At 43.6% G+C, this 66,039-nt stretch overlaps 3 long non-coding RNA genes across 3 annotated transcripts; 2 read left to right on the top strand and 1 right to left on the bottom strand.

Annotated features, from left to right (window-relative positions):
* Positions 1–26,380: 26,380 nt before the first annotated feature.
* On the bottom strand, positions 26,381–64,470 carry LOC119088909. The gene is made up of 4 exons (XR_005092664.1): positions 64,429–64,470; positions 45,618–45,725; positions 28,283–28,473; positions 26,381–27,898 (listed from the first exon to the last, which is right to left on the bottom strand). It is a non-coding gene; the product is annotated as an uncharacterized LOC119088909 (long non-coding RNA).
* LOC119088911 lies at positions 49,165–52,202 on the top strand. The gene is made up of 2 exons (XR_005092666.1): positions 49,165–49,206; positions 52,103–52,202. It is a non-coding gene; the product is annotated as an uncharacterized LOC119088911 (long non-coding RNA).
* Positions 56,145–59,415, top strand: LOC119088910. The gene is made up of 2 exons (XR_005092665.1): positions 56,145–56,260; positions 59,092–59,415. It is a non-coding gene; the product is annotated as an uncharacterized LOC119088910 (long non-coding RNA).
* Positions 64,471–66,039: the final 1,569 nt, after the last annotated feature.

Genomic DNA, 66,039 nt, shown 5'->3' with positions numbered 1-66,039 from the left:
TTGACCAAGCCCAAGAACAGCACTAATCTATGGATACAAACACATTATCATTTAGCAAATGAACAACTCAACACACTATAAGCTAAGACCAATGCTATTAATTCCATGGGCCTAGGGGTATATGACCTCTCCAGTCACAAGTTTTTGATTAGGTTTACAATATCAGATATAAGTTCCCTCCCATGGAATGAGTCTTAAATTCAATCATATAGTGGGTTGGTTAACCCCATAATAGTCATACCACTATGGCACAAGTGCGTCCGTTGGCTTGAAAGGTTGATGTTGCATTTTCAGAGATTAGAGCTGTGTAAGATTTTGGTAACCTCTTCCCCAACATCTGACATAGTTCTGGCACCATGGGAGCTAGAACATAGCCTTCCAGCTCAGTTCCATCCAGACCTCTCTATTTCCTAAAACCAAGTGTGTGATGGCATGAGCAGATGGGTCTTACCATCTACTTGTGGTGGGCAACCAAGAGCAATGGCACTCACCTTGTTGAGAGGGAACTCTGTGGCCTCTGGGACCTCTATGACCAACAACTCCTAGTGAAGTGTCTCCTATCCATAACTGGGAGTTTTGTTCAGCAATCTGTGGCTTCAGGCAGGCCATCACCCACCCATTTAGGGTACCTTCATTTAAACTTTAAAAAAATTATAATTTAAAATAGATTCACCAAATAATAGGTTTCCATATGACATTTTTTGGAGTATCCTTAGTTTTGACTAACCTTACTCCACCCCTTCCTGTCCTCTCCTCTTCCACCCCAATCTCCATTTAAACCTTTCCATCCTTAATATTTTCCCTCGACTTTCATATACATATATTCTATGTCCCCACTTAAGGCCTCTTTTTTCCCTTCTTCCCCTAGTAGTTCCTTCCTAAGCTTCCTGGCTATAGGAATTCCAAGTTAAACACACTAATCTAAGAATTTGAAGCTAGAATCTGCATATGAAAGACAACATGTTGTTTTTGGCTTTCTGGGCACATTACTTCACTCAGTATAATGTTCTCCAATTCCATCCATTTTCTCACAAATGTCATGATTTTATTTGTCTTTATAACTAAATAAAATTCCACTGTATATACACACTACAATCTCATTATCCATTCATTGGTAGGTGATATCTAGGTTAGTTCCATGCCCTACATATTGTGAGTAGAGCAAGAATGACTGTGGGTATGCAAGTATCTCTCTGCAGTGGTCTAGAGTGTTTTGGATAGACGCCAAGGAGTACGATTGATGGGTCATATGGAAATTCTATTTTTCCTTTTTTAAGAAACCTCTATATTGATTTCCATGATGGCTGTACCAGTATAGACTCCCACCAACAGTGAATATGGGGTCCCTTTTCCTCACACCTCACCAGCATTTGTTGCCATTTGTTTTCCTGATGATAACCATTGGGACAATGATAAAAATGAAATCTCAAAGTAGTTTTAATTGTCCTACATAGCTAAAGGTGTTGAACACTTAAAAAAATGTATCCATTTCTGTTGTTTCTCTTGGGGAAGTCTCTCTAGTATCATAGTCCATTGGTTTTTACATTGGTTGTTATTCTTTTAATTCTCTGTATGTGCCACCTATTAATTCTCTGTCAGATGAGTAGCTCTTGAAGGTTTTTTTTTTTTTCCATTATGCAGGTGACCTCTTCACTCGACACTTTTCTTTGTAACACAGAAGCTTTTTCATTTTATAAGTTCCCATTTGTCAATTGTTGATCTCATTTCCTGATGACTGGAGTCCTATTCAGAAACTCTGCACCCATGCTTATATCTTGAAATGTACTACTTAAGTTTTCTCTGCTGTGGGATGGTCTGTATGTCAAATTGCTTTGATTGGTCAATAAATAAAACACTGATTGGCCAGTGGCCAGGCAGGAAGTATAGGCGGGACTAACAGAGAGGAGAATTGAGAGAACAGGAAAGCAGGGGGAGTCACTCACAGCCACTGCCATGACAAGCAGCATGTGAAGATGCCGATAAGCCACGGGCCACGTGGCAAGGTATAGATTTATAGAAATGGATTAATTGAAGATGTAAGAACTAGATAGCTAGAAGCCTGAGACATTAGGCCAAACAGTTTGTAACCAATATAAGTCTCTGTGTTTACTTGGTTGGGTCTGAACAGCTGCGGGACTGGCGGGTGACAGAGATTTGTCCTGACTGTGGACAAGGCAGGAAAACTCTAGCTACATTTCTCCTCTAGTGCTTCAGGTCTTGTGTTGAGGTCTTTGATCCGTTTGCACTTGATTTCTGTGCAGGATGAGAAATAAGGATCTAGTTTCATCCCTCCACAGGTAGATATCCAGTGTTCTGAGCACCATTTGTTGATGACACCATCTTTTCTCCATTGTGTACTTTTGGCCTCTTGGTCAACAATCTGGTGTCTGTAGTTGTGTGGAGTTTTATCTGGATCCTCAATTCTAACCTATTTACTCACCTATCTGATTTTGTGACAGTGCCATTCTGTTTCAATTATTATGGCTCTGTAACATAACTTGAAATTAGGTCTTTCAATGCATCTAACGTTACTCTCTTTGCCCAGGATCACTTTGACTTGGTGGTGTCTTTTGTGTTTCCACATTAATTCTAAAAGTTTTTTTTTTTTTAATTTCTTTGAAGTTTTGCTGTGATCATGTTGGCTCTGTAGATGGTCCTTGTAAAGATGGCCATTTTTATAAGAATCTTCTGTCCATGGAGTATTCGGAAGTCTTTCACTGTCTAGTGTCTGCTCTAATCCCTTCAGTGCTTCCCCGTTTTCATTGTAAAGGGCCTTCAGTTCCCCAGTTAACTTTGATCCAAAGAACTTTCTCTTTTTTAGACTATTATGAATGGGATGATGGCCCTGATTTCCTTCTCAGTATGTTTGCCACTGGTATACAGGAAAGCTGCTGGTTTTCGTCTGTTAATTTTGTGTCCTGCCACTGTTCTGAAAGTGTTTATCAGCTCTAAGGAATTTTCTGGTGGAGTCTTTAGGGTCTCTTAAGTATAGAATCATATCATCTGCAAATAAAGCTATATTGACTACTCCCTTTCTGTTTGTATTTATTTTCCATCCTTCTCTTGTCTCATTGCTCTAGCTACAACTTCCAGCTCTACATTGGATGAAAAGTGAGCACTTTTGTCTTATTACTGAACTTAGTGGGAAGGTCTTGAATTTTTCTCCATTTAGCGTGATGTTGGTTATAGGTTTGTCATATATCCTTTATTATGTTGAGTTGTGTCCCTCTATTTCTAGTTTCTTCAGGACTTTAATCATGAAGGCACACTGAATGTTTTTAATTGTCCTTTATGTGTCTATTGAGATACTTACGTGATTTCTGTCATTATATCTATTCAAGCAACATATTACATTGACTGATTTATGCCAACCTTTCATTTGGTATTAAATCAAATTGGTCATGATGTATGATCTTTGTAAGTTTTTTAAATTCAGTTTGCTAATATTTTGTTGAGAATTCTGGCATCCATGGATATCAAGAAAATCAGTCTATAGTTTTCTTTTGTTTCTTTTTATTTACAGGATGGGATGCATTCTCATTTATTTTTGTTTTCAGAGTTTTGCCGGCTTCATAGACTGACTTTGGTAGTAGTAGTAGTAGTGGCTAGTTTTATGTCAACTTGACACAAGGTAGTATCATCAGTTAGGAGGGAGCCTCAATTGAGAAAATGCCTCCATAAGATCAGGCTGTAGGCAAGCCTGTAGGGCATTTTCTTAATTAGTGATTGATGGGGAAGGACCCAGTTCATTGTGGTGGTGCCATCCCTGGGCTGGTGGTCCTGGATTCTCTAAGAAAGCAGGCTGAGCAAGCCATGAGGAGCAAGCCAGTAAGCAGTACCCCTCAATGGTCTCTGCCTCAGCTCCTGCCTCCAGGTTCCTGACCTTTTTAAATTTCTGTCCAGACTTCCTCCGCCAATGAACAGTGATATGGAAGTGTAAGCCGAACAAACCATTTCTTTCTCAACTTGCTTTTCTGTCATGTTGTTTTTATCATGGCAATTAAAAACCCTAACCAATGAGTAGTGTTCCTTTTCTTTTTCAGAACAGTTTGAGAAGAATTTGTGTTTGATCTCCCTTAAAAGTCTGATAGTATCCAGTAATGAACCCCTCTGTCCTCAGTTTTCGTGGGGACCCCTTTAATCACCTCTTAGACATTGCTGCTTGGTCTGTGTCTAAGTTGCTTGTAGCCCCTTGATTTAATTTTGGTAGGTCACATGTATTTAGAAGTTTATCTATTTTCTCCAGGTTTTCCACGTTTTTGAAATAGAAATTTTCAAACTATTCCTAGTGACTTTCTGGATTTCTTCAGAGTCTGTTGTACCAATTCCCCATACATCACTAAGTTCTAATTTTGAGTCTTCGTTTTGGTTAGGTTGCCTAGGAATATATCAATCTTGTTTATCTTTTCAAATAGCTAACTCTCTGCTTAATTGGTTCTATGTATTATTCTTTTAGTCTGTTTTGTTAGCTTCTGTCCTGAGTGTTATGATTCTTTTGCCAAGTCCTGCCTTTGGAGCTGGCTTTTTTTTTGTGTGTGTGTTCCTAGAACGTCGAGGTGCATCATGAGACACTTACTTGTGATCTCTCTGATTTTTAAGTTGAAGCACATGCAGCTGTTAATCCTCCTCTTTGAACTGCATTAGCTGTATTCCAAAGGCTCGTGTAAGTTGTACTGTCATTCTCATTTATACTAGGAATTTTTTAAGTTTCCTCCTCGATATCTTAAATGACTCACTATTCACATAGAAGTATACCATTGAGTCTTCAAGTATTTGTGCAGTTTCTATCATTTCTCTTTGGGATTCCCAGGTTCATTCTGCTATGATCTGACAAGGTGCAACTATTTCAATTATTTTGTGGCCTGGTGATTAAGTTTATAGAAAGTTCCATGCATCACTGAAGAGAATGTGTAGTCAAACCTTCCATACTTATCTGTTAAGTCTAATTGAGCTCCGGTTTCTTTGCTGAATTCTAGCTTAGGAGACCTATCTAAAGATGCCAGTGGGGACCTGGGGAGATGGCCCAGGCAAATAAAGTACTTGCCATGCAAAGACCTGAATTCAGATCCCCAGCCCCCCCATAAAAAGAATTCGGTGTGGCCATACATGTCTATAATACCAACACTAGAGGGACAGAGAAAAGTGGACTCTTAGAACTCACTGTTCAGCTAGGTTATATTTAGTGAGAGATCATATTTCAAAAATTACGCTGGAGAGCAATTGAGGAGGGCATCTGACATTGCCCTGACTTCAATATGCACCTGTGCTTATGTGGATGTGTACCTACACATATTTGCGTACACTCTCGTGAATATCCATATGCCACAAATCATACGATACATAAATAAATGAAAAGATAAGTCAGTAAATAAAGATGGGTGAGGGGCAGTCAAGTCTCCCACCATCATTATATCAGGACCTCCCTGGCCTTTTACGTCTTTTAGTGTTGGTTTTGTAAAATTGGAAGTGCCAACACCTGCCAGGAATCTACATACCTCTGCAGGCTCTGGAGATCCCCAACACACTTGACAAGGGGAGGCGGGGATGTGGCGTATGTTGCAGAGAGATTAACGTGGAAAAATGAACTAACGTCAAATAGTTGTAAGGTAAAAGGGAATGCAAAGAGTTAAATGTTATACCCTGCACACATAAACTGAGGAAGATATGAGTTGAGCTGATGGCCATAAAAATAAAAACAAAGAGAGAGAAACCAGAGGTATTATTAAAAAGATTGAATGTGGCACCCATCTGAAATGGAGATGTGAGAAAAGAGGAGTCAATATCACTAGGAAAACTGTGCTGTTATAAGACCAAAAGAGGCCAGGCAGCAGTGGTGCACGCCTTTAATCCCAGCACTTGGGAGGCAGAGGCAGGTGGATCTCTGTGAGTTCGAGGCCAGCCTGGTCTACAGAGCAAGATCCAGGAAAGGCACCAAAACTACAGAGAAACCCTGTCTCGAAAAAAACACAACAAACAAAAAAGCAAGACCAAGAGAGCTGTGTTCCATCTCTGCCTGGGAAGATGTAAAAATGCTTAAACTTGACTTCTAAATGCACGGAAGCCAGAGGAAAGCAATAGGTAAACATGAGGAGCCATTTGGCGTGAGACAGGAAGTAGGAAGTACGGAATGTCCAGTTGTGCCAATTGAGATCAGGAAAGTTGGCTTTCCTTTAGAGATCAGGTGATTTCTAAATTAGTCATAAGTGATTTTCATTTCAACCCCATATTCCAAATTTTATTCAATATGGAGACTTGGCAAAAAAAAAAAGTAAAACTCTTAAAAAAAAACTTAACATCTCCAGTCACCACCAGCTTCCTCTTGCACACACGCTAATTTACCCTATGACATTTACTTTATAATTAGGTTTGCAAGTCTATCACTTTAAAGGTTGACTATTTTCTCTAAGGCTGTTACTTAAAAGATTTGTTTAGTAGTGAATTCTCATTTGAAATAAATTTTTACCTTGAAGCATAGCATGTAGAGTCAGAGAACACAGCTGTCTTGTCTGATTTGGGGTGAAGGCTTCATGGTGAGTCTGGAGTGACCCTCCCTCCCTAATTTTTCTACAGTCCTGGAGAATTTACACTCACTCATGATGTGGTACATGGACTGATAGCACTTGTCTTAGCGTACAGTGAGCTGGATTCTTAAGCATTAGTTTTCTAAAAAAGAAAAAAAAAGATTCCTTTTTTCTTTTTTCTTTTTTTTTTTTTTTTTTTTTTTTTTTTTTTTTTTTATGCTTGATAATTTAGATAGCTTCAGTGGTTTTCAGAGTACGTAAAATGACCTGGAAAACTTGTTAAAACACCAATTCTTGGCTACATCAATAAGTCAGTGGTGAAGTCTGAGATTTCAAGTGTTTGACAAGCTCCTAAGAGAAGCTGATGTTTGTGGTCTTTAGACGCCTATGCATCAAGTAACAGGAAGATGGAGCAATGAATTTCCAACATTAGCATCAGAATCACCTGGAAGGTTTGTTCAATGTGCTATGCCCCATTTTCAGTGGATGGGACCTGAGAATCTGTATTGCTAACAAGTTCCTAGGTGAGGCCAATACAGTGTCCTCAGAGAATGTGGTGTCAGAACTGGAGAAACTGGTTCACAATCGGGATAAAGCTGCCACTAGGTGTACAGGGGAACATTTATTTATGATTTATGTATTCGAGTAAAATGGGATAAAATACAAGAAGAAAAGTCTCTTATCTCAGAATCTAGTCCAAAGTAAAGAAAAACAAAACAGCATAATGATAAATACTGAAATGGAGACCACACGTAAGGGACTGACAGGAGCTGTTGACTTACTTCAGGTGGACTGGGTAGGAGGGAGATAGAGAGGGAATCTCCTGGTTGTGTTAAAACTTCAGCAGAATCTGGGCTGGAGAGATGGCTCAGAGGTTAAGAGCACTGGCTGTTCTTCCAGAGGTCATGAGTTCAATTCCCAGCAACCACATGGTGGCTCACAACCATCTGTAATGAGGTCTGGTGCCCTCTTCTGGTGTTCAGGTACATGCAAGCAAGCAGAACACTGTATATAGATAATAAATAAATAAATCTTAAAACAAAAACAAAACAAAAAAAAGACTTCAGCAGAATCTGAAGGTGGTCTGATTGCCAAAATGACCTATGATCCGTGCAAGAATCCATAGTTTGGGGTTCTGTTAATAGCCATGGGCTCTCAATGTAATCACAGTTATTTTGTAATTTCAAATGAGGTAGGTAGGATAGGGAGAGTTGGGAGTCTGCGGGGGAGGGGTTGTTGGCAGAGCAGGGAAGGAGAAGATGAGCCCGGAATAACTCTTCTAGCCAGGGAGTTAGAACTGGACCCAGAAACACATGGTTGTCTTTGACTCTCTGCTTCTGATGAAGTCAAGCAGCTACTGGCCCCATTAGAGGGAGAAATCTGCACATCCCCGCTCTTAGAAAACTGAGTTCTTAGCCCTGCATTAAGGAATGTGCCTTCTTCTACAGATCCACAGATGTAACAGAAGAGAAGGGTTTTGGGTATAATGAGTTGGGACTCAAAACAACTTGTTTTAAACAGAAAGAAGAGTGGGCTTGGTCTAATGAACTAAAACAAACTTGGAGGAAATCCCAGAACAGAAGGATCCACGGAGTCTAGAGGTCTTATAAGATTTAGCAGGTTTCCATATTTAACTTTGTAATGGCTCTTTTTTCTGGAGGTTTTATTTGAGAGTGTTTTTTCTTTGTGGAAACAAGGTAGTGACCCCCTTCAGCAACTTTGGGCCTTCATCTCATCCTCAGTATGGCCCATGGAAGAAGGTGCTTCTTTTTCTTTTTACTGTTCTGATACAATCCTCAAAGATGGACTGCATCGTCTTCCCGGGTTCAAGTACAATGTTGGAATATGCAACTAACTGTACCTAGGTCATTCATATGCTCATTCATAGACTAGCTCTCTGACCCACAGACTGAGACAGGAAATGATGTCATGGGTGTTCTTATTGGAAAAAGAGTGGGAATATACTGGCTAATCAAAATGAAACAGGAAAAGAACAGGGCTTTCCACAGCCTCAGAATCCACACCTCCAGATTCAGAGTATCACATTTTTCTCAAAGGAAAAAAAAAACTAATTTGCTTTTCAATGTGTGCTGGGCATACACCCAAAATCAGAATCAGAGTCCCCTGAAGGAAAGACAGAGTCCTCTGCTCATAGTGTACTCTGACACAGATTCATGGACAATGCTTGGGTTTCATGTATGTGGGGGATGCTTTCAAGAAGTGTAAAGAGAAAAATTCTGAGGAGAATTTTTTCCTTAAACAGCTTTGTAGGAGATTAAACCAATTAATGTTTATAAAGTGTGTGTGTGTATGTGTGTGTGTGTGTGTGTGTGTGTGTGTGTGTGTGTGTGTGTTGCTCTTCTACCATATGAGTCCTGAGGGACCAAACTCAGCTTGTCAGACTTGATGGCAAACACCTTCACCTGCTGATCTGGTCTTGGAAAATACTTTCAGTAGCTACTGAAGCATCCTGGCCCACCTCTCCCATCCTAGAATAAGGGTATAGCAAATATTGGTCCTTAAGACTATGATTCTTATGCCCTCCTCCCTAGCTTTTGTAGGGAAGGTGCAACACAGGAAGGGAATTCTCACAGTTATTTAAGAGTAGAAAGAAAAGCATCTTGGGACATCGAATTATTTACAATCCTCACTTATAGTGCTTTGTTGTGCGTGATGAGGACCACATATTCCCAATATTCCCTCCTTTACCTCCTAGTCTCCAATACTCTCTTATTCTGGAATCCATAAGGTATCACTAAAAAGGACTTTGCCCCTCGAGAAAGACACATGGAATGGAAGGCTGGGTGGTGTAAGGAAAAACGACCCAGTGCAGATGAAGGAATCTCCCCAGATACCGCAGCGGTCCTCCGCATCCCTGCTACCTGCCCAGCCTCTGCACTCACGTTCACACTCATTCTTCACTGATGTCACCAGAGAGAGATACCTTGCCTCTCTCTTCCCAAAAGAACCACTATTGGCCTTGTCCCCATTGTTGCCTCTACTTGGACTTTCCCACAGCTGTCTCTGGCATTCTGCAAACTAGCTCTCCATTTCTCTCAGTAAACCAGGTTTCGGTATCACACACACACATCTAGTAAAAATCAAGAGTGGGTCATCAGTGGCTTCTTGAATGTTATTTCAGATAAAGAGAAAAAAAAAAAGACACAGTCGATAGGATCACTGTTTGAAGTTATCCAAATAAGTCACAGCCAAAGAGAGGACAAAAGTCAGAAGTCATAATCCCCCGCCGGAAGGCACTAGATGGCCTGGAGTCAGTCATCTCTCTTTTGGAAGGATGCTTTCACATCTTCACCGGCTTCTTGCTGGAGGATGACCTTTGGAGGCTCATCTTGATACAGGTCACTATCCAGTGAAATTATGGTTGGTAGACACCAGCAATCTTGCTCTAGGCAGGTTCAGGTCCAAAGTTACAGGTGCAAAATTCTACCCCAATCGCTAACTAAACTGTCTTTTAGTTTCCTGAAATAGAAAATAGATTATCCGTCCCCCGGCAGGTGAATGCTTTCAGTGTGTCTGGTTACCCACTGTTTCTCCATTTGCCTCTGTTATTTCTCTGCAAATCCATTTATCCTCAAAGGTCACTTTGAAATGTCATTCTGGTCCCTTTAGCGAGTCTTTCCCTGCTTTATGGGGCTGACTTTGTTTCCTGAGGCTGGCTCAACTGGAGCATGGCCTTGAGGTGTCTTCAGTCTTTCAGGAGAGCAGCATCCCTAACACTCAAGTCAGACACAATATTATTACAACACCCATCTCCCCGTTTATCACTGCGAGGACATGGTGAATCTTCAGTCACTTGGTCACTTGGTGTGCATCACTATCAACGTCTCAGAAGATGAAATGGGGCATTTTGTTCATTTGGGCTGAAATAGAGAAAAGATGAGCAGCTACTGTAACAGTGGACACCGGGCACCTGGAGTGACAGCCTCAACTTATCCCCCATTTTCTATTCTTCCACATATCCTTGCCCACTCTCATTTGCTCGTCTCCATTGGTCCATCTGAGTTTCCTAAATAACAATAGCAGCCCCTGGTGAAGTCTCCCTGGATGTAACTGCAGCTAAGAACTTGAATTTGAAACCCAGGTGACCTTGCTACAAAACCAGACCCTAACCTCAGCCAACTTGGATTCGAGTAACCCCCCTCGCCAGCACCCACCTTTGCCAAGCTCCATCTTAAGCCCTCATTCCTTAATTTTCAGATGCCACATGACTTGCCTGGCTGGTTTCCCATGGGTGCATGTATTCCTATACTAGTTCTAAGTGGACGTGGCTTTTCCTGGGTTTCCTCTCTGCCATCATGGGAGAACACGCCTTGGCGAGACCACAGTCCAATGAGGATGAAAGAGGCACGGGATGGAGCCACCACATGTGAAAATAACTTAGTGTAGCCCACCTCCTAGAAACTCGTGGACCTCTGTGACCGGAATAATCGCTTCAGTTGTGTGTCTTTGAGACTCTGTGGTCATTTGTTAAGCAGCGTTACGGCAACATCAGCCAACTAAAATGTCCCCAGTTTTCTAACTTGAAAGGTAAGGAGCCCAAATTGTAGCCATTTCGACACTTTATTATTTCATTTATCTGTCCTGATTGTGTACGTATGGGAGCATGCTCATGTGTCATGGTACAAGTATGGAGTTCAGAGGACAGCTTTCAGGAGTCAGTTCTGTCCTACTGTGTGGGCTCTGGTGATCAAAGTGGGATCATCAGGCTTGGGAGAAAATGCCCTTAGCTGCTTCTCTGTCTCACCAGTCCATATTGTATCCTTTTAAGAGAGGTTTTGGGGAGAAATAAGACAATGGTAGAGACGTGCAGAGCCCAAGACCAAATCACTACTTATCTGCTACTATCATTTCTGTGTGCTGGAAGTTTGGGTTCATTATCATCATCTATGTGTGTTTCAGCTTTCCCATCTGCTGAGTGCAAAGAGATGGGGTTGAATTGGAGATTTGATGTGTGTGTGTGTGTGTGTGTGTGTGTGTGTACATGTGTGTATATATGTGTGTGTATGTGTGTACGTGTACGTGTGTGTGTGTGTGTGTGTGTGTGTGTGTGTGTGTGAAAAGTACCATGTGAATTTGAGACTGTCATTTCCATCATTTTCAGGGAGAGAAACAAGAATGAGTTAGTCTCAAGGACATTCTGAAGTGGCTGAGGAAGAACAGAAGCTGGAGAGGGCTACTGCTTCCTCAGAAGCTCACACGAGGAACTATCTGTGTGACCATGTGGCCTCTTTCAACAGATTAGCTGGGGAAGACAAAAGGCTTCCTTCTAGGAACTGATGATTAAGACGCTCAGAACCAAAACCAAGAAAAGACATTTGTTAGGAACCTGGGTCCGAGAGGATCGGGTTCAGTCCTGGAATAAATCCCCCGTGCCTGCCTTTTCCTGCTATTTTAATGTAGTCCTTGTGATTCATCTCATACTTTTTATCATTCCTGGAGTCCCCGCGAGAGCTGTGGGGCTATCGCCATGACATTGTCAGAATAGGCTGTGTGTGATCCTCCCGCCACGAGGAAGCAAGGCTGTGTTCCCAAAAAGCTTTCATTAAGGTTCCTCTCCAGGGGCGAAGACAAAGAGCACATCCAAACAGGTGCCAAGGCAGGGCTCTGATTCCGCTTTGTTTGTCTGGAGCCAGGCAGAAGCCAGGTGTTATCAGAGCTGTTCAGACGCGCACCTCTGAGAAAGTCCAGGGTTTTTAAAGGATGAAAACGTAACTGCTTTAATATGAGGCCAGGGAAGAGTCGTAGAAATACCCTAGCCACGCTTGGGGCCTGCCAAAAGTAGAACTCCACTCATTTGCAAATATTCCCCTGGCTTCTCCCTCCCCGCACGGGGCAACCAGGAGACCCCAAAGTTAAACCCGGGCTTCCAAAGGACACTGCCTGCAAAGGGCATCTTTAATTAAATGTCATTCCAGTCGCTTTGGTTTGGGCGAGGCTGCAATGTGGTACCACAGAACTTTTACACTTATTTATTTATTTATTTGCGGGCGAGCAGATGCATGACACAGAGGTCACAGCACATGCGCGGAGGTCAGAGGACAGCCTGGGGGAGCTGATTCTTTCCGGCTACGTTGATTCCAAGGATTCAACTTTCAGAACATCGGGCTTGGCAGCGAACGCCTTCACCGGCTGGGCCATCTTGCCAACCCACCTTTTTAAATAACAAGGAAAATGGGAATGCGCTTCTCTAGAGAAAGGATAATTTTCAGGTTTTTATCTTTTTTCAAAGGATCTATACCCTTCTATTCAAAAGGCAGGAACTAATGACTCGGAGGGCCACTAGGTGAATTGAAGCAATTTGCCTAATTAGCTGAGTTTAATTCATTTAATGAGAATATTTTGTCTTTATGTAAGTATTTTTTTTTATTTTGCTGTTGTGATTTCCAAGGAAAGCTGTTGATAGAGAAATCTGTCACCCCATTGTTTTTCACACCGACCCGTCAAACTTCTCAAATGAGTTCACTCTTTTGGCCCAAAGCCTCTAACCCTCTGTAATCCTTAAAGATTCTCTTCAGGGACAGAAGCTGGCCTTCCGTTGATGTGAGTTTAATTGGAAACCTTTGTCGCTCATCTGTCTTCCGTGTTTGCTGGAAATAGATCATTATTTATCCCAACAAGCCCATCAGGTGGACTCCCCATGCACAGCGGCTCTAAGGACCAATGGACTCAGGGCTGTCTTCACTCCCATGCTCTCTGCCTGTGCATTCAGCTTCTGTCCTCCGTCCTCCGTCCAGTCCTTCCTGGTGTAAATAAGGTTGGCGCCTCTTGCCGAGATCCCAAGGGTAGAATCCTACTGGTGCCAGGTACTCATTACAGGAAGGAGCGTCTGTTGCCCGCCTCGGGAGCAGAAGGCAAGCATAATGATAGCTCTCCACGCCAGTGGCCTCCCCGACCTAGTTACTTATTTTTAATTAAGATGCGATGCAAGGCCTTTGCATCTCCTTCAGGGACTGCCGAGTTCCCGTTTGAAAGGGGCTGGAGAACACGGCTCCGTGCACCCAGATCTTTGCTTCTAAAGATAGGAGGCCATGTCTGAGTTCCTGTTTTTTTTTTTTTTCCCCCGGTGGTGGTGTTAGAGGAGACACGAGGTTTTCCAGGAGGTGGCAGTACGCTCTCAGGCTGGCTGGGCCTGCCTCCTCCATCACCCAAAGAATATTGTCATTGAGACGCAGCATCATAATGCATTCCAGACCACACAGCTGTGAGTGTCACCTCAGAATGCTTCTTGCCAGTCTCAAAGTCACTGCAACCAGGGTAGGGAGATGGAAGCCTGGGCGGCACCAGGCAGAAGTGGGAGGGGACTCCAGGAGACAAATCAGGGACGCTTGGCTTTATTGTGAACGGAATCTCAATTCCGAAAAGCCAGGGGCTCCCCCTGATACATATTTACAGCTCTTCTCAGGTTCACATCTGAAGACCAATAAAAGGAAGCTGAAGGACTCTTGGCTTGTCTGCATCTTAATTCCGGGTTTACAAGAAAGATTTCATTACCCTAATTCAGAGACCCAGCAGCCTGCCTTTTTAAGTGAATTGGCTCCTGGTCCAGGGTGAAGAGCACGGGGAACCTGTCTCACCTGCCTCACCCTGAGATGGAGGAAGGAGAGTGATAAGAGGAGGAAGAACTTTGCCTGTGAGGCACCTCTCCTCTGTGATTACCAGTGCCTGGGGGTGACGTCTCAGGACCAATCCAGGGAGTCAACAAGGAAGGGTAGAGAGGACTTTGCCCAGCTTCGGTCTATTGGTGGAGGTCCTGGTTTTCATGGGTCCAATGATAAGAATGAATGAGCCTGTTAAGACCAGAGCAAGGGGACATTGTCATGACCCTTCATGTCTCCATGTAGCTTCTGGAGTGGGAAGGGTGTGTGGGGGGGTGTGGGGGATGTTCCCATCTAGGGAGGCTGACTTCCTCTTTTCAAATTTCTTGTGTTTGTTTGTGTACTTGTTTGCTTATAGCTCTTTGAACCCTGTCAGAGACCCTGATATGAAATAGAGAACAATGAGGCCAGCCAGGTGAACTGCTTGGGAAATCCACACAGGAAATTGATATTTAAAGAAAAAGAGCTCAGCCTTTACCGGTCCTCAGACACATCCAGAGACTTCATTGTTCAAGCTGCTTTCTGTCTTCCCTGACCCTCTCCCTTTGGAACCTTGTTCTGTGTTCTCTGTAGAGATCTTCTTCTGGAAAACATTCCCTACAGCATACCCATCCCTAGTTCTAAGAATAATCCAACTTACAGTGCACAAAGGACCGTTTGTATGCTCTGCCTGTAGCCCTCGAAATACACCTACCTTTTCATGGCCGTCTTTTGTTTTATTTGGTACGCACTCTTGTATGTGTATAGACACACACGTGTATGCATATGTGGGTCCATGTGAAGGGCCAAGGTTGATATTTGGGGTTTTCCTTGAGTGCCCCACCTTATTCACTGAGGCAGGGTCTCTCAATTGAGCTTAGAGTTGACCTATATGGCTAGTCTGGGTAACCAGCTGGCTCCAGAGAATCCATCCCCAGACTTCAAATGCTAGCATTACAAGTAGGCTGCCACACCCACCAGGCAAATGTTCCTCAAGTCGGGAGACAAAGCAAATGCACATGCAATTAAAAGGAGAACATTGGTTTTGAGGGCTGAGTGACACTCTTTCAACGTCTTCTTCCTCCAAGAGACCAATCTTACTTTGCAGAAATCAGATTGCATCCTGGGTAAGCAGGAAGGAGAGCTCAGTTGGCAGGGCATGAGAAACAGTTTGCCAACTGTAGACACGGCTGTAGAATGCAGCTAGTGGCTGCTCAAAGAAGGCCATCCATAGTCAAGTAAGGGGGAAGGGAACAGTTACCCAGACAGGCAGACATTCCATGTGGAGCTGCCACGGAAAGCGGGTGGACCACGAAGAGTCCTTTGGGTAGCCCAGAGCACAGAACATCTAGACCACTTCGAAGAATAATGATCAGCAGGAATGCAGTACAAATTATGGAAGAAAATGATTGGGGGAATCCATGGACATGGTGGAGAGCTAACAAGGCCCTCTGAGCAAGGGAAACCGATAGATGATAGGTCACAGAAGAAAGCATGCTAGCTCTCAGCCTACGTGGTACCAGGAGTCCTAAAACACACAAGCTGAGCAGGAGGACAGGAACCTGCATTAGTGTGACAGATCTACACACCCCAGTGAGAAGGACGCACAGTCCATCCTCAGAGACTTCTTGATGTATTCATCTGCATTGGCCGCTTCTGTTTACCTCTTACAAGGTTTATAAATCCTTGCAATTAAATTATCTTCCAAAAATGGCTTCATACTTGAGTCCTAATTCGAGAAATCAAACATGTGCCTGATGCTCAAATATCCCAGGTAGTTCCTATTGACCATCTGGCAGGCATGTGATATCATTAGCTATATTTAAACTCATAAATATCAGCCAGGAAGATTGAGGAGGTGCCAGGATGGTAGAAATTATTCATGGAAAATGGTGTCCCCATTGTCCAGAAAGGGCACAAACCTAAAAAGCATCTCATTTAAAGACAATTAGTGCATGTGACAATGTCCCTCCTCTCCATCACAGGGAGAGGCCTCAAGGGTGGGAATCCCAGACAATGGAGCTTCAGCATATGGGCAAACCTGGAGCTTTTAAATGCTTGGATATTGAGAAAGAGTTCTGTTCACAGGACAGCACAGGAAGATTGCTGAAGGACACTGGGATGCTTTTAGATCAAGTGTATCACTCACCTTGGTCTCTCCATGTTTCCTGTTGGTAATCTGTGTACTGTGTTAACTTCCAGATCTGTGGAAAGCATTTCCATGGTGCTTTCTAAGCTTAAAAGCACAGGACTATGGGAAGCACCTGATTTCATTCTGTCCCAAACCTTAGTTCTTCAGCAGTGGGACAAAGTGCAGTGCTATATCATAAACTTGGGTTATTAGGTTATAGGCAAAAGAAGCTAATGAAAGAGTCACAGGAGAGGGGGATTTTCTATGTAGCCACACACAGACACATATGCTTGTACACACAGCCACACAGCACTCAGACACACACATCTATACACACATGTAGCCTTCACACACACACACACACACACACACACACATGTACACACAGACACACAAGCTGCTCAGACATAGGCACAAAATATATGAACACACACACACACACACACACACACACACACACACATCACCACTACATAAATCATATAAAAGAAGTAGAGGACAAAAGAATGAGGGATCCCAGAGCCCCCTCTGTTCTTATAACAGCATTGGAGGGATTCTCAAATAACTTGGCCTCTTCTGGAAATTTGATATGAGGACATCAAATTTATTGATCTCCTAAAGTATAGGAGAATGAATGCCACAATTCCTTTTGGATTTTTGTTGCTAGTTTTTGTTGTTGTTGTTGTTGTTGTTTTAAGAACTCTTACTATGTAACCCCAAGATTATCTTGAACTCAAAATTCTCCTACCTCAATCTTCTTTATATTGGGATCACAAGGGTGTGCCTCCATACTTGGCCACTTCCAGGAATTCTTGATGGTCAATCACACTTTTAACTCAGAGACCAACCCTGACTCTTTATTGCCATCAAAATCCTATCTTGGAAGATACTAGTGTATCCCAAATCTGAAGGACATTCTACTAGAGAGTCTCGTGTTCAGACATTGCTCCTCATCTGTGAAGTGTGAGTGGAGCTAGCAGTGTGGGCAGGATGTACATCACCCCGGCTAGAAAGTGTAAGAACCAGTGTAAGTCAACCTGACTTTTCGACTGCCGCAGGATCTTGCCCTCTCATTGCGGGGATGGGTCCTCTGTCAGCAAGGGCTCCTCTGCTGTGGATATCGCTCTATATAAATAAAACACTGATTGGCCAGTGACCAGACAGGAAGTATAGGCGGGACAAGGAGAGAGGAGAATTGGGGAAACAGGCAGAAGGGGGGAGAGACACTGCAGCCACTGCCAGGACAAGCAGCATGTAAAGACGCCGGTAAGCCACCAGCCATGTGGCAAGGTATAGATTTATAGAAATGGGTTAATTTAAGATATAAGAACAGTTAGCAAGAAGCCTGAAACGGCCATACAGTTTCTAAGTAATATAAGTGTCTGAGTGATTATTTTATACGTGGATTGTGGGACTGCGGGTCTTGGTGGAACCTGGAGAGAAGCTCGCCAGCAACACCCCTCAGTATGGTAGGACAACTCCCTTGCCGGCCCTGCTGGAGTTGTTGAGTTAAGCCACATCAGTTTGGATGTTGTTCATTTCCTCTGATTAACCTAGTGGAGCCTTGCTAATACAGCTGTTTTCTTTTGTTCTGACACTGTGTAAGAAGCATAGCTAGTCTATTATCCCCTTGACCCTCCCAAACAGTCCATAGAATTATGGTATGCTATGTTTGGCAAAGACTCCAAAGTTCATGGACTTAACTGGGCCGAAAAATGAGACTCAGCAAATTAGTAACTTTGATATAGTAGCAATCCTTTATAATTATCTAAGCAAATCTCCTTCTAAGGCAAGAATTTACTTAGCTACATTCCTACCGGAATTACAGGCACATGTTCAAATTCAGGTGCTTCAACTTATACATAATGAGATCATCTTCAGAATGAAATCCCTCTCTGTAAAACAGGGGTAATAATTTGTTTCCAGTCTTGCAAGATTGCTGTGAGAATTGAGGATATTGAATGTACATCACTGGCCATGAAGCCTGAGCTGTAGGGAATGTTCACCCGCCATGGAGCCTGAGTTACAGGGGATGTTCAGCTCATGGTACTGAGTTTTGCTGCTCACTCTTTATGAACTCCTGGTACTACCAGAGACTGTAGGCCAATTTCTTAGGGAGAAAGTCTATTCTATCACAAATAACCTCTCCAATCTTCCTCCCTTCCTTCCATCCTCCCTCTCTCCCTCCCTCCCTCCCTCCCTCCCCTCCTTCCTTCCTTCTTTCCTTCCTTCCTTCCTTCCTTCCTTCCTTCCTTCCATCCTTCCCCCCTCCCTCCCTCCTTCTCTCCCTCCCTCCCTCCCTTCCTTTCTTTCTTCCTTCCCCCTCCCAGTTGTACCTTTTTCAAATAAGTTTTTTGATAATTTCATATATGTTTATAATATATGGTGATAGCAGTGCTGGTCTAAAGGTGTAAATTGAAGTATTTACTAGATAGTTTGACTCCATATCCATTTTACTGCAACATCTCCAGAGACAGGCTTTTGTCAGATTTATATTACTATGTACATATTTCTTCCTGCAGAGCAGGTCTAAAATCTAATCATAAAGTGGTTGGTTACCTCAAAACAGTCATACCACTGTTGCACTAGGGAGAGCATCTTGCACTAGGGCGGATCCACTAGCATTGTGGGACATGGGATCCACAGCTGAGTGAGAAAGACCTTGATGTTTTTTTCTTACCCAGGAGCCCACAGAGCTCCTTTTAGCACTGTGAACGGTGGCCAGCTTTGTAGCATGAATCTTAACAGGTCTTATTAATAAAAACAAACCTGGCCAGTTATTGAGGTGAACGCTGGAAGATCAGAGAAGCAGAACAAGCCACAGCCACCTCACCTTGCCAGTTCCTCAGCTTATCTTGTTTCCTCAGACTGGAAGCCTCTATTTCCTCATCTGAATGGATCTCAGCTGAACTGTGCTGCTAAAAAGCCTGAAAGCTTAACCAGCTCTAGTTCCTGGTTTTCATGGCTTATATATCTTTCTGCTTTCTGACATCACTTCCTGGGATTAAAGGCTCTTGTTACCATGCCTGGCTGTTTCCAGTGTGGCTTTGAACTCACAGAGATCCAGAGGATCTCTGCCTCTGGAATGCTAGGATTAAAGGCGTGTGTGCCCCCATTTTCTGGCCTCTATGTCTAGTGACTGTTCTGTTCTCTGACCCCAGATAAGTTTATTAGGGTGTACGATATTTTGGGGAACACAATACCACCACACAGCTTAGCTCCAGGCAAACGCCATCTCAGTCTCTCTCTTCTAGACATCTGGTAGGCAGTGTTCATGTGTTCACTCCCTTAAACAGCCAAGACCAGTCTCATTTCTTCCCTCACATGACAACTCACCAAATACCAGAACACACAGCAACTCTGTGGCTTCTCGAAATCACTAACCAGACACTTCCAGGTTCGTTTCCCTTAAAATGTATTTCCAGGTAACCCATCTAACCATGGCCTGTATTTTCAAATCTCTCTGTCAATAGTGTCTAGCAACAAGTAGGCGTGACATGAACAGACATTCTTGAGTTCATGTCCCTTTGGTCTTTAAAGTACAATTTCTATAGCTAAACATACCTATGGCTTGACAAGTGCAGAACCCTGAAAAAATGACAATGACCTTCTCCAGACTCCGTGCCACCTCCTCTGACCTGGATGCCATACTCACAAATGCAACTGGAATGACAAACCTTTATTGTTGAACCAAGTCACTGAACAATCAGCTTATGAGATGCCCAGATTTTGCTTTTTAGCTGACTATTGTTAAGCCGTGTTTTTTTTTTTTGAGCTGTTATTAGCAATTCAGTGTCAATCCAGTTAAAGAGTCTTTATTAATCCTGTTACCTGTGATCTTATAGCTTAGGGCACTAAGTCTACTGAAGTTTTTCTGTGCCCTTGCTCTGTCCTCTAGCACATTAGCTATTCCTTCCAATTGAAGCGTCAGTGTGAGGAAGTGACCCATATGCTGCCTCCATCATTAGCAAATATGATGGCTAAAAGAGAGGTGGAACTCACCTTCAGGGTGGTAGAGTCATATAGACTCCCAGAGCATGTTGCATCCATTACTGTGGTGAACACTTATAAGGTATTTAGAGAACCATCTCTACACTATTGTGATAACACAACGGCTTTGCCTCTGGAATGTGGTTTTATGATACTATGTGAACCCTAAATATTTGCTTATTGCTTAAAATTGATTGGCTCAAAGTCTCCTTGGCACAAGTGAATCAATCAAAATTCCTTCTCCTCAACAAAAAAAATGGGATGCTGGAGTCCAGTCTAGTCTATTGAGTGGAAAAGGGGCTTAATATTCATAATGATCAAGAATACTAGATTTATGAGTCTTCTCTCCCAAAGCCTAAAGAGTAGAGAAGAAACCACAAAGAGACACAGAGATGAAATGGGAAGAATCTGTGCATAGATGGCCTTAGTCCTTTGTGGCATCCTCAGGCTTTGTAACACAGACTCTATTTTATATTAAGTCACCTTGGTGGGAATGGTCATGACCTGAAGACAAAAAGCCCAAATCAATTAAGCACTTTCTAGTTTTCATAACCCCTTGGTTCATCAAAGTGACTCCCTCTTAACTCCTGCTCCATCTGTTTATTAGTTTGTGTTTTACTCCTCTCCACCCAGGGGCCTATGTTTTGAATCAGGTGTTTGTAGAACTTGAAGCCATGGTAGAGATCCAGCAACGCATTTGTTTGAGGAGATGTGAATTCAAGAAGTTGTCTAGGAAGAAACAATGAAGAGGAAGAGGAATCTGAACAAAGAGTTAGTTTTAGGTGGTCTTAAGTTGGTCTAAGGTACAGGATGCTCTATAGATAAACTACATCATCGATTTGTTTTAGAATGAAGAGAGGTGAATGGAATTTGGTGTCCCAGTTTTATGGCCAGGGCAGAGAGGAAGCCGGGACCAGCCACTTCACATCACCCTAGAGAAAGGGTGAGGCTTTAAGTTGTGAGCCACCGGTGTGACCGGAAGCTGGGGGAGGACTTTGGAACGAGGTAAAATGTTGTGAATAGGGGTACCAAGATGGTCTACACCAGAGTTATTTCTTGTAATGATAACTGTCTTCCTCATTGTAACATGCTCTTTCAAGGACAGAGCCTATGCAATCTCTCAAAACACAGAGGACCTGATAAATACCAGTTGCCCTTTTCTGACTTTTGTAATGACATCAATCCTTTTATTGCTCTGTAAAACATGCTGAAGATGAGAGGAGTCTACATAAGACTTCGGGAAGTGATGGCATCCGCCATGCTTCTCATCTTGTACTGGGGACCTACAATTTTGCTGCCTGTGTCCATTTCTTCTTCTTCCCTGACTGCACGCTTGATTTCCCATTGGGAAGAGCTTTGATCCCTGGCACAGATGCCGTCCTGCTCCAGGATGGAGTCCTATCACTTCCAGCTGCCCACACTTCCACACTTCCAAGGATTGCCTTTGAAGTGAACACACACCATCTGATTTGGAGCCATAAACACAGGGAGACTCTTGCTAGGGGACCCAGTGGAAAATGCTTCCTTGGTCTTATTAAAGACTGAGAAAGATTCCCATCTGTCTCCACCCTCTCCCTCCACCTTCTTCTCTCTTCTGACTGGCATTGGTGATATCAGAGCTGTGAAGCCATGTCTGGAACCCGAGCCTGAGACCAGCCTTGGAGGAAAGATATGTGAATAGGGTACCAAGTCTACTCAAGTAGACAAAAGGCCCTCATAGCCATGTCGCCCCTCAGAATATGGTAGGTCTCTGCCTTCAGCCATATCTAAAGCCATAGTCTCTTGAATCCATCTGTGCATGAACCAAAAAAAAGTACACTATTTGCCTTATCCATTTCAAATAAGGCTTTGTTTTTTGAAACATAAACTATCCTAAGTGATAGACTCCCGGGAGTGGGAGGAGGAATGGATTACAGCCTGGGAATGTCACCACCCACTTGTTTCTGGCAAACGTTCATGTGCAAGCCCTCCCCTGGAGCCCTGTCATTTGTTAATGTTCAAAAACAGGAACAGACGATCCAACAGCATCCGTGATCATGGCTTGAGCAGCATCCTGGCCCGGCTTTTAGGGCCTTGCCTTCCACGGGGTGTGTCCAACGTAAGACTCTGGTGTCTGGAACACTCACTGGTCGCTGCAGCCCTACTGGCTTCATTTGGAAGACCCCCAGTTGTCGCAGAGACGTCTCCTGACATTGAACAGAAAATGAACGCTCGTGCGTGTGTGTGTGTGTGTGTGTGTGTGTGTGTGTGTGTGTGTGTGTGTATCCTTTCTAAAGTTTATATTAAAAATATTTTGTTGAAACTGCGTTTACATCCTTCTGAACTCTTTTGAAAAATAATCAAAGCACCTAAGATAGCTTAGGAGTTACTCAAGTCATTTTATGATTCTCTCTCTCTCTCTCTCTCCCTCTCCCTCTCCCTCTCTCTACCCCCCGCCTCTCTCTCTCTCACACACACACACACACACACACACACACTTACACACAAATTGTCTAAGAACCAACCTAGGAAGGGGCAGAGTGCAAGAACCCATCCCAGGCCATGCAAAGACACCAGGAACCATTCAATCGATTTATCTTCATCTTCCTTCTTCCTAACAGTTCCTCCAGAGCTCTCTTCTTCTAAGAGGGCCATGGAACCTGCCCACTCATGGAGGTTACTGTGCCCCTACATGGATTTCTTTTTGGAAATAATAATCTTGATTATTACCATGGTTAGCTTTCTCTTTGTTTCTTCTCTTCATTTACAGTGCCTAATGCCATCTCTGACCAGATGGAGAATGCAATTAAAATAAATATAATGTAATATAAAAATAAAACAGAACATATTGCTTTTGCAGGGCAATCTGGGCCCAAGATTTTCTGCAGTGGAAATTACTGGCTAAATAAACCTATCTTCTCGTTGACACAAAGCTGAGAAGGGACCCAGGTTACAGCAAAAAGAGAAAGAGAGGCAATTATTTCCTAAACCAAGGCAAGGGAAGTTTTGCCCGAATAGAAAATTATTGAGGTAGAAAAGGTTTTTCCTTTCTGTCTTTATATAAACACCATCAGAAAAGTCAATACTGCAATGTAGGTGCTATAGGGGTGAAAAAAATGGATGTAGAGTCATCGTCTGGAAGAAGCTTCCAGAGCAGTGGGGCAGGAGCCACTGGTGAAGAGGAAACTGGAGCTGCACCCCAGGTGACCTTGAATACAGACATCACAGCTGTGTTCTGGCTATGGTCCTGTGTTGCCATATCTGAAATGCATTCCTCCCAGCCAGCCATTTTCCAATACAGAGTGGCTGGAAATAGCCTCTAACACTTAATCCTTACAGGTGCTGTCTCGGGGAAAGGGATTTTTAAAATACAAGCAACCCACAGACTCAGATGTGTGAAAATGAGGATTTGTTGGAAGCGTCCATGCTTTTCTCTTAGAACTCGACAGCCCGGCACTTTTGGAAGAGAGGAAACAGAGACTCGAAGCTCAGTAAGAACCTGCAGCATCCCAACCAGGCTTCCCGAGGCTGCGGGTCGTTGGTCTCCTCCTCTCTCCTTCCAGGCACCAACTTTCTCTTTCTCTCACTTCCCATGGTAGCCTTAAAGTCATGTCCTTTCCCCAATTGGAGATTCTCAAGGAACTGATTATCACCCTGGGTCCAACATCCCAGCAGAGTCCCTCAGATTGGGCCAGCTATCCATCTCTGACCAGTACAGGGATCATTAATTATTGTAATACAGTACCAAGAGTTCACCCATTTGAACAGGTGGAGTGTTCTCAGAAAAGGCATGATATGTCTTTTTTTTTTTTTTTTTTTTTTTTTTTTTAATAAACTTGATGTGGTGGCGCACACCTTTAATCCCAGCACTCAGGAGCCAGAAGCAGGTGAATCTTTGTGAGTTGCAGTCCAGCCTGGTCTACATAGCACGCTCTTGGACAGCCAGAACTGCATAGAGAGACCCTGTCTAGCGGGGTGATGTGGTGGGGGGGGTGGAGAGGAAGAGAGAGGGAGAACTTGTTCCAATTAGTTCATGATATTCCCATTTGCTGATTTCTTTTTTACTTCTGTTCATTCCTGTGATTGAAAACCATAAACTGTATCTTTATCCTTTTCTTCATGATTTATCTTTCTCTTTTCCAAAAGAGCATGGCTGATAGAAGTATATCAGAAAGCTTGTATCCTGGGGCAGGAGTGGGAGAGTGGTCTACTGATAATCTTTATTCTTCTCGACCGACCCTTTTCTCTTTGAAGCCCATTCATGTACTAACACCATACCAAAATCAGCAGGGATGCGGCTTTACCTGGAGAATTTCTAATTCTAGATAAACAAAGAAGCTTGGGGAAGGTTGAAGAGCCCTCTTATACCTGTTGCATGCCAAGGTGAATACCTGCAGCGTCATTTGAAAAGGGAATGAATAATCATGCCATGAAGAAGCCTGTCTCAAAGGCACACTGCAGTCGGGATGAGGAATTCCTACTGATGCCTTGATCACACAATTTTAGGTCTTTTATTTTTGCTTTTGTTGAACATTTTGAGTGCTAATATGAGGAATTAATATAATCTATTTCATAAACATTTAATATGTGCAAATCATTCGGTAAAATGTAAAGATAATCATTTAATCCTTGAGCTCATCTGCTGCAGGCCACAGGAATATATCATAAGAACTCAGCTGGTTATGGCAAAGTCACTACCTGGAGGAATCAGGGAATTCCTCCAGAGGAAGCCAAATTCCCAGGAGCTTCTGGTATTATTTGGCTTGTTATATATCAGCTGTCTTCTGTTATGAAAATCATATGTACCTTCATAGTTTTCCCAATTGACTTTTCCCTAAGAAGGACTAACAGTGTGGACTGATCACTCTTTGGACATACACATTCCAGGTATTTGGAGAACAGCCTCAGGAAAGGCTTTCTCTGAAATCAGGTATCTCCCTTAGCCACTTTCAAGGACTAACAGTAATAACAGTCTACATGAAGGTCTCCTGATTTAAGGCAAATTCCACAAGGAGACACCGCCTAGGTCAGGTGGACATTAAGTAATAGCTTTACACAATTTAGCTCGGACCCTCCTTTCTTACGACTTTACTAACTTTATAGACCTCTAACTCCTTACCTAACCACTTCTAGGAATATTTAGATAACTCTCTGCGCTGACAGCTATGCTCAGCCAGAACCCCAGTTCAAGTCTCCCTGTAATTATCATCATTGGCAGCATCCGGCCAGGTCCATCCCCAGATGGAGGAAAGTACCATATCAGAGATACCTCTGTACTCTCTAAGAAGAGACTTAAACATCCAGACTACCTGTTTGAGAAGGCCTGGCGGATGTGCCAATTAAGCTTTACTTCCTCCTTTCCCAAACCTTACCTCCAGTTCCAGATCTCCCTTTAACTATCACCAGAGGCATCTAGCTGTACAGGTTGCCTACTGATGGAGCACATTTTCCCCCACCCTGCAGAAAAACGGCAGATAACTTGGACAGATATGAGGCAGAGGAAAAAAGAAGGCAGTTTTATTTTCTCCCATTGACCTAGCAACTTATAGAATCTTAACATTTTTCTACCAATCACGTTTAAGATTATAGTTGAGCACATAAGAGCCCTCTTCTTAGATATTACCGGAATTTAGCCTTTAGTTAATTCATTTCCCCATTGGTCACTCCCCTTTGGGGTTGCAAGTGATAATTAACGGTTATTGCCCCTCTATGTGATTCTTATCACCCCTCTGTTTGACCCTAGAAGCCTGGCTTTGCACTGCCAAGGGATTACTGCTTGTAAGTGTATATATACCAGGACTTCCAGGGCACGTGGAGGACGGAGAAGAGAAAAGAGAATAGAAGAACTAGATGGGTAAGATCTTGAGAGGAACAAACTGAGATGGGTTAGAACTAGACTGAAGGGCTAGAAGAGAGTACTAGAGGGATGAGATGGAAGATGAGGAAGAGCCAGATGGGGAAGTACTAGCTGGTTAAGAACAAGATAAAAAACAGGACCTAGATGAGGCAGAATTAAGACAAGAAAATTAAGATAGAACTTAGAGGGAGTAATAGATAGGGAAATCAGGCAAGAAAGGAGCTAGGCACGAGAACAGAACTGAAGCTGTGTATATAAGATGTTACGCCAGAGGAATTAAAGCAAGTGGACGATAGAGCTTGGTGTGCTGAGATACTATTTCCTGAAAATAGTCCTCGCCATTAGTAGTTCTCTCTCCTGAGCCCCTGGGATGTATAATAGTAAGGCTGGTCCCGCTACTATTATACAAGACTCATCTCTTGAGTCAAGTATCGCTATTATTTTGCAGGTGGAAAAATTAAAGCCTAGGGAAGTTATGTGGCCAGCCACACACACACACACACACACACACACACACACACACACACACACACACACGGTTAGTGAGCCTATGAATATAATTACCCAGCTCTGTCGACTACTCAAAATTTGCCCTCCAATTGCTCTCCCCATTAAATGCAGATATACGGTACTTGGTTTGATGGCTGAGGCTCATAGAAAGAATGGTAGATGCATACAAGTTCATGATCTTATCTCTGGACCGAGTAGATCTACCATCTTCGGGAAAGCCATTCACCTTTGTGCAGCCATTTTCCTCACTGTCTGTGATGGGGTACCACAGATAAAAGTTTCTGGCCAGAGGCTTCACGCCAAACTACCAAGGCAAGTGAGAGGGCTTACGTGGCGCGAACCTGGTATGTTTAACTTTCGTTACGTTCTGCCGTTAATCATTAGAGAATTGACCCACAGAGTAAAGTAAGATCTTGTTTCCTTTGACTTCCAATCCCTAAAGACAGCTTGGAAATGTCGATGAGAGTTTGGTTGACACAGAAGGGCGAGTTGGCTCTATTTTTAATGGCTGGTATTTTGGCTCACAATTGACTCATCATCGCCCTCCCACTGCCAGCTCCTACCTCCTGTGTGCCCCGACTCTACCCAGTTTCTGCAGCCAGAAGGTAGTGTAGGGTCACCTTCTGAGTAGACCCCCCATCCAAAGCGTCCCAGTGTCATACAAAGAACATAATATGACAGGGCTGGAGAAAAATGTCCACTGGGCCCTTTCCAGCTCGAATGCTCACCCCCCAGAGTGCAAAGAGACAACACTTCTCCAGGTTCGCCCAGTCTTTTCATCCAAGCCTCTCCATGACTTTTTGGCAGAGAGAACACTAAAAAAGGGTTCTTGTACGCCCCGGTCTTTCCTGCTTTCTAGGGCTAGCAGATGTGAGGTTAATACACAGCGAGCGCTGCAGAGTCAGGGAGGACACAGCCACGAAGACCCACTCCCCACGTGCTTCTCACGTTCCACTGTGACATTTGGTGGCTTGTTCTGAAGGTTTTCCTGACTTCCACTCTAAAAAGACACACACACGTGAAGGGTCCCCTTCTCACAGTGAGTGCTCGAGTGAGCAGGGCCGGCATGGCTCTGCCAGCTCCGGATACGAAGGACTTTGAGATCCTGCAGGCTGGAGTACCAGTAGGTGGGCAGTCTGCTGCTGATTTTGATACAGCCTCTGTCCTCATTACGATCCAGGGATCAGAGGACGCAACCTGGCCGGCACATGGTTCAGGAATTTTCAGCTCAGATATTTGAGATTCCAGCTCCACTCCTCACTGGCCATTTGATCCTGGACAATGTTTTGAACCCCTGTGGGCCTCACTTTCTCACCTGTAACAAGAGGAAAACATGCATTTCTGCTTCCTAGGGTAGTAGCTACAGTTAAATGGCACTGTTCACATAAAATGCCGAACAGGGTGCCTTATTCAGAGCAAATAGTCAAAATATGGAAGCTGATATCATTATTCCTCCAAATATTTGTTCACATACACACAGTAAATTTTTTAAAAAGCAGTTTTGATGGTAAGACCCAAAGGCCAACATCCCTATTACATAAACAAAACAATTATGGTTTTCCATTTCCTTGAGTTTTCAAGCAAAAATATGGGTATAAAATTCAGAGCAGAGCCAAATTGAATTTCCAGGAAAGTAATATCTAAGAAGCTTTTAAGCAAGGGAGAGGTTTGTCGGCTCACAGGCATAAACACATCTTACCCTCAGAAACAGAACGGGATCCGACAGGATGGCTGGCCTCTGACCACTGGTTAGAGAACTTCCGTCTGCAAGAGGCCAGGAGGCACTGGTCAAACTTAGCTTCATTCCGTGTCTCTGCTCTGTTTTTTTTTTACCTCTTCCTTAATGAGACATCTGCATTCCCAGAAGGAACGTGGGGAAACTGGGTGCTGCTGTAGAACAAAGCAATGACGGGGAATGTAATTGCAATGAATCCGTCATTTTTACATTATAGGCGCGCTCCCTAGGTGTGAGAATATTAGCCTACATACAAGGGTCACAGAAGCACGTGGTGATTAGAATCAGACAGGCAACAAATTCAAAGCAAATGGACTGCCTTGGACTTCAGTGACCATTGTCACACGCATCCATTGCACTACATCTTCCCGTGTTACAAAAGAAGTATAAAGTATAGGCTGTTAGCTGCAATGTTTCAGCTTTTTTTATCAGTGGAAATTTGAGTTAAAAAAAACAAAAACAAAAACGAAGACACCATAGAGTCCAAGCCTCATGGGCCCTCCGCTGTAACGAGGGCTCAGGATTTGCAGATGATTGGGAAGGAAGAAGGTGGAAAAGGAGAGGCAGCGGCAGACTTCAGTGTCCTGTGCATCTGACGGGTACAAAGACTTTCTAGAGAATATCTGATAGTAAACCAGCTCATCTCCACAATCAAGGACAATGGTGATAAATCCATAGAAGTCCTCTGGTGTCAGGCATTAAACAGGCAGTGAGAGGATCCCAAAGAGGAGGGAAACACTGGAGGATTTCACAGCCAGATAAATGAGACGTTCCTTCCCAATGGAAGAAGTTGGATCTCAAGTGAAAGTTTAGTCTTGCTGAGTTGAAAAGGGTCCAAGACAGAGCTTTAAGTTGCAAAAGTGTCAGTATTCCCCTGGGTAGGCTATCAGCAAAGAGAGACTTCTAAAAGGCGTTGTCCCTAAATCTCTGCAGGGATTGACTGTTGACCCTCAGTGGGTTAGGCTGGCATTTTTCACGACAGGATTTGACAGGATCCAGGAGAAGTTCTGAGAGCTAAATGGAACTGATAGGAAGGAAGCTGAGCTAGGAAATGCTGGAAGCTTGGACCACCTAGAAAGGACTCACAGGGCATTTGGACACTCAAGCTGAGAACCCTAAAAGGCCACACTAAGGGAGCAAAGACCTCATCCTAGAGAAAGGACTGCACCATAAGATTAAGGTCGAAACTAAAATATACCTGTCTTAAGTCAACTCAGTCAACAGCCAATCAATCAATAATCCTGATGGAACCTTACCCACTCTCTAGTTATGTAACTGTTTCTCAGAACAAAGTTCAACACACTTGTAAGATGATATAATTCTGGTCTGCTATCCTATCATTCACAAGGCCCACCATGAGAAAGACATTTACTAGACCTTGGAAAAGACAGGAAAACGTGACTCACGATAAAGGGCAAAAATGATAATTAGCTTTGACAAGAGAGACTGGGACATGAAAGCAGCTATCATAACTGTGCTCAGAGACATAAAAGAAAATGTGACCATAATGACTGGGCTGTTGGAAAATATCAGCAGAAAGGTGAAAACTGTAAAAAAGAATGAATGGAATTCTGCAAATGGAAAGAGCAATAGGAGATGAAATTTTCACTGTTTAGGCTGAACAGCACATTGAGAACTGTAGAGGAAAGATGGGCTCTCAAGACAGGTCAAGAGATAAGAACCTAGGAGACAGGGTAAAGATGAGCAAAGCCTTTTGGTTTGGAGGGCATCATGTAGTCCATGAGATATGTGTAAATGGAGAGGTAGCAGCAAAGGAAAGAGTGGGGAAGAAAAAAATGTGCATAAAGAGTTCGTACCAAAAGTGACCTCAATTTGGATAAACGTATCAATAAATAAGCCTAAGAAGCTAGACAAACTCAAGAAAGACAAACACCATGTGATCTAACTCATCAGTGGACTCTTTCAAAAGCTATTTGCTTAGAAGCTGAGCCCAGAACTGTGGTAAGGTTTTGTTGGTGCTCTACCAAATAAAGCTTACCTGAAGATCAGAGGGCAGAGCCAGCCACTAGAGGCCAGGCAGTGGTGGCCCACACTTTTAATCCCAGCACTTGGGAGGAGGAAGCAGGAAGATCAGGAGTTCGAGGCCACCCTGGGCTACACGAGGTTAAATCTGTCTAAAAGAGAAACAGAACCAGGTGGTGGTGGTGGTGGTGGTGGTAGCTCACACCTTTAACCCCAGCACTAGGGAGGTGGAGACAGAAATATAAGGCTGGTGGAGACAGGATCTCAGCCCATTCAGTCTGAGGATTCGAAGAGACAGGATCTCCCCCTTTTGGCTGAGGAGTTGCTGTGGTGAGAGGTGGCTGTGGCTTGCTCCTTTGTCTCTCTGATCTTTCAGCATTTATTCGATATCTGGCTCCAGATTTTTATTATTAAGACCAATTAGGATTTGTGCTACACAGACCCGTGACTATCAGAGATGGGAGAGTATCAAACGGTGGGTGATATCTCTGTTTGAGCATTGGATTATACTGGTATTCTATGATGCAATATGTGAATTTAATAACAACACATTGTAGAACTCAAAATACAAGAAAGGAATTTGAATTTACTCACCATGAAGAAATTATGAAACTTTAAGGTTAGTGGATCTGTTTATTATCTTGGGCTGATAACTAATCAGTAGAATCCAAGATATGACATTGTGCCTCATAAATATGTATAATTATTATCACATAAGTATATAAATACATCACAGCAAATGACTGAGACCAAATGACCAAGAACAAAATCTTTTAAAAGGCCAAAGGAAGACAAGACAAATGGGAAAATGGTATATTGGTTGCCAGACACGACGTGGGTAAAAGACAACGTGAGGCCATGTTTAAAGTGCTCCAGACAAGTAGAATGGTGCTTTCCACCAAGTCTGCACACTGTGAAATGTCATTCTTCAAAATGGGGCTAAAATACATGTTTTCGGACAAGTGAAGCTGAGAGAACTCCGACATATGGACACTCTAAGAACTGATAAAGAATTCATTTTTTAAAAATTTGAATGAAGCAATAGCAGCTAAAAATCCGTATCTACAGAAAGAAGAGAGAAAATATAAAATTATATATGGTATCAATTATAAAATATATTTCCACTTCTTAACTTTGTTGCAAGCAGGATGCTCAAAATAGAAACAAACTTTTCAACTTTCAACACTGGGGTGCATATGGAAACAACAGCAGAGAAAAATGTGGTCGACGCAGAATTTTATTGTTGTGGCGCTCACAAATCTTATGTGGAGAAGTAGAATATTAATTCTAAATAGGTTATGATGAACTAAGGATACATGTTTTCACCTCCGGAAAAGTAGTCCTCCAAGTTCAGACCATGGATTAAAAGCAATGGTACCACATAATAACTCACTGAAACACACATTATTTCCTGTCTGGCTTTTAAGGCCTCACCCACATTTATACCCGTGTGTAGCTATGCATCTATGCATTATACGCTAGCATCCACATATGAGAGAGAACATGCTGTTTTTATCTCCCTGATTTTGGGTTGCCTCACTTAAGAGGGGACATCAAAAGGATATGCATGACATGAGATCAGGGAGGAGAGTGGGGGACAGGTTCCGGCAGGGGTGGGGGGTGTAGGGGACAGGGGAGATGAGGGGGAAGGAGAATCATGAAGACACACTATTGGAAAAAATGCTATCATGGTTTTTAATATCCTGCATGCTAATTTTAAAAATAAAATAAATGACTCTTTCCAAAATGCAGATTATTGGTCTGTTCCCAGAGGTATTAGGTCAGTAGCTCTGGGGAAGAGGCCCACCAACTTTGACTTAAGATGGCTTCCAAATCACTAGCTTAGAGCAAAAATAAACACACCACAGACTGGTGAAGACATATTTTAAGTGACAGTAATCAGGAAGCTAAGAGGCACAAATTCTCAACCCTCTTTAAGGTCCCAGCATAGCCCTCACACAGGAAAATCTATCCAACGATCTTCATTATACGACAATTGTGGATCAACATCTCAAAAACCCTTAACAGAATATTAGCACATTGAATTCAGTAAAACATGAAAAAGTCTATCATGGTTTAGCCCAGCAATATTGAAAAAACACATCAATGTAACAGCACATTATCAAAAAAGAGAATAAATATCATCATTTTAAGATGTAGGGAAAATATTTGACAAAATTCAGCATTTGTTTGTGATATTTTCAGTAAGCTAAAAATACATGGAAATTTGTCTCAACACAGTAAGTGAGATCTACAAAACTCCGTTTCTATAATACTCAGCGTGAAAGGCTGGCTCTCTCTATCTGGTATTATGAGTATTGCAGATTCCCACCACTTACATTTAAATCGTATTGGGAGTCTTAAAACAAGAAAAAAAAAAAAAAGGAACATAAAGCCTGGGAAAGGAAGAAAGTCAAAAGCAATTTTATTCATATATGTACATGATTGTGTATAAGACTCTCAATATATTTTTATATACTAGCAGAAAACAAAAACTAAAAAATTAAATAGTTGTCACTGCTTCAAAACTCATCAAGAATACAAAAATAAATATAACTAAAATTATACTGGAAAATAAATGAAATTTGTCTGAAGACATGGACAAATATACCAAGTTTACACCATGCTAGAAAAATCACTATTAATGCGATAACTCTTCATAAATTTGTGAGGATGCTACATGCAGACAGTCAGAATCCCAGCTGACTTCTCTTCGTGAAAATCAACAGTTTATAAAATGCCAGAAAGACAAAAGGTCTGGGATAAAACAATTTTTGAGAAAGCTGGGACACTCGGAGGGCCTGTGTTTCAAACCTTGTTGAAAACCATGTACATCAAACCTGTACAGGTGTGATGATCAACACGGAGCTGTCCCCAGGATAGACAAAGGAGGAGCCACGTCAAAGGGAACCCAGGAACGGACACATACAGAGTCACCTGATTTTCTTCTCTGATTTCATAAGGAAAGGATATTTTAAACAAATGTTGCTGACAAAAAATAAAACACTATGAACTTTGTTCTCAATATACAAAAAATTAACTAAAAACAACCTCAGCATCCAATTTAAAGGGCTTACACTACATCATTCTAGAAGAAAACAAAAAAGAATCAGTCTTGGAATTGCCTAAGATTTTTGAGACACAACTCAAAAGTACCACTCAGAAAAATCATTTCAAAATGGAAATCACTAAATTCATAGTTTTCTCTTCCTCCAAAAATACAATTAAGTAGATAGAAAGACGAAGCTCAGAAAACATACTCACATTACTTCATTTGACAAAGTTCAAATTCAAAGTTTAAAAAGAACTCCTACCAATTCACAACGAAGAGATGACTACATTTTAAAATACATTTAAAACAGACCTTTCATGAAAGGAGATGGTGATGATGGCCAACAAGAATGTGGGAAATCGATTAATATCCTTAGTCACCAAGTAAAGGCACCAAAGAAATGTCCAGGACAAAGGAACTGTTCTGAGTCTGGCTGGGGGTGTCATCTACTTGTGTGTGCCAGTTGACAAAATTCACCACACTTTCTCCTCGAGACTTAGATCTCATTGTGGGTGTATTTTACAAAACTTTAAAGGCACAAACACAACTTGCCTTCTTCTTGGTGGCTTCTTACTACGTGGTTAGTTGTTCTTGAGAGTCCATTTGTCTTTAAGCTGTTGATCATTTGGCCATTTGCCTTTTGTTCATTCCCTTGTTCATTCGTTACTGCATACAGTGCTTTGGGCTCTGGAGAAACTAGCCTTCCGTCAGTTTGAGGACTGCGGAGCATGGAGGGGCAGTGTGAAAAGTAGCCTGTTCGGTTCAGTTTAGGCAATTAGAGCCCTGACAGAGGAGCGATTTGTGGGATGCTAACAGAGCAGGGCTGATTAGATACAACTGAAGTAGAGGAGGACCCACAGGGGGAGAAACAAGAAAGTACTTCCAGGCTCCCGCTGCAGAGACAGAAAGAAAGGCCTGGCAATCTGTGTCACTCATCTTTAGGGTCACACTGACATTCTTATAACAATAGACAGGTTAATAAGAAAAGGGTAGCAGACTTACTGACTCACAGCTTTAAGACAATGGAGTCTTCAGAGATGAAGAGCCAATGGCCCGGGGAAAACTGGCCATTTTTATGTTTCGGTTCAACGGTCAGTTGTGTGGAAACATAAGCGTGCAAAGAGAATAAGGGTAACAGGCTAGGAGGGAAATCTAGAAAGTCCTGTCTGTTGGGGTTCTTTTCAGCCTTCCTTCCTCCTGGTTATGGCGTAGGGCTCTCTAGAACAAGAGTCTTCAAAAAAAGAGAGTACCTTCTCCAGGATTCATAGTTTGCATTGGGAAGAAAGAGTTCCATTTTTCTAGGTCCTGCCTTGGAGAAGCAGAATTCTGGTTCCTATGACAGACAGGAAAAGGGGATAAGAGACAGACAGGCAGGGGAGAAAGCCAGCAGGACCATACTGCCTACTCCCTCAAAAGTACTGAGGCTGGGCTGTGCCCTGACCGAATTACTCTGTAGTGTGTAGACCAGTTTCCTGATTCTCAGAACTTGCTTTGCTCTGAGAGGATCCACTTCACAAGCAGCTTTTAATTCCTTTTTAAGAATGGAGGATGACTGTGCACCTTGCTAGACACACAATCCAGCACCGTTTGGCTGGTACCACCCGTGAGGTACAGACCGATAATTAACATCTTCCTAGAAGTAAAAGATGGCCATCCTATTCATTTATTAAGACCATAAGAGCACCTAGGAATATTAAAACCATACCAGGAAAACAAGGCTTGAGAACTTAATCAGACATAGCAGACCAGAGAAAGGGTACAGCTCCTCAATCTGTCCCTTAAAGAGATACACATCTAAGCCTACAGTCACGAGAGCCCCTACTGCCCCGTATTTGGCCTCCCAGTATGTACACCAAGGACCAAGAGACAGAGAATCTCCAACTCTTCCAAGCAGGGCCTTGCTGCCAGGCTGTCTTCCTATTTGCCTGTCTGGGCCTGCCGTCCATCTATCTGACCATTTGTCTGGATCGGGTCCTTCTCTTTCGCTTCCGTAGCTGAACTCCACACTGGAACTCAGCTCAAACCTGTGACCTTCCGTGGTCTGACTCACAGCCGTAAACCTCCAGCACGGTTCACTGCCTCACCCTAAAGACTCCCTTGCTTTCTTTCAACTTCGCTATTTGGCCTCTAAGGCTTCTTAGAAAATCTGTCTCTCTAACCATTCATAGCATGCTCCTGCCTGCCACAGAGTCATATCAACACACAAACTCACATGTACACACATGCACTGTGTGATCTGAGAGTTGAGATCAGTAATCAAAATGGAAATCAAAGAATATGTGCCTGCCTCAGCCAGTACTACCAAGGAAAATGGGTCTCTTTGTCAAACTGCTGCTAATAAAACCATGGAACCTTGTGAATTCCCCGTTGTTTAGTAAATTGTGACATTGAGGACAGGCATAAACATGTTGTTTATGTTTCCAACATTGCATGCTCATGATACTCAACATGACAAAGAGCCATCCTCTGGGGTCTGCTGTGTTCAACACCGTCTTAAGTGAGGAACTGAAAGATGATGTCCATTAATCAGGGAAGACATACAAGAGGGCTTATGTTAGTGCAGGAATGGAGTGCAGGTGATGGCCAATTGAAGATGACAGCTTGTTCGAATCTTAGATGGTCTTATAAAAAAAAAAAAAAACCAGTACCAGATGTTGGGGTAAAAGCTGAAAGATCAGAGAAGCCGAGCAAGCCACAGCCACCACCTGTTACCTCACCAACTCCACGAATCCTCTGACTGAAATCCTGAGTCTTCACCCAAAAGGGTTTCCGCTGAACTGCCTTAGTTCCTGTTTCCTCACGCCTTATATACCTTTCTCCTCCCTGCCGTCACTTCCTGGGATTAAAAGTGTGTGTGTGTGTGTGTGTGTGTGTGTGTGTGTGTGTGTGTGTGTTTGTGTGTGTGTGCCTCCCAGTACTGGGATTAAAGGTATGTGCCACCATTGCCTGGCTCTGTTTCCATTGTAGCCTTGAACTCACAGAGATCCAGACAGATCTCTGCCTCCTGAGTGATAGGATTAAGGGTGTGTGCTACCAACTTCCTGACCTCTATGTCTAATCTAGTGGCTGGCTCTGTCCTCTGATCCCCAGGCAAATTTATTAGGGTACACAATACATCACCACAATGACTTCTTTTGTGCACAAATGGACTCAAAGCACCTACATGAACCCAGAAAGGGAGTTCAAATAGGCATTGGAGAATACTATTCAGATCACTGAATCTAACTTCCCTTCTGGACTGTAGGAGAAACTGGGGTTGGTTCCTGTGTGGTTTTCCTTTTTTTCAGTCCTATCCACAAAATTGACTCATTTCTTCTGACCCCTACCTTAAATTTCAATGTAGCAGGAGTCTTATAAGTTCTTATTAATAAAATCAAACCCGAGGCCAGTTATTGGGGTCCATGCTGGTAGATCAGAGAGACAGAACAAGCCACAGCTATCTCACCTCGCCGGATCCTCAGCTGTCTTGTCTCCTCAGACTGGAGGCCTCTGTGTCCTCATCCGGAATGGGTCTCAGCTGAATTACTTCTCAAAAGCCTGAATGCTTAACCAGCCAAAATCTTCTAGTTTCTGGTCCTCACGCCTTATATATCTTTTTGCTTTCTACCACCACTCCCTGGGATTAAAGGCTGGCTTTCTGGGATTAAAGGCGTGTGTCACCATGCTTGGCTATTTCCAATGTGGCCTTGAACTCACAGAGATCCAGAGGGATTTCTATCTCTGGAATGCTAGGATTAAAGGTGTGAGTGCCACTATTTTCTAGCCTTTGTATCTAGTGGCTGTCTGTTCTCTGACCCCAGATAAATTTATTAGAATACACAATACCACATTTCAAAGTAAGTTTCCAAACTGTGACTTGGTTGGTACTTTGAAACTGGCCATTCCTAAGCACACGCTCCATCATGCCTGGTCATGGAGGGATGAAAGAGCCCGTGAGCTTGTGATCAGGTTGACCTTAATTCTAATCCTTGCTCTGCCATTTGGAAGCCATCCTGTCTATACCGGTGTTGTGGGATACTCTATCAGAGAGAACCCAAAATGTACTAAATGCTTAATAGACAGTCTACATTAGTAGCCTGGTTTTCAGATGATGGGGGCGGGGGTGGGGGGGTGGGGGGTGGAGTTTCACAAGCCAAACAGTACTAGGTAAAATCATGGAGAAAACAACAAACCCTAGACTCTGTTTCCCTCCTTGCTCTCTTTAAAGCCCAAACCTTCTCCTTTTTCCTCATCAAATCTGCTCTCAGGAGAGGATGTGACATCAGTCCATGGAGTCTCTCCGTTAACGAGTTTACATCATCCTCCTTCTTTGCCTGCCTGGGGGGACTTCACATTCCAAACCTTCTCTGTAACACCAGAAGAATGGCTCCGGTTGCAGGCTTTGTGAGCTTGTTAGAAGGAGGCTGGTGCGTGTGAGGGCCCTTCCTGGGGCTGATGAAATCCTACCCACGTAGGCCTCTGAGCCTGCGGCCGGAAGCCAAGGAGAACACTGTTTCACGACGCCCTGGCAGCTCTCACGCTTCTTTCTCCCTTCCTGGTGGACCAGCCTCCTCCTCCCCCAAGCTAGGTGGTTTTATTTTGGATTTTAATTATTTTGTTATTAGTAATAGTAATTCTCCAAAAGAGACAAATGGGGGGAAGGGGAGTATTTGTCTTTTATTTACTATTCTTTAGGTTAAATGACCACAGGTTAATTAAATTGAAAAGTGTCCCTCCAGGGATGCGCAAGGTCCCTGGTGGTCCAAGAAGGTAATAAAACCCTGGTGAAACTGAAAGCATTATTGCATGCTGCTTTAGTCTCAGCAGCAGGGTCCAAATACAAATTTAGTCCATTATTGGGTGATTCAGAACAGGTTTTCTGGGAATTTAATTATCAAAATGGTCTGTATGGTACTACTTTGGCTATGGGGCAAATAATGGAGTTGTCCAAGGGCCAGTGGCCTCGTGTCCTGAGTAAGCACATCCACCCAGAAAGAGAATGTAGAACAAAGAATTCTGCTGTGCCTTTATCAAAGAAAATGTCTATCACAGCAACAACCTCTTTCGGAAGTGTGTGTGTGTGTGTGTGTGTGTGTGTGTGTGTGTGTGTGTCCATTTTCTATACTCCTTCACCTCGTTCCCATTAATTCATTAATTTTGTGAGTCTCTGTCAGAGTCTTAAATTCTCCCAAACAATAGGGTAGACATCCTCAGCATCCGAGCAACAACGAAATCAATAAGGACTTTGGAGGGAGGTAAGAAGAATGTTATGTGGTAATAGCAATTACTCACTGCTAGCAACCTAACCCATTTTTAATTTAATTTGGAGTGCCATTATTTCAGGATTCCAAATGCTAAGGTCATTTTAATCATGCAGATCCCATGTCTTATTGAATTGTGGCAGAGAATTATCGTGTGTCTCTCTCTCTCCGTGTGTGTGTGTGTGTGTGTGTGTGTGTGTGTGTGTGTGTGTGTGACCCTGAGTTTGCAAGGACATGCTGGGCAAACAGCCAAGGTACTGTGCGCTCAATAATAACAGTAATCTATACTTGAAGTTAGCGTAATGGCTGTTAGCCATCGTTGATCCGGACGAGAGGAGTACCTCCTCTTCAGACCTTGTAGCCATTTGAATCAACACGTCAGTGAATGAGAAACATCATCAAATACACTGTCTCTCTTGGATGGTACTAACTACAAGGAGAGGCAGACAACAGACTAAAGCTATGAAGTAATTAAATATGCAGTGGAGAGAGGGACGGAGGAGGATGAGGGACTAGGAAAGGAAGGAAAAGAGTAACGAAAGGGAAACATCTTTGCAGGAGAGCTGGCTTAGGGTGCATGATGAATGAGAACCTATTCTGCTTTCCATGGAAAAAAGAGGAGGCTGGGATCTGCCTCTGGAAAAAGGTAAATAGAGGCCTAGTCTTCATCCTGCCATCTCTTTCCTACTAGCTATAACATCCTGAACTCATGTGACGTGCTGAGAAGTTCACAAGCCTTTGAGTCATTTAATTTTTACCAGAATGCCTGAAATATACATTCCCCTTGTTTTATAGATGAAAAGAACTGGGGCTTTAAGAAGAAATGTGTAATATGTTCTCAGATATACAAACACAGAGAAGGAATTTTTAATCTAGCATTTCTAAGCATTCCACTTTTCCTCCCGCATCCCCAGATACTTTCAACAACTGTGGAGATACTTTGCTGGTGACGCTGATGTTTTAATAAAGAATGTGGAGGGCGGGTGGTTAGGAATGCAGTTGAGGGTTAATGTCTAAGCCTGGTGTACACAAGGCCCTTGGTTCAATCCTCAGCACTGAACAAAACAGAAACAAAGCAAAAGCACGGTGGCCAGGCTTACATCTGTAATCTTTGCATTTAGGAAGCTGACACAAGAGATTGCCCCAAGCCCAAGGCTAGCCTGGGCTACAGAGCGTGACTCGGCTTTCAACAAAATAAACAACAAAAAGAATGCAAACACAGCCTTGCACATTAGACTTTTCATGACTTTTCCATGGTTCTCAGAGAAGACTGTTATACCGTCAATCGACTTCTCCTCTTAAATATTTAAGTTAGTTCCAAAGGCTTGCCTAGTTCCAGTGGGCCCCTGTGCCTGGGTGGCAAATGGGATCTCTCCAAAGGTTTGCACACGGAGCTGCTGGAGGATGTTCACCTGGTGGACACTGTTTATCCTGCCTGGACTCAAGGTTCTATGAACATGTTGAAACTGGTTTACTCTGTGCCATTGAAAGCCCCTTATCTGCCTTTCCTGGAAAGCCTCTAGCCCTCCTAGAAAGTGTAACTTGTCATTCTGGTCACTTTCTCATGTGGCAGAATAGTCAAGAGTAAGAAAACAACTAGTAATACTAATTGGTAGAAAGACATACACAAAGTGATTTTTTTTTTAAAACTACTTCAAAAACTTTAATCCCTCCAATCTGCCTCCTAGGGGCTGAAGACACAAGATGATCAATAATGCAAATGCCCCAGTAAAATGAGAACATATTACAGACCCCAAAGAATGCAAAGATTAATTTATTTGGAAAAATCACCTCTTGCCATCTGCTTGGGTGGGAAAGAAATTATGTTAAGCCTTACGAGAAAGTAGTTACCGCCCTCCCAGATCTAAGCATTTCTGTTGTGTATTGCAAAGGACCTCACTTCTAGTGAAGCCACAATAGAGATATGTTTGAGTCATGCTTCTTACATATCTTAACACATGTTAGTTTATCCATAAGAAAAACCTTGGGAACCTAGAGGAGTATTGGTAAGAGTTAATGATAACAAGCATATTTTACAGGACAGGCAGACTTTCTGGGGACCTGTTTGTTTATTTATTGACTGTTTGTGATCACAAAGCTGGGAAATTTGAATTATGTAGTGTTAATTATGAAATTGGTTAACGGAGAAGCCCAGAAGATCAACTCATTCACCGTTGTAACCACTATTTTTAGCTCTACTAGAAATTAGTTTTCAGAGGAATCGCTCCCATCTTTTATCCAATCTATCCATACTATGATGCTTTCCCAAATTATTCCCAAAACTCAAATAAAAGGATACTAAATTTAAGTCATGATTCGTTGATGTTAGATCTGAACCATAACCATGGACTCATTACAAAGCATTTTGGTGAAAAAAAAAAAATCTGTCTTCTTTAAATCAATTTTAGAATGATATACGATATGGTGGACAATTTTTCTTTTGTGATTACCCAAAATTCATCTGGTAAAGAATCTTCTTTTAGTAAGAGAATCAAAAAAAAATTTTTTTTTCCAAGACAGGGTTTCTCTGTGTAGTTTTGGTGCCTATCCTGGATCTCGCTCTATAGACCAGGCTGACCTCCAACTCACAAAGATCTGCCTGCCTGGCTCTGCCTTCTGAGTGCTGGGATTAAAGGCGTGCACCACCTCCGCCCAGCTCTCAAAATTTTCTTTAGGGGAAGCATACTTCCCCTATATATATAAACTCAGGTGGGGGTTATACATGGAACTATTCTCCCTTCACTGGGTAAATGTAAAGAACTCTGCCAGTCCTTCCTGTATGTTTGGGCAGGCTGCTCATCCATGCTCCCAGCAGAGTCTGGTGAGAGCCTAGATCCACCTCCAAATACGGCAAATGAAGAATCTAAAACAGTCTACTTGTCTTATTGTCCTTAGTTCTGTTCCCTGCTTTTTCTTTCATGTCTTTGCATCAACCCTGCTCTTTCCCTCCCAGCCTTACACCCCCCTCCCTCCTTTATAAATTCTCGAAGTCAAATCCAGCCCCGATTCTTGCAGCCAAGTACTCTAACTTTCTGTTCTAAAGACACTAAGATGAACAGGAAGCAGAAGTGTTAAGATTAAGGTTGGAGGGCAGCAGCCATGTGGTGTGAGGGATGAAACAGTCAGACACTGAATTTCTCCTTTGCATTTTTTTCAGAAGCATCCAGGGGGAGAAAATAAACAGAGTCCTGGAATCTCTCAATTAGTCTCCCAGTCCCTTGAAGAAGGATTCGATGTTTAACCCTCTCTAGTACTGGCCTTTTTGTGTTCTGTGCCCTGAATGGCAGTCTCCATATCCCAGCCAATTCTGTTGTTAAAAGGTAAGTAATGTTTATCACTTAACACCAAAAATGAAGCCTAGATCCTATTTCCTATTGACATTTCCTATCACTGTCCCCTTAAAAAGGAAAGTCTGGGAAATCATGAATGGAATAAATTTTGAATTCTGTATCAGACCATCTCAGTTCCTTAGCTTTGCAGACCCCAAATCTGTTTCCAAATTAGATATTTTATTAGCTTTAATGTGTTTTCTAACCTGATTCAGACTCTAGACTGCATTTTGTCTTTCGGATTCATTCATAATTTACTCTTCAAGAAATTATTGTATGAATTACAGCTGGAAAAGATCATTACTGTCTGCATTGTTCTAAGAATTGAGATCACAACAGCAAGTTAACACAGGTTTTCTCATTGGCCCAACATGTAACTACTTGAATCAAGGAATGGAAAGGAAGAATGGCAATTGATATTTATTGAATATAAACTCTGAGAAGCATTATGCTAGGGATTTATCATCATTATTTTAAGAGAAATAAACTAACATTTGGGGATGCTAAATAACTTTTATTTACTACACATTTATTGAAAATTAACTATGTACCAAAACCTGGGCTACGCCCTGGAAATACAAAGATGACTAAGCTGTTACAATAAATAGCAGACCTATGAATTAAAGCCAAGCACATTCTTTCATGAAGCTCAGACTGTAATTAATATGTCTCGGTGTATCCACAATACCAAGTTCCACCTCTCTTGCCATGAAGACAAGACCGAGAATTCCAACAGAATCGGTTTCTCCAATGTTTGTTTTAGCACGAACCAAAGCAATGGTTGCTTTATCTACACAATTGTTATCAGTTACTTTTAAATTAATAGAATTTTAAAATAACAATAATAGAATTTTAAAGGGGAAAAATAAATAATTAGATTTACACTTGATTTTTTAAAAGATTATAAATAAATAGGAGATATGTAATACAATAGACCTAATGCTCCTTCTTCCTCTCTTGCTTCCTTACTTCTTTTCTTCCTTGCTTCCTTCATTCTTTCTACAATGTCCCCTGCTTTATTTTATCTTGGTACACTTCTTTATAATATCACTTTCACGTTCCTCTAACCAGGCTAATGTGCTTTATGTCTCTCTTTCTGCATAAATAGATTATTGAAATAGATATAAATATTACTCTTTTTTATGATTATTGTGATGGTTTGGATCTGGAATCTTCCCCCGAAGATTCCTGTGTTGAAGGCTTGGCCCCCAGTGTAGCAGTATTCAGAGATGGTTGGATCATGAAAGCTCTAAACTCATCAAGAGATTGATCTGTTGATAGACTCATTGTCAGGAGAACCGCTAGGAGACAGAAGGAACTGTAAGAGGCTGGCTTCACTGAGGGACATAGATCACTGAGGGTATGTCCTTCAAAAGCATATTCTCTTTCCTGCTTTCTCTATCCTTCCTAGCCACCATGATGTGAACAGTTTTGCTTCACCATGATCTCTCTACCTTGATGTCCTGTCTTTCTACAGGACCTCAACAACGGGGGGAAGCAACTGCGGACTAGAGTCTCTGCCCCTTATTAAGTTGTTTTTCTCAAGTATTTTGTTACAGTGACAAAAAGCTAGTTAATACAACTGTTATATTAATAACCATTGTTAACTAATAATCTTTAGAATTTCAGCGATTTACAATACAAAAGTCTATTCCTCACACATCTGTAGGCTGTCGCGGAATGGGCTTATCTAGACTGAGAACTCTCTTATGAGCTCTAGTTGGCTCCAGGAGAATTCTGTTTCTCATTCTTCTTAGCCCAGAAGAAGCCTACACAGGTATGCTCTGTAGTGAACAGGAGTTCAAATGGATGATCCCAACTATGCTGTTGGAACGGTATCAATGTCCTCCTGGCCAAAACAAGCTGTATGGCCAAGCCCAAAGTCAAAGAATGTCTCCCCACCAGAGGACTACAGCATGAGCATGGATATACAATATATAATATCACTACAGGAAAGTTAGATATTTGTCATCAATATCTCCATCTACAATAACAGTAGGTAGAGAGATACAGATGTCATGTGTGCATATGCAAATAACTAGATAGACACATATAGTTGTAAAAGTAAGGAGCAAGTGCAGAAGTGGATATTGACAATAAACAATAAAGTGAGAAGTATGATTAAGCAATCATATCTAAACTCCTAAAGGAAACAAGGACAAACAACAGTAGGAATAGAAGGGGACCACACACAAGCAAGCAGAAAGTTGGAGTGGCACCATGAATAATTTTAATTAGCCACGTCCATATTCATTATAGAGAACAGGAGTACAAAAAGAACATATTTCCCTCTTTATCCAAAACTCATCCGTGTATAGAGTTTTCGTTTACTTCTTTTTTAAACAAAGATAAGGGAAACCCACGGTGCATTTGAGCCATAAAGGGTTTCTCCTCTAAGTAACATTGCAGCGTGGTCAATAATGTCAACGTGCTACACTCTAAAATGAGGGGGGATGAACCCCAGTCCTGCTCTTCACTATGTGTGCCACGTTTTTTTTTCTTTTCTTAATATTTTTAAATTTTAATTAGAGTATAATTACATCATTTCCCCCCTTCTATTTCCTCCCTCTAACCCTTCCCATGCCCCCCCCCTTACTCCCTTTCAAAGTTACGGCCTTTTTTTCTTTGATAATTATTGTTACATATAAGTATGCATAAATATGTAAATACAACCTCTTACATCTTTTTTAGTGTTGCTTATGTGTATATGATTTCAAGACTGACCACTTTCTATGGTATAACAAATTAGGAGTTCATCCCAGAGAAAGACTAGTTTTCTCTCTCTCTCTCTTTCTCTCTCTCTCTCTCTCTCTCTCTCTCTCTCTCTCTCTCTCTCTCTCTCTCCCTCCCTCCCCCCCCTCTCCCTCTCCACCCCCTTTCTCTCTCAGCAATCATTGGTTGCCTATAGATCTTTGTCTAGGGTTCGGGCCCTTTGAGATTTCCACCTTCCACATTAGCAAATTTATTGGTATTGTTGCTATTCGGGTCTCCTCAAGGCAGCCATATTACCGCAGTATCATGGGTAGAGCTTCCCTGTCATTTCTAGGGGACACATTCTCACGGCAGACTCCCCAGGCCTCTGGCTCTTAGTATCTTTCCAGCCCCTCTTCTTCAATGTCCCCTGAGCCTTAAGTGAAGAAGTTCTAGACATATCCCTTGGAGCCAGGCACCCCACAATCATTTGTTTTGTGGATGGTCAGTTGTAGTTTTCTGTAACAGTCTCAGTTTGCTGCAAAAAGAAGCGTCTTTGATGGGGGCGAGGGTGGTGAGTGCTACACTTATCTGTGGGTACAAAGGTAAGTATTTAGGATGCGGTTAGGAATTATGAGACTCTAGTAGTTGCAGGTTCTCCCGTAAGATACATAAACTTAACTAGCCTGGGGTAGTTGGCTGTGTTTCCATTACAGGGTGTGTTCCCTTCTTGTGTCGTGGGCCTTAAGTCTAACTTAGATAATTGTCGGTTTCTCTCGAGATGTGAGCACCACTGTTGTATTTTTACATACATCCTGCTTGTCTGTTATTGCTGTGTGTCATAGGCATCACAACTGGGTAGTACTCTTGATTGCTTCTCCTTTTGGGAGCTTACAAAGCACCTTCTGGTGCCATGAGAGACCGTCCTCAGGAAGGAGGCCCGCAGGCACATCCTCTGAAATCTGTGTCTGCTGTGCCCGGTGTCTTCAGCAATAAGGACTTACCTTCAACCTCTATTGTACTGAGTGAGGCAACCCAGGCCAGAAAGACAAATACCAGATTCTCTCTCCTCTAGGTTCCTAGCTCCAAACCTTCCAGCGTGAGTACATAACCTGGAGCAAACAAAGAAAGCAGAGAAGTAAAAACAGAAGCACAGCAGGAGGCAGCAGTAGAGAGGCCAATAGCAAGGTATTAGTGATATGAAGAAGAAAATGGGGGAAATTGGGAGAAGGCTTTAACTGGAAGCAGGAGAGGAAAGTCAACATAAGAGGAGGGGGAGGAGGGATGACTAACACTAAGGATATTTGGGAAAACCTTACAGAAACACACTCTTTTGCATTTACCTAAAATTACATATAACACATATAAATGTGCATACACATATGTAGATAGAGCTGAAATAAAGTTATGGAGCTTGGGATGACTGTTTTCCCCAAGAGCCATGGACCGTTTAACAGAAACACAGCAGCTGGCATGAAGCACCTCTTTTCACAACGCTGGTCAGGGAAGTCTAAGAGAACCCCCCCAAAACAACATAGGCTGTTTGCTATTGTTGCCTCTGTGCTATGCCTCTGAATGTACTAACGCCCTTCCTTTGACACCGGAAGTATAGGTGGTACCAGAAGAAAAGTCACATAAGGAGTTTGCATGGCATGGATAAGTAAGAAAAATAGTGGTTTGGGGACCCATCTAGACAAAGGACTTTTATTTATCCATAGAGAAATCAGCAAAATGTTGGGGCAAGATCTTAACAAAGCAATGCGGAATTGATCTCTGGAACACACGGGAAACTTTGCAGACAAGCAAGACAAGGACAGGAAACCCAGACAACAACATGGGCAAAGAAGAGGAACAGGCAACTGACAGCTAGGGAAGTGGAAACAGCTACTGTGTGCACAACAGATACGCGTTAGTGATCAGAGAATGATCGCAAGGGTGGTGTTTGTTTTTCACAAAATGAGATACCTTTTTGTTTTGTTTTGTTTTGTTTTTTTCTGAATGCACCCACCCAATGGATAAAACTCCGAAAGTACTGACAGGGATGTGGGGAAGTTTTCATCTTCACTGGTGGTGAATTATAAATGGGTGAAAACATCCTGTAGAGCATTTAGTGAAATGAAATATGAGTACACCCTTATGACTCAGAAATTCTCCAGGGAGTATGTTCTAGAGACTTCTCAGATCCACCAGGAAGCATAGCCGGAGAGGATGATTATAACATGATCAAGGTACCACACTTGGGAAGCAGTCAAGTACCCACTAGAGAATCTGGGTAGCCTTAGATATCCACTAGGGTGGTGAATATATGAAATGTGCTACATGGGAAAGTCAGAAACACTACATACATATTGCATCAGTCAGCAAGACTCAGAGCAGTACACCGAATTTCACTGAGAAAAATGTATCGATCTCAAAAGTATGATTGTGGATAAAAAAATAAGAAAAAGAATGAGAATTCCAATACATTACCCTTTTCATAGCTCTCTCTCTCTCTCTCTCTCTCTCTCTCTCTCTCTCTCTCTCTCTGTGTGTGTGTGTGTGTGTGTGTGTGTGTGTGTGTGTGTGTGTGTAAGCCGAAGCAAGATGTTAAGTATCAACATTCTCTACTCTTTTTTTGAGGCAGTCTCTCACTGAACCTGAAGTTCACTGCTTTAGCTAGTCTGGCTAGCCATCAGACTTCTAGGACCTTCCTAGACCTTCCCCACAATGCTTTTGTTACTGACACCCATGCCAGTGCCAGGTTTTATGTGAGTTCTGGGGATTTGAATTCAGGTCTGGTTTTCCCAGCAAACGCTCTTGCCTACCGAGCCATCTCCCAAATCCCTATCTTCAACACTTGATGAAACATATAAAAAAAAAAAAGTGTACATTTTCTATATACACTAAATAAATGCACTGGAGCTGATTTGAAAAGATCTATGAAACATTGTTGATGGAATTGCCAGAGAATATTGAGGGTAGTGACCAACCGAGAAACATGTTTTAATGTGAAATATCCCCATAGCCTCAAGGCTTCCAAATGATGGTAGTTTTGGAAAGTTGTGGCACCTTCTTAGAGCCTTGTTTTGAAGTGGGTTGGTCACTGCGGATAATCTCGTAGTCGTATAGTCCACCCACTTCCTACCCACTGTGTCCAGACTAAGGACACGATATTACAAGCTCTCTCAAGATCAAGCTTTCACAGCCACAGCTGTGCTTGGTACCATGGCTTCCCCGCCCTGATGAGCCAAACTCCAAACTCTGAGTCAAAACAATCCTCCATTAAGTTGCTTTCCCTGGGCTCTAGGTCACATCCATGAGAAAACTACTAATACAGTAACCACAAAACAAAACAAAACAAACAAACAACAATCGGCGCCTTCCAAGCCTAGCAGTGTTCCACAAACCACGGCTCCCAGGTGCGTATACTGATAAACAACTGTTTGTGTCTCTCAGACAATTCTCTCTCCAGCTTTGAAAAGTGCCGTGATTAGAAACTTTGTTTTCAAGGTCCCAAAGAAGTCCAACAGCAGCAGCGAGCACACAGAATTGAGGAAAACAAGACCATTTATAGATTTTTTTTTTCTTGGCTTGTCGCGCATTTATATGCAGCAGGGGGAGAGTGCTGATCTGGAAGGCTGTTCTAGTGGTGTGAAGGAGTCTGCTGCAGATGAGCGATTGAACAATGGTATTTGTGTAAGTGGAATTGTTTTCCCTTTGTTCTCGTTCAGTGGCCATGATGTGAGGATTAAACACTCTATCAAATGGCTCCGTTTCTGGCCAAATAGCTGATTGCCAGGAAATGAGCAGCTTCTAAACGTTCTCCCACAAGTCAGGCAGCTCCAGAGCTCTCTCCATCTCCTTCTTAAAGCAATAGACGCTATTAAAGAGGGCATGACCCTTGAGCGAGTAGTAAGCTCAGGCAGGGCATCAGAGGTGGCACCTCCACTAATTGTACTGAGTCCTTTTCCTACGCGTTAGAGAGAGCAGGCTCACAGGTTTTTAAACCTGTGGTTTTAAACCTGTCACTGCGCTGCTTGTGATTTCAGGCCAATAGGACTGGTTGTGCCAAGTCATGCCGTGAAGTGGGGGTCTTCCAAGTAGAGATCCAGCAGAGGCAGCATCTACTGCTCTGCAGTTTGGGGTTCACACTCTTCACTCTTGCTCTCCTCCATGCTCTCTCCAGGGCTAGGGACTTACCCCAGGGTCCTATACAAGCTAGCTTAGTGCCCTACTGTGGTGATATATTGTGTCCCCCAATAGATTGTGCACCCTAATAAACTTATCTGGGGTCAGAGGACAGAACAGCCACTAGATAGACATAGAGGCCAGAAAATGGTGGCACACACACACCTTTAATTCCATCACTTGGGAGGCAGAGATATATCTCTGTGAGTTCAAAGCCACACTGGAAATAGCCAGGCATGGTGACTCACGCCTTTAATCCCAGGAAGTGATGGCAGGAAGCAGAAAGGTATATAAGGCATGAAAACCAGGAACTAGAGCTGGTTAAGCTTTTAGGCTTTGGAGCAGCAGTTCAGCTGAGATCCATTCTGGATGAGGACTCAGAGACTTCCAGTCTGAGGAAACAGGATCAGCTGAGGAACTGGCGAGGTGAGAAAGCTGTGGCTTGTTCTGCTTCTCTGATCTTTCAGCGTTCACCCCAATACCCAGCTCCAGGTTTGTTTTTATTAATAAGAACTTTTAAGATTCGTGTTACACTCTACCTTTGAGGTGCCCCACAAGCCTCTGCTCTAACATGCAAGGAGACTTTTGTATCTGGCTTTCCTCTGTCCTGGCCTGTTTACTGATCTAGCTCCAGCTCTTTGCCACTAGGTGTATATTTAGCATATTGGAAGGAAAACCACAAACAAGGATTTTACATGGGACTTAATCTGATAATTACATGGATATCTGAAAGCCAGACGGGAAAGGATAATGAAAACAATATAATTAAATAACTTGGAGGAGGCGGAAAAACTGAAGGAGAGGACTTGAGAGGCAGGGCTACATTTTATCAAAGAAGGGATACAAAGAGAAAGCTGATAAGGGATCACATTCCCTTTCAAAGGATTGGTGGGAGCTAATCCCTAAGCCTCCCTTAACCCGGTGCTCAGGTTCAGGTAGAATCAGATTCTCACTGAAAAAAAGAACGGCAAGAAGTAATTTTGGCCCACTCCCAGGTCAATCCTTCCAATTCCAGGGGCTTGGGAATGGAGATAAGCCGTGAGAAAGTTGGACTCCCTAAGAATACTGTTCTGTGAACATCAATTCTTTTCAGTTAACTGGTGTCAGTGTAGCGTTTCTACTTGCCAAACCCCTTCTAAGGTATTTCAAAGGGCAGGAAAACGGTGCTTGCAGAGAGCGAGCAGGCAACATTTCCTGGAGGTCCCAGATGGTGAGGTTGAGGGGTTAAGTGAGTCACCTCAGGCCACATACTTCATTTTGAGGTACCAGGTGCCAACAGGGATTATCTCTCCACGTCTGACTCTTCGCACAACAAATAGACCTTCCTGAGGTAAAGTACATCATATGGCACCCGCTGTTCATACAATAGGAAGACCTCTCCTGAGGAGTCTAGACCTCCTGAAACTCTCACTCTTAGAGACGTCCAGAACACATTTCTGTGGGACCCCCCTGGAGAATGTGGGTTTCTCATCATGTTTATTCAGCAGCAAGAACAGGAGGATTGCTCAGAGCAGGGGTGTGAAGTGACACCAGCAGCTAGTTTGAGAATGTCACAAGCAAAACACACTCATTCTTGAAAAGGTAACTTACCATTTAAGAAACTGAGGAAACGTCTTGCTCTGTGGAAAAGGCAGTGTGATGGGAACTGAGGAGTACAGAACTTCAAGTTCCCCAAAGGTCCAAACCCCCAGAACCTCGGAGCATGACCTTGTTTGGAAATAAGATCGTAACATACATTAAGATAAGGTCATTGGGTGGGTCATATTTTAATATATCTCGTGTCCCAATAAGAAGGAGAAATTAGGCTGTGGGATATGGTTCATGGACAGAGTGCTTAGCTGGCAGACACAGGGACCCAAGTTCCATCACCCTACACCACAATAAATTAAGCATATAAATAGGGTGAGTATTAGACACAGGCATGGGTGGAAGATGAAATAGAAAGGCAGGAGGGCATCTTGTGGAAACAGAAGTTGAAGGAATGACTCTACAAGCCACAGAATGCCAAAGATTGCTGGTAAGCCACCAGAAGCTGGAAAGAGGCAAGCAAGGGTCCTTCCCCCAAGAGTTTCAGAAAGAATGTAGCCTTGGCATCTTCTTGACTGTAGACTTCGAGTTTTCACAACTGTAGGCCAATCTGTTTGTTCTAAGCCACCTAGTTTCAATACTTGGCTGTAGAAAGCCGAGAGAACCGCTGTGCCATCAGTATTAGACGCAAGGGCACCCAGCAGCTCCTCTATTAGTGCATGGCATTTTTCAGTGAGGGAGTTATACACTGGTACGCAGACATTGCCCGTTCGCTTTCTTTCTGGAACCTCACTCCGATCCACTGCTGAGCAGATGGGTCGTTGATCATTCTGGAACAGGCAGTGTCAGAACTCATCAGGTCCCCAGGGGAATCTCCGGGTTAAGACGGAGGGCTGAGTCGAAATCCCAAAGTCCTAACTCGACCAGATATGGCCCCTGACTGAAGCATGAACAGCCATTTATTAGGAAGAGCTGAGATGCTCTTCTTCAAGGGACACTAGAGCATAGCATCAGATCTGGCCTAATCCCTAATCCTGGGCCTTTCCTGCCCCACAGCTGGGACCTCTCCATTGCTCTTGCAGCATCAGCCATGGCCCAGGTTCTGGGGTATCAGAGTCCTTAAAAGATGCTGTGGGGAGGTTCTGCTCTGAGAAGCTGTTTGAGGCAGGGGCTGAGGATGGCTCTGGGGCCAGACTGGCATGGTATTCCATAAGTCTTGGTTTCCTCCTTTGAAAAATGATCATGAGCATAACCATATTCTGCCTACAGGCTTGTCGGGTGGATTTGTTGCACCAGTCTAGCCAAAGCTGGAGCTTGTATCTAAAGTCATGGATGGTTTCCCGTGTCTCATACTCCCGATCTTTCTTTCACTGTGGCTTGTAGATCTAGTCCCTGCCTATTCTCCAGCCTGGGCAGCTGGCTTCCTAACATAAAGCCCAAACTGTTGTCTTGATGGCTTGCTTAATAGTTCTCTAGAACAAGGACCCGGATAAGGCTTTTAGTGCCTTCTCCCCTTATCGTCAGGGAGGAAAACTATGTCTATACCCTATTTTCTTCTCCAAAACACACATGATGCTGTTTAGCTGCCAGACTGTGCAAAGCTCTGAACTCTGCACTGTAGGGTCCACCTTCTCATGGTGTCCCTTCTCTCCCTCTCTCCCTTCTCCTTTCATGGTATATGTAGGCCCATGTGTGTGCACACGCATGTGTGGTACGTGCCCATGCGTGAATGTAGAAGCCACAGGCCCATGTCAATTTCTTCCTCTATGACACTTCATTTTATCTTTTGAGACAGAGTCTTCCACCGAGCCTGAAGCTCACTGGTTTGGCAAGATTAGCTAACCACAGACTCCAAGGCTGCTCTGTGTCCACCTCCTCACTGCTAGGATTACAGGTGTGTACCAACAGGCTGGGGATTTTTACATGCTTGATGATAACATGCTTGATGATAATCCAGACCTGGGTCTTCACGGCTGCATGACCCACACTTTACCAAGTAAGCTGTCTCCTCAGTCCTTCAGAGTGTCATCTTTGACTCTCTGGCTTAACTTCTCTAGTGATGGCAAGTGGTAGGGCTATATCACCTGCCGCAGCCATCTCTAACGGATGGGCTTTATATAAGCAGCTGGGCCTAGGGCATATGCAAGCAAGGCTCTGACACTTCTTTTTTGCTCCAGCTCTCTCCAGTACCAGGAGCTTCTAGGGGACAACATCTGGTCTTGACCCCATCAAAATGGGTTTCCTCATTTTTGATCACAAAATTGCCAAGACACTAAACACATGTGAGGGTACACAGGTCCTTAAAAATATTTACTTAATAACGACAAACCCATCACCCATATTGTGTTGTATTGGATTCCATTATATGGTCCTATTTTATCTTCAACAGAACAGGGAGTCAACATTGGCAAGCAAGTCCCCCTCCTTTCGCATTAGTGACCTCAGTTTGCATTAGCCATTCCCTCTACAGCTTCCATGGATGCTCTTCAGAAGAAACATCAACAATGCACCATAAAAACAAACAAAACCTCAACCATGGTTTAGCCCTTATTTCCCTCACAAACTCCGCTTATATTGCACCATTTACTTTTATCATTGCGCTAACAAAACACTTGGCAACAGCAACTTAAGGAAGGAAGGGCTTATTTGTTTCCATTTGAAGGGATACAGTCCATTATGGCTGGGAAGGGATGGTGCAAGGCAGCTCATCATTATAGATCAGCAGCCAGGAAGGAGAGAGAGAGAGAGAGAGAGAGAGAGAGAGAGAGAGAGAGAGAGAGAGAGAGAGATATGAATGGTGGCATTCTGTTGCTTTCCTTCTTTTTTTCTCCTTCTTATTCCATCTGAGACTACAGCCCACAGGGTGGTGCCATCTACATTAAAGGCGGGTCTTCTTCCTTCTCAGGTACACGTCTCTGGAGGTGTGTCTCCTAGGTGACTCCAATTCTTGTCAAGTTGACAACGAATACTAACCATCACATAGATGATATGACTGGACAGCTGAAATATCAGCTATGTAGAGAGGAAGACTGTTCAACTAACATTAGTTAAATACTAATTATATTCCAGGCTCTGCAAATGTATTGTACAAACAACATGATAGAATCCTCATAATAAATTTGCAAATTAGGTATTAATTGTATCCTTTCCTTTTACAGATGAAGGAACTAAGGAACAAAAGAGGTGAAATAATTTGACCAAGATTCAAAAATCTACACACACTATGATTTGAGTCAAAGACTAGCCCTTGAACAATAAGAAAGAAACCTTGAGAAGTGACAAAGAAAGAAAAGGCGTGCTAGAAACACATGTTCTCTCTCTCTCTCTCTCTCTCTCTCTCTTTCTTCCCCCCTTTTCCAGTTAATTTTGGTTCCTATAGCGTGGCGGAGTTCACCAAAGCGCACTCCTTCCAACTGTCCTCTGTGACATTCGCTTGTGAGAGCCACTGCCAGTCAGCACTGCCCTCCTTGTCCCCAGCACAGTGCAGAGTCACCGTGGCCTTGGGCATGAGGCTAGGGGAACTGTGTTTCAATTCCATTCACCAACCTTGAGAGGCCGGAACAAGGGAACATAAGAACCGCCCCCCAGGCCAGCAGCCAGCCTGAGGAGTGAGCAGAAAGTGACAGCTTACCTCTGAAAGGGACAGGCCCTGAGAGGTCTAGGAATTTGATGAAAGTTTTAAGAATGCAGGTAGAAAACAAAGAGCAAAAACTCTTCCATTCCCTCAGCCCCAGTCAAAGAAAATGGCTTTGGGATGCTAAGCCTCCACCCCTGTTCTTGTTTATGCCTCTGAAATCTACCCTAGGTTACTTTCAGGGCATTGGAGTGGTTGGATTTCTCCCTGGCGTTAACGGGAATCTCATCTACAGGCCAATTAGAACACACCCAGATCTGCCAGGAAAGAGTTTCTTGCCTTTGGCTTTATTGGTTTCCTAAAACAAGTGTAAGAAATTAGCAAGCTCACCACCCTGGCCAAGAGGCAAGCATCTTCAGGAAGGAGGCGGAGGAGGATGCACAGGCCCCTGCCGCCCTCTCTCCTGAAGCAGGCTGTCCTTATCTACCGCCACCTGTTCAGCACCCTGTAGCCTCAGGGACTCGTCAGCTCACGATGCAGACCTCAGGTTTCGTCCCTGTGTCCCTGAATGTGTGACCCACCCGTGTCCTTGGAGAACTCTGAGCTTCAGAGTCCTTGTCTGTTCAGTTTCGGGCGATGCCCCCTTTATACCAACTTGGCTGTACATAATTTGAAACCGTAGAGGAAGCCAAATACTTAGATATGGGAAGGGTGGCCTTCAGTCTTTCTCAGTCCCTACCTTACACTCCTGGGTTGGTGTTTAACTGTAAATTATCTTTGCTATTATTGACTCTAGCGCAAGGTGGAGAGGAGGGGGGGGAGGGTACAGGGAGGGGAAAGGGGAGAGAGAGAGAGAGAGAGAGAGAGAGAGAGAGAGAGAGAGAGAGAGAGAGAGAGAGAACATGTGTTTCTAGCACGCCTTTTCTTTCTTTGTCACTTCTCAAGGTTTCTGGGAAAGGAGCAAATGGACGGAATGTCCTTAGCCAGCCCCTTTCCCCGCCCCTGGCCAGAGAGGGACACCAACTACCACCCTGTCCTCTCCCCTCCCCCACCCTCATCCGAAGAACAGTCAGGAATGTGAAAGCGGAGGCCTAGGGAGAGGTTTCAGGATCTGCCTGACTTTCTTCAGGCAGGGACAGTGCCTGCCTCACGTGCTTCTCGGCAGTCCTCCAGGGCTTTTTCCGAACCGGTTCCCAGCGGCCTTCTGGGGAATCAGCCTGCTGGGCTGATGTGGTTCAGGGCAGAGAGCGGTACCAAGCCTCCTCCCCTCAGTAGCAACAACAACAACACCCCACACACACCCCAAACGTGTCTTTACCCCACACTGTGTTCATGGCCCCCCAAACAAATACTGATAGTAATTAGCCCTCCAGAATAACAAGGACGGTCTACTTTGCTCAGCTGTACTGCGCATGAGCAAAGCAGCTCACTGCGCCTGAACTCAGCCTCAGTGACCTGACCCGGGCCACTTCCCTCCACCCCGCAGGACCAGCCCCTGTTTTTTTCAAGCTGGAGTTTCCTTTGGGGGCACAGTTCAAAAGATGGGGCGAGAAAACATGTGCTTCAGAAAACTGCCACTTGGTTCGTAATTTTTGACAATCCGACCGCTTGATCGGGTATTTTACCACCCGCCAGTCAGTTCTCCTGCGTGCCCTGATGGCGTTGTAAGGCTTCGCAGGGCCTTGATGCTGTCCGTATTGAAACAAAAGCAAATAAATAAACAAATAAAAAAGTAAAATAAAAAAAAGATGAAGCGGGGGGGGGGCGGGGGGAAGGGAAAAGGGTGAGAAGTTACCTCTTTTTAAGCCACGGGAAGGGTTGGAAAGCCGACTTTACCAAAATAGCCGCTCAAAAAAAAAATTTTTTTTTTTTGAAAAACAAATTCACCACCAGTTTCTCCTGCTCCATTTATTTCAACTAGTGTGGTATTAATAGAACGCCTAACAGCAGGGAGTAGGGAAATAAATGTATTCTCACTCACAAGGGAATGACTAAATGACTCACAAATGCAAAAATAAATAAATGGCTCCCTGTGAAATTCTGAAACTACATTACCCCAACCGAAACACCGGCGCTTTTTAACTGTAACCCAACATGCTAAATCCAATCAGTTTTATCTGAGGCCACAGATAGATCAAGCGATCAATCTCCATTATCTCCGGTTCTTTTTCATCTTCATAGTGCTATTTTTCTTCCTCCAAGACATTACAGTTCATTTCCTCAAGCCTTCCTCAGTTTAATGGCTGATTTTTCCCACCAGGAAAAAAAAAAAAAAATCCCACTTCCTCTAGAGGGAACAAAGGAAAATAAAGCCAGGAAGAAAGTTTTGGAAGGCTATGTCTGGAGGCTATTCAGCGCCGGGGGAAACAGTGCCGGTGGGTAAGTGCTGTGTACCCCAGCTTCTCTGAAATGCTCTGCTAAATGCTAGCAGGTGCTGCCTCCTGACACTATAAAAAGATCAACTTTTTGTCTCCTTTATAACTTGTGAACAGGTAGGCCCCCGAGGACCTGAATGAGGTCATGCCAATTAACTCACCGGTTCCTGCAATCAGAGTGATAATGACATCCTTAGCAACCCTGCTCCCGCTACAGTGCCACCCCATGCTGTGAAAACCCTCTTCATCTATGTGGGGTGGAGGGTGCCTGGCCGGACCTGTGATCCTGAACCCTGCAGGCTGAGGATTACACTAACCTCTCACCTCCACCTCGGTAACACCCAGATACTCCTTTCCCTAACAAAAGAGGAGCGAGGGGGAAAAAAAAGAAAAAAGACAATAAAACTTCACCATCACCAAAAGCTGAGGACTCAGGCTTCCCCCAGACTCCATAGATACCATGCTAGCTCTTTAGAATTACTTCTTATCAAGAGGAATTAATGAACTCTTGTCTGTAAGCCTCATCCAGCCTGACTGCACTGTACATATATACCCCTTGCTTAAAATCTGGTCGCTGGGCTGCCTTTACCAACGGATGTTCACAGTGACTTCACAGGATGAGACTTGATACACCAAAGGCAATGTCCAAGACCAAAAAGTACCTTGAAAATTCAGCTTCTTAGAGACACACTGAATAAATATGACAACCAGGACAGCAGTCAAGAAGACATCTCATAAGTAGGCAAACTTATCTCAACAAACTTAAGCAAGAAACACTTCAGTTTGGGTCAATAATTATTACATAAAACCTTTCCTACCTGCCCCAAGGTGTGTTCACCATTTGGGGAAATCTATTTTTTTAAAAAAAAGTGAGACAAATGAGTATATCCTTATTTTTAAGGAAGCTGAAATCCAGTTGGGCAGAAGGCAGGAAGGGAAAAGGGGGAGGGAGGAAGAGAAGACACCAATAACAATAACACAAGTCCAATGAGAGTGGAGTCTTTCCTATGTAGAGTTTTCATGGCTATAGCCTTCCTGGAAACACCAGGACAGGACAGCTAGATAAGCATTAAAATGAAAGGCAGGGGGAGGGGCAGGAAGAGAGGAGGAAGGGAAGAAAACAGAAGCAATGGGCCTGAGGGACATAGAGACCAAGGAGCAGCTAAAACTCCCCAAGAAACCAGAGAGCCCGGTTAAAGAGACATTATCCACCCGACCTAACATGGGCTTCCATTTCCCTGTAGCCTCAGGTACCTGCAGTCAACTGCGGTCCGAAAATATTCAGTGGAAAATTCTGGAAATAAGTAATGTGTAATGTGTGAGTGGTGTTTGTGATGAAGTCTCACACTGTCTTGCCTCTTCCTACCTGAATGACACCTTGGTCCAGGTGTGTGTCCCATCTACCCATTAGTCCCCTGGGAGCTGACCCTGTCGTCAGGCCAACTGTCCTGGATGATGCAGGACTTAAGTTCAAGAACCTTTTATTTCGTTGAATAACGGCCACCAGGAACTACAGTAGTGTGGTTGGCAATTCTACCGCAGCCCATTGTTTTAATTATTCTGTAACCATTAATTCCTGTCACTATCTCTTGCTCCACTTCATTTATGAATTAAAGTTTATAGTAGATCTACACATATTTAAATGCTATATATTCAGTGTGTATATTTACATGTGCACATATATAGTAGTTACACACATACAGAAAGACATGGTATATAGGGCTTTGTACCACCTGTGGTTGCACCTCCTGGGTGTTTTGAAATAATCCCTTTGGATAAGAAGGATCTCTTGTACATCTCAGGTCTTTCCAATTTGGATCTACTGTATGGAAGACTATCAAAAATTTCAATGAACATGTTTTACTTTGTGGTTTTTATTTTTCATAACCTCCTTCCTTTTCCAACAGAGATTTTGCCCGTTCTAAAATAATGGTGCTAGCACAAAGAGGGCTCTCTACAAATGTGTGAAGGAAGAGAGAAAAGGAGGAGAGGGGGGAGGGAGGAGGAAGGGGAATAAAGGAAGGGAGGGAGAGAAGAAGGAAAGGAAGGAAAAAGGAGGGGAGGAGGAAGAGAGGAAGGGAGAGGTAGAAAGCAAAGTGGGAGAGAGGGAGGAAGAAAGAGGGGCATGAAGAAGGAAGGGGAGAGAATGGGAAGAAAGGCAGAAAAAGATGACTAGAGGGAAGACGCCAGACGGTCACGATTCTGGTTGGCTGTCACAGGGCACCTACGCTTTCTGTTGACTTCCAGTTTGTGCTTCAGATAAGGCTGCTTGCTCCCAATGAGGCAAACGAAGGGGATGAAGGCAGAGGAAATGAGAAAAGGAAGGAGGAAGGCAAGGAGGAGGAAGAGAGGAGGGGAGGGAGGACAGAGGAGTTAGATGGGGTGGGCAGAACATGCATGGGGTGGAAATTGCCTACTGGAGGAGTGTGTGTGGTACGTGCAGTGTGCAGTAGGCACTGAAGGAAGACTGTGTTCTCAGCCTGAGTCCTTACACACACATGGACGGCAGTGTGGAAAGTCCTATGACTTCAGAAATGATTTGCCGAGCCAACGTTATCCCTAATGTCAGCAGTTACCATATGTTTCTCATTGGAGGATATCAATTCTCTGTTTTCCTAATTGATTCCAGTAACATAGATACCCTGAAAGCTGTATACCACTCACTGATTGCTGGGCAAACATTATTGAAGTGTCAATATTTGCTCTTTTTCCTAGAACATCATTGTCAAACGCTGCAATTCATTTGGGGACACGGCTCTTATATTTAATGCATGGAGAGTGTCGATACAAACTAATTCTTCTTTTTATTATTCTTCATGCTTCCTCTGGTCACAGGCCTGGCTTCATCTACCAGTCATTGTCCAGAAATGTTCCTCTTGGTTCCTGCAACCAACAGCTGCTACATGGTGCAATTTCTACCAGTTCTCACAAGCCTGAAGAATGGCCACTGACAGTCAAGGTCCTCCTCCTCTTCCTTCTCCTCCTCCTCTTTCTTCTTCTTCTTCCTCCTCCTCCTCCTCCTCCTCCGCTTCCGATTCTGCTTCCTCTTCCTCTTCTCCTCCTCCTTCTTCAGTGTATAACATATGGCGGCTCACTTTGCTGCCTCACCACTTGGTCCTGGCTCATTTAACTTGAATAAAGCATCCATTCAAACTTCTACCAACCATCGCACGGCTTCATTACTGCAATAACCACATACAGCATACTTCGGGATAATCTTGTTCTCATGGCAAGCAAGTATGTGATCCCTTTCTGTGTGTTTGTTTTGCTTTAGAGAGAAGGGACTTTGTCTTGTCAGAGTCAGTGACCTTAGACCAGGACAGTCCCCGTGACTCATCTGGATTTGCAGGGACCTGATTTGCAGGTACACATACAGTTGGACTCAGGTGCTTGGTTTCTTCTGGGGTAACTACTCCAGCTTTATGTTTCCTTGCAGCATGTGTCCGGCTACCACACTAAATTACTAGGTATTATTCTGGACCTGAGTGGTCCCATTTTTCAGATTATTTTCCTGTCTTGACTTGGATTCAGACCAAATCGCTGCCGCACACACAGGCCTTAGGAAATAAGAACCTCACAGTCTTCAGGCCTGATGATTTTGGTCCTCCTCTTCTTCCCCACAGCAACACCTATGTTGAAGGAAATATAAATGCTTCACTCTTTCCAGCTGTGTGGGTGGCGATCCGGGTGTTTCTATCAATAAGAGCAACCTGTGATATTTCTCAGATGTGATGTGATGTGCCAGCCGGTCACATTTCTGATTCGCTATCATGGATGAGGCCACCTACGTTCTTAGTTTACTTCCAATCCTGTTTCAGATAATGCTGTTCCTAGTTAGGCAGAGGATTGCTGTAACTTGTGATAATGAAGTGGCTAAGGAGCCCATCCCATGCTGGGAAGAGAGTCAGAGCCCAGCACTGGGTGAGAAACAGTGTTCCTTAGGGTCTGGGACAGAGAGATGAAGGCAAGGTGTTGGTTGGGCAGTTACAGCAGAGACCAGCCTGAATCTTGATTGACTGCCCACGTTTATACTAAAGACCGATACCATTTTTGAAGAAACAGCCCTCTGTGGAAACAGCTCTGCAGAAGCAAAGATACTAGCTATTTTTTTCTCACTGTTGGGCTTCTACAAAGGCAAAATTACTTTCTTTCACCATGGGCAGTAATGGTTTAACCAAAACCTTATACAGCCAGCATGGATGGGTAAAGAATGGAGCCTCTGGGCAAGTGCTATGGTTGGAATCTGAAATGTGCCAGCATAAGCTCATGTTTTAAATGTTTGTTCATCAGCTGGTGCCACTGTTTGGGGAGGATCTGGAAATTTGGGGGTGGGCTTCTTTGAAAGTTATCCCTGGCCTCCAGTCCCTACCTTTCTCAGCTTCTGAGTCCAGAGATGTGAATGGACCACCAAAGACGCTCACAACCGTGAACTGAGATGAACGTCCATGATGAACTAAAACCATAGAAACTGTGAGCCAAAATAATTCTCCTCTTTTTAGTTGTTTCTGTCAGTGATTTCAGTCACAGAAAAGCAATTATTACTGTGAATTTTTTTAAACAATTGTACATAAGAACTCTCTAGAAGGAAGGGGAGAAAAAGAAGTGTCGCAGAAAGTAGGGGATGGTTAGCTTTGCTGTTCATACTTCCTCAAGTGCAATCACATTGATTCAAGCTTCCGTTTCTTCAGACAGTCCAGGGAAAAACTGAAACCCAGATCTAAGTGGCTTCCTTCTGGCATCTTACACATGGTATCGAGTAAGTCACTCAACTTCATAGCTATGAAGAGCTTCCAGGTAGAAACCCACTTCTGTTGAGTTTGCCGACCCTGAGGAAGCTGCAGGTTTCCCCGGCTTCACTATCACCAGACTGCAGGCCAGGTTCCGTCAGTGAGAGATCTCCCAGGGCCAGAGGAATGGAGGGCCCTGGGTGAGTCTGTCTGCCTTGGCAAGCCGTTTACATTAATGGCTGTGTGTCCTCTGTGGCTCTGACTGCCTTCCTGAAGTCCCTTGCTGGATTCCCTAACACTGCCTTTCCCTAGGCTTCTCAGGGCTTAAGTAGGGCAGCGCCCTCTGCTCTGGTTCATTTCCGAGTTGCAACACCGCTTCCTGTGTGACTTCTCCTTTCTTCCACCTCGTGCACTGTGAATTCTGCTGTTAACTACCCTCTGCTAAGTACTACGAGAGGATTTTTTTTTTTTGTCTAAATTGACGCTGTCTCAGCGTCAGAGATCCAGATGAAATCTTCAATCAAATTTCAAGTCAACTCATCAAAAATCAAAGGTGTAAAGAGAGAAACAACGGGAATAGCATCTGTCAGTCTTCAGCTGTGACCTGCAGTATCTTTAGGTACAGCCAGTAGCAATAGCCAGGCACACGGCTCACATTTGCCCAAAGCATCCTGAACTAAGCATCGCTCGCTACGATCGTCCTCATTTCTTAAAGTTGATTGCATACTAGTTGTACAAAATAACGGGTCCATTCACTTTTGTCTGCGAGGCTTGATTGCATAGTAGAATGGGCTTATTCCAACATCTTGAGACACAGGTGTAGGGCGCTTGGATTATTCTCAGCTCCTCCCACTGCTGACTCACCACTTTTTTTTTTTTATCAATGGGGAGACTGAGACTGTGAGTGTTTGCATAACTCGGACACACACGGCCATACAGGTAACAACTGTCAGCCCATTCCTTTGAAAGTGCATTCGTTTAGAACTCTTAGCTTATAACACCCCCCGCCCTGCCCCCACCCAGATCTAGTTGGCTTTTTCGTTGCTGTGATAAAGCATCATGACTAAAAGAAACTGGGGAGGAATAGGCTTATGACACCTGAGACAGGCTATTGTCAATAACGGAAGAGAAGCCAGGTCAAAGCCACACAAGAAGAAGGTTCAAGGCTCGAACCTGGAGGCAGGAACCGAGGCAGAGACTGGAGGAACATGGCTTACTGTTTGCTTTCCATGGTTTGCTCACCTTGTTTCCTTATACCACCCAGGACCGCCTACCCAGGGGCAAACTACCCACAGTGGATGCCCTACAGACTTGCCTATTGGTAATCCTATGGAGGCAACTGCTCAATTAAGGATCCCTTGCTGTTGGTTGTTTTTGCTCTTTTGGGGGGCCCCATCACCCAGCTCCCAAATAAATCACACACGGAGACTTATTATTTCTCATGAAGGCCTGGCCTTAGCTTGGCTTGTTTCTAGACAGCTTTTCTTAACTTTAAATTATCCCGTCTACCTTTTGCCTCTGGGCTTTTTCCTTTTATTAATTCTGTGATCTTACTTTCAATTTTACTCTGTGGCTGGCTATGGCTGGGTGGCTGAGTGGCTGGCCCCTAGCATCCTCCTCTCCTTGTTCTCTTGCTCCTCCTTCTTTTTCCTTTCTCCTCCCAGATTCCTCCTTCTATTTCTCCTGAAAGCCTCGCCTATTTCTCTCTCTTGCCTCGCTATTGGCCACTCAGCTCTTTATTAGACCATCAGGTGTTTTAGAAAGGCATAGGAACACAGCTTCACGAGTTAAACAAAAGTTCACAGAGTTAAACATTCTGAAGTCTTCCAGGTGACTCTAGCTTGTGTCAAGTTGACAAAACAAAACAAAACAAACAAACAGAAAACCATAACCAGCACACCTGTGCCATACTGACTCTGAAGGTTGTGGTAACATCCCCTAATTGTGTTGAGAAGGGACAGGAATTCTGGAGAGTGGCCATTAAGGACCCCAGGCCTTTGAGGCAACCACTGCTCTCTCCATTCTAGTCCTTTGAGGGCATCTTATCTGCTTAGAGGCATTAAAATTTATATCTAGATTGGGACCCAATAGCTACATTTCAAGATACACAGGAAAGGACAAATGCTGATTGCTAGGGAGACAACCAGCCTTCGTGGGAGGCTGTGAGGGACGGCAAACCCCCTTGTGCACACAGCCCTCTGTCTGCCGCATGGGTCGTGTGGCCTGGAGCCCGCGGGCGGTGCACTCTGGGCCACAGAGCTCTCTGTCAGCGGGTGCCACAGGACAGCGGCAGCCCCTGGAACAGGTGGAGGCTCTGGTCTTCCACACCTAAAAGCTGAGGGAGGAGCGGCAGAGGACAGTAGTAAGAGCAAGAGAAGAAACCTCTTTAACTGGGGGAGGGGAATAACTGCAGACAAAGGGAGATTTTCTAGACCCCAGTGACATCCTTCCCACTGGCTTCCCCTCCCTTTCCTTTTCTCATAAGCTTTATTTTTTTTTTTAATTTTAATTTTTAAAGACTGACTTGTCAAAGCATTCCTTCTCCTTTTCTGGGCCTTTCTGTTTCCAGATGTAAACACAGGGTGTGAGCACTAGGGTTTGCCTTAGAGACCCAGTGATTAAAAAAAAAAAAGTCTGTTTGAGTCTGAATCATTTGAATCATTTCCATAGTCTTGGAAGCATAAGAGAGAGCTCAGAGTTCCACAGGGGAGAACGGGCGAAGGGTTAAGACTCTCACCGTGTATTAGAACTTGATTTATGGCATGGATCAAGTTCATGTTCCTCTCAGGATTTGGGAAAACGAAATGACAAGCTGCCAAGTATACAATCTAAAACGGCCATGTAGTATATTAGCATGCGACCTGGGCCTCTGGGGACAGGCACAAGGGGGACCCCGCTCCTGGGGTTCTGGGAAGTGTGGGAAGAGCTCCTCCTTCAGTCTAGAGGTGTGTCTAGAAAGAAAGCATGGTCAGCTATCGATTGCCCCAGGGATGGGCAACTCACTTTGTGATTGATAAAAATTCTTTGATTTTCCTCGTTTCTTCCATTTGCTCCCTGCTGTCCATCCTATCCCGAGATGTGGGCAAAGAGGAAGAACTCAGAATCCCAGCAGCCCAGCCTTAGGAGTGGGACGTACTACTTCTCTCTAATCAGCACTGATGCGGCTTTTCATTGCCCTTCTGTACCGCATTTGACGCTGAGTACCCCAAAAAATTTGCTTTTGAATATATATATAAAAAAAAATCATGAGATTTGGTGACCTTTCCAATTAAATCCAGTTTACACCTGTGTCTGGTGGACACCGGTGGGCATTTCCATTTCTCGCTGTAAAGGAGCTGTGTAGCAGAAATCTTAAAAGTTCTTATCAATAAAATCAAACCCGAGACGAGTTATTGGGGTCCATGCTGGTAGATCAGAGAGACAGAGCAAGCCACAGCTATCTCACCTTGCCGGATCCTCAGCTGGTTTTGTCTCCTCAGACTGGAGGCCTCTCAGTCCTCATCTAGAATGAATCTCAGCTGAACTGTGTTGCTCCATAGCCTGAAAGCTTAACCAGCCAAATGCTTAACCAGCCAAAATGCTTAACCAGCCCAAAAATGCCTAACCAGCCAAATGCCTAACCAGCCAAATGCCAATGCTCCTAGTTTCTGGTCCTCACGCCTTATATATCTTTCTGTTTTCTGCCACCACTCCCTGGGATTAAAGGTTGGCTTTCTGGGATTAAAGGCGTGTCACCATGCTTGGCTATTTCCAATGTGGCCTTGAACTCACAGAGATCCAGAGGGATTTCTATCTCTGGAGTGCTAGGATTAAAGGTGTGAGTGCCACCATTTTCTAGCCTTTGTATCTAGTGGCTGTCTGTTCTCTGACCCCAGATATTTTTATTAGAGTACACAATATTTTGGAAAACACAATACCACCACAGAGCTGGTGTGCGTCTTCTTATTTATCTTCTTACACTAACTGGTGAACACCCTCCTCTGCTAGGCTCTGAATGGTCACGTCTTTTTACAGCCCAAAGCCAGCAGACGTGGTCCTGATTCAAATGCTGCGGTCCAGAGTGCATTTGGGGATGGAGGTTTTATTCAAAAGGACGAGGGGAGCCCGTGCATGTAAACACAGCCACCTAAAACAAAAAAGGGAAGCCATCCAAAGAAGAGTCCTATGGAACAGAAGTGCCTGCGATTTTAATTATTATTAAAAAGAAGAAGAAGAAGAATAGCAGATGGAGAAAGCAGAAGGCTCCGAGGCATGGTCTGAGAGACAAAGGGAGGGGGTGGGGTGGGATGCACGATGTCTCAAGCCCAGCGCCTCACCTTGGCTGCAATTATCACGGGCACATTCTGCCCTGACAGGGGAGGCACGGGATTGATACAAAAGGGCTTTTTCATTTTTACTTCCTGGAGTTTGTGAGTAACTGGCTTCCCAGGTGTCAATTACTCTGCTTGCTCCGAACAGAATTCTCCTCTCTCCATCGCGGCACAAGCACTTAAGAAATAAAACCCCACTGGGTCCTCCCCTCACCAGGCTGGCCTGGGTGGGCCCGAGTTTGGAGGTGGGAAATAGGAAGAGAGAGGCCGAGGGGGAACCAGAAATTTCCATTTCAGAATTGAGCAGCCCTCCAGCCTCACCTGGGACTAAAACATAGGCCCATGCTGCCCTGCTCTGTGAGCCTTGTCAATCAAAGACCCAGACAAAGGGCCATGTGCTCCCTGAAGCCATTTCAGACCTGCGAGAATACCTGAGCCTGGACACATGAAAAGTCCCCAGGCAAGAGGGAATTCCTGACCTACAGGAAAGCAGACTCTGACTTCAGGGCCTCCAGGAGGGCACTGTCTGCAGAGAGACAGCAACTCCTTTCACTTAAGGGTCTCTCCAAGAGAGCCAGAGAGTCCATCAAAAATGATTTGTCAAACTGAAGGAGAGCCATGGGTTACTTGTGTGCTGTGGGACAGCCCAAGGAGACATGCTTTCGAGAAGACTGAACTAAGTTCCCCCGCCCCTTAAGATTCAGTCAACAAGGAAAGCGCCCATCATCAGTGACAAAGACCCAAGT

The sequence above is a fragment of the Peromyscus leucopus genome, chromosome 13, assembly GCF_004664715.2.
Source record: "Peromyscus leucopus breed LL Stock chromosome 13, UCI_PerLeu_2.1, whole genome shotgun sequence".
Classification (NCBI taxonomy): domain Eukaryota; kingdom Metazoa; phylum Chordata; class Mammalia; order Rodentia; family Cricetidae; genus Peromyscus; species Peromyscus leucopus.
Note: the sequence above shows the minus strand (reverse complement) of the source record. Positions and strands in the feature narration are given on the sequence as shown.